The sequence below is a fragment of the Orcinus orca genome, chromosome 8 (assembly GCF_937001465.1).
Source record: "Orcinus orca chromosome 8, mOrcOrc1.1, whole genome shotgun sequence".
Taxonomy (NCBI): Eukaryota; Metazoa; Chordata; class Mammalia; order Artiodactyla; family Delphinidae; genus Orcinus; species Orcinus orca.
Window position 1 is genome coordinate 48,873,372 of NC_064566.1, and position 71,648 is coordinate 48,945,019.

Below are 71,648 nucleotides of genomic sequence, written 5' to 3' on the forward strand. Positions count from 1 at the left end.
GTGATAATGAAATTACAGTGACTCCCATATCAAGGACTTTTTTTTTTCTTATTTGTCTCCTAGAAGTAAAGGCCCAGCAGAGAATTTGTGCTTGGTGATGATTTGCCAGAGTGAATTTTCCAAAGTCTAAAAGGGCAGAACCACACCCAGAAGAGAACTCAGTATTCTAGGTCTGCTGAAACTTTAGAGATTTTTATTAAGTTGAAATAGGCTGTGAACCGATGGAAAGAATATTAAACTAGACATCAGAAGACTTAGATTCTAGTCCTGACCTTGATATTATTTTCTTCCCTGTGTTCTTTTGAAAAACACTTTCTCAAGTCAGAGTATTAGTTTCTGCATTTGAAATATAGGGATAATAATACTTCCTTCATTCCACTACAAGGGGGATAAGATAATAAAATGAGGAAAAGAAATAACAAGGTTCTTGAAATCCAAAATAAGTACATTTCTTTAAGCAGATATAGTTCCTAAAGTTTCATTTCTTCCCCTATTTTTTATAGTTTGTGATGAAATTTAAAGAAAATATCCCCGTGACCATTGGTCAAAGTTTGGGGGACTACTCTTAGACAGAGGAAATCAAGGTGGATATAAGAAGAGGAAAATTGAGAAGTTAAATGGTACACAGTTTGGAAAATGCCCTCTTCCTAAAGTCTAAAACTCTTAGGACTGTATGTAAGACTCTTAGGTTGATTTCTCCCAGAAGCAAATTTTTGAGACAAGACTTAATTACAAGTAGTTTATTCAAGAGGTTTTTCCAGGAAGTATTGTTAAAATAGAGAGAGAGAGAAGTAAGCAAACCAGTAAGGGTGAATGATTGAACGTGTTACCTGTGTGAATAAAAGGGGTGAAACCCAAGGAGTAATTTGGAAACACAGTGTAGAATATGCTGCAGAGGTATCACCACTGTGGAGCAAGGAAGGTGAGATATTTACCCTCCTGTTTGTCATTGGCTGAGAGCTGCTTCCTAGCACTTCATGTCTGCCCCTGTGTGACGGAAAGAAACCCTCCAAGTGGGGACTCATAATTGGGATGCAGGAGGATGCTGTCGGGATAGAAAAGTGAGTGCTGAGGGTTATGGGAGGGGTGCTCGGTGTACACCACACTCTTCACCTGACATCACTCTGATCACAGGTTTACACTAAGTTAACTGCATCCATCACTCATCCTTCACGGTGGTGGCAATTTCAGAAAGAGAAGGAAAGGAAAAAGATTTATAACTAAACGTATAGAGGAACAATCTAGAGGTCCCATTACTCTGACTGGTCCCAAGGTAAAATTAATATTCATAATTTCCCTCTTTTACCACCCATTCTAGATTCCACCCTTTCATGGTCAGACTTCTTACCCAACAGCAAGCAATCCAGACCTTTTCCTTAAGGAAGGTGGCACCTTTATAAGCAATTTATTTGTGTTGGCATCTAATGTTAACAAGTCAGACATTCAGCAGTGGCAGTAACTAGATTTGCCTTGGGGAAAGGGAGTTTATTTCACTGGACTGTTGCTTACCTCCATCTCTCTCACCCTGGTCACTCAGTATAAGGGCCCATCATGCAGGCACTGGGGTGAGGAGGGACTGAAGCTTGTTGGGCACTGGATGTGTCATCCTGTCATCCTGTTTACCTGGTTGTTCAGCGCTTCCTTTAGGATGGAGACTCTCCGGTGAGCATTAATGTGAGACATAGATTTGCACATTTTAGTTACATTCTCATATAGCCATTCACATATCTTCCCCAGACTTTTTTGTTTTCAGTCTTCCAATATTTCTTCTTTCAGGCCTCCTCACTATTCTACAGGACCACCTCTGAATAAAACTGTAGTGAGGCAGCACTATTTGTTTTACTTCTACCTACATATTAAGCCACTCCAACCGTGAATCAGGCCCAGCTTACTTCCTCCTCCATCAGTTAGACATAGGGAAATCCCCATGAGACTGTAGGTACAGCTGAGGAAGAGGCATTGATGCAAAAGAGACAGGTGACAGGAAGTCTAGGCTACATGTTTATGTAACTCACTTGTGCCTGCTAAACTTGTACCAGTATAATTCATAGTACTGTCCGTACTCACCCTTACGACATAAGTAGGCCTGACAATAGCCATTTAAAATAGGCAATTTTAGTCACATAGTCACTTGATGTCCCATGATCAAGTGTTTAATTCCTATTAGGGTCCAGTAACATTCCTATACCTGTCTTTTGAACAGAGAGGACTCTGCTGGAGACAGCATGGCCTTGCTCCAGAATCCTAGGAGTCTGTGCTGCACCTCTCCTATTAGGGCTTTATGGAGACTTCACACATATTTATCTACCACAGATACACAGGCATCATGGTTTTACCAAGTTATATGGCCCAAGTGACATAGATTTTTGCATCACTTGCTGCAAAGCCCTCTCTTGTTCTAGGCCCTCTCAAAACTGACAGCCTGCTACACACCTGTTGAATTATTCCTAAGGGTATATATGCTCTCTCTAAAATCCAAGGAAAACTAAAAGGTGCTGTGCCTCTTTGCTGACAGCAGGAAAGACAAGGTGCAATAACATGCCTTTTGCCTTGGAGAAGGTATGCTGACAGGACACAGAACACTAAACCTATAAGAACTTCACTGATGTGTCAGGCGGCCTAATGTTTGAGGACTTTATCTCCCACTCTGTGATGTGTATATGTCTTAAGAGTGTATTCAGAGTACTTACCACTTCCTGGTTTCCAAAACCTTGGTTAGTTATCTCAATATCCATGTCCAAACATCATGTTCCTTCAGTTCTTAAAAGCCCTTTTGGTGAAAAGCATCTTTCCTTCTGTGACATAGGCATTGCTTCTTTTCTCATGACCTACTGAGTGTTCCATCTAGGTATTAGTCACAAGTAGTCTTACCCCCATGTTGGCTAACTCTGCCTCTTTCCAGAAAATAGAAAGATAGTCTTTTTAAAAATGAGGTAAACAGTACAGATGGGTCACTGAAGCATGTCAGTGAACCTTTTGAAAGCATGTCTTAGAGAGGGCTGGGCTAGATAACCAGAGTCTCTACATTCCCGAGAGTTCTGATGGCTCATGTCTCTAATCTCCCTGGGTTTTCCTTTCTCCTGAGAGCTCCCTTCAGCCTCCTCCATCTTCCTTACCCTCTCATCACATGTTCCCATTCCAGGGGTGAAGCTCAGCAGAGAGTAATTTCTCTGTGACGCAAAGCTTGATGTCCCTGGAGATGGGCTGCATTTCCCTGCAGCAGCATAAAAGGGGAGTGTCTTGGCTGCAGGGTCTTCCTGGGCTTCTATAGGATATGGTACAACAAAACAGCCTGGGGAAGCAGCCAGGGTGAGTAGCCAGGACTGAGACTCAGACCCTTCTCTATGCCCAGAGTCCTGGAGGGCACCTCTTTTACCTCCTCCTCTCCTCCTCCAAAACAAGAGTCAAATAGAAATAAATGACAGAAGGCAGAGGTAGCAGAGAAATATGGACACAGCGGGTATTGAGTATCCTCAATGGTGGTTTCATATTCTGCATAAGGGAGAGATCAAGGAGAATCTCTTGCTGAGGCTTCTGATTAGCTCAGAGAAGGGCTCAGAGTCCCAGACTTTATTTCTAAGAATGACACCTATATTGACGATCTGAATTGGTAATGGTTGAGGATGCAAAATCTTTTCTGGGCTGCCATTCTAGAAAAAGAGAAATGTTCATGCTTGGCAACACACAAGCATAGTCTGCAAATCTCTTTAGTAAAATTTTCATTCATTCATTCATCAAAACAACCAAATTCCCAAGATATACCATATATTGTGCTGAATGGAGCCTTATCAATATAAATCAGAATTACTGTTCTTGGGAGGCTCAAGCTAGCTGAGAGGAGAGAGAAATCAGAAATTACCATGTAAGTGACTGAATGATTGAATGGGGTTTCTAAGAGACATGAATGAACAAACAGCAGGGAAGAAAGAAATGGTTGGACGTGGGGGAGGGTTGTTTAGCAAAAACAAAAGGTTAGGAGCAAGAAAACCTTAGGGGAAGGATATTTAGAGGAGGGAAAAAAAAAAGAATAAAGTAAAGAGGTGGGAAATTTAAAAATAACTCTATTTCAGGACCACTGGATCTTGCAATCATAGAATGCCAGAATTAGAAAGATGGATAATCTAGTCCAGTTCCCTTTTACAGGTGAGGAAATTGAGCACCATAAGGAGAAAGTGACAAATTTTTAGTAAGCCTGGCAACAGGGTGCAATCTGTGACAAACAGATTTGGAAGAACAAGGTATTTTCTGGCAAACAGAACCAAGATTAGATCATTCTACGCTCTCTCCTCACTAGACACTTGACTTCTCTAAGCCTCAGTGTCTTCACTGATATATATGGAGAAAGATCTGTCTCACGATGTTGTTTCAGAGTTGAGGGAATTCATTGTTCATCAAAACTTGACTAATTTCTAATATGTGTCTTATATAACCAGCACAACTCAATGATATAGTGGCATAGCTGGGTCCAGAAATCTCTTCTCTAATTCTCTACATTAAAATAAGTTGAAATGCATCATATCTGTTTCATGCTGTATGATAGTTTTACTCCAGCAATTACAAACCATGGAGAGAAAACCAAGGGTCTCTGCCCTTGCAGTTGCCCCAGAGATGCTAGAGCCTTGAAGGAATATACATCCAAGTGACAGTACAGAGCTCCAGCTGAATGCACTGATGGACTGGCCTAGAGAATGATTAAGAAGTTCAGTGGAGCAGGGATATGCCAATTTCAATGCGGTGCCTTAGGAAAATTGAGCTGATTAAAGCAGTTCAAGAAATCTGCAAGAGGAGGGGAGCGGTGGAGAGAAATGATACCAGCCAAGCAGCCACCCTAAGAAAACCATAAGAGAAATGATGAGATTATGAGCAATTGAATTAGGGGCTGAAAAATGGGAAGGAGAGCACAGATGTAAGGCATATTGGGCAGATAGAATGAGTTGATGAAAAGACATCCATTATCTTTAATTCTAAGCAGATCATCCAATGGTAAGATTGTAAGTACACATAGTGTCTGTGAGAGCCCCCATCACACTTCTCAAAGCAGAGTATGGATAGACCCAAATACCTGAGATTCATTGTTGACCTGTTATGAATTCATTTTTTCAGACATTTAACCAAACACTTCATTGGAAATTTCTTCTATGCCCAGTCATCCATAAATCAAATGTGTTTCTGATTCTATGATGCATTATTGTCTGGAAAGACCTCAACCACACTCTTCTTCAAAATCAACCACTGATCCTAGTATCTGGAGGATAAGGAAACAGAAATTTTCTTTTATTTCCTCTCTTTCATGAGTTTGTAGTTTGATTATTGATTCTGTCATTTATTTATTCAAACAAGCAAATATTTGAGAATCTGCTCTGTGCCAGGCACTGCACTATGCAAGAGCTATGTGTCAGCAAATAAAACCATATGGCTGCTCTATTCATGGCTCATACAGTCTAGCAAGAGAGAACAAAAGATTTCAAGGAAAGAAGCAATCATAAAATTATAAAATGTGTAGAATGGTATAAAGGAAATTAAGAACGTGTGGGGTAAGGATAATGGGCTCTGGGCACCTACTTAGTGAGAGTCATCGCAAATGGTCTCTGGGAAAATGATATTTAAGATCTAAAGACTGAGGAGCCAGCCATGAGAAAAGCAAAGAGAGGGATATTGGATGAACAGGAAAGCCCCAAAGTGAAGAAGTAACTTGGCTTTTTTAATAAACTGAAATAAGGTCAGTGTCGTTAAAGAATACTGAGCAAGCGTTAGTCCGTTACGTGATAAGGGTGGAGAGCTAGGCAGATACAAGATGCTAGGGGTTGGGAGGGATAAACTGGGAGATTGGCACTGACATATACGCACTACTGTATATAAAATAGATAACTAATAAGAACCCTAATAGCACAGGGAACTCTACTCAATACTCTGTAATAGCTTATATGGGAAAAGAATCCAAAAAAAAAAAAAAAAGAGTGGACATATGTATATGTATAACTGATTCACTTTGCTGTACACCTGAAACTAACACAACATTGTAAATCAACTATACTCCAATTAAATTTTTTTTAAAAAAATGATGGGTCAATATCATCATATGTCATCATATCACAAGCATTTTATCAGAGTGCACTGGGGAATGATTGAAGGGTGTTAAGCAAGGGAGTAACATAAACCAGTCTCTTCCCTGAGCCTCAGTTACATCATCCCTAAAGTAGGTATAGTAATCCCTTCGGGGTCTACATCACAGGATAATCGTGAAGATTAAAGGAATAATATACAGTGAAAGATTTAGAGATATACAACATGTTAGACAATAACAACAAAAATCATGTCTGTGGTGCTTTGCATTTAAGACAATTTTTCACATACTTTGTCTCATTTAAAGAAGAAGTCACAGAAAAGAATATTGGATTTGGAATGAGAGAGACTCAGATTGAACATCCAGGACTACAATATATGAGCCGTTCATTCAGAAGTCAGCCACTAGAGTTGAGTCTCAGTTTCCTCATCTGTATAATAGGAGGGGGAAGACGGCCTTGTCCAAAGTCTCTGTTGATTCTGAGATGGAGAAATTCAGTCAAAAATGCTTAAGTGCAAATCAATTTATTATACTCAAAAATGTATCATACAAAAGTCAAGAGCAAGAAAAACATGTGACCTTAGGAAGTGGTTTCAGGAAGTGCAAAGCCATCTCCATGGGGGAAAAAAAGCAGCTTCTCACTCTTTCAGACACTCTTTCTATGGGACTACAGGAACTCTCATCTTTGTCTCTTTCTGCATATCTGATTCAATGATCCTTATCTCTCTCCAAACAGGTATTCTCCTTTTCTCCCTATGCACATGGAAATAACACATCCTCAATCTGGCCAACAAGTAGACAATGACCAGTTTCTCTGAACTCTAATCACTGTTTCCTGCAGAGAAATTTCATTTCGTCAGTCATACCAGAGCTCAATGTTAAGGATGATGAACTTTTGCAGGATAGATAAGATTATGTAATAGTGACATGACTCTTAGGGCCCAGTACTGTGGCTGAGAGGGAACAGCCTTAAAAAGAAATTTATGATTTTTATAATAAAGTGAGAGAATCTAGGTAAATGCATTAGCATAGTATATGAAATATAATATAATAGGGAGTCAGTGAAGATTTAAATTGTTATCATTATTAGGTTTTAAACATATTGGTGAATAGTATAACCAGTTATAGAATTGATTTTTAGAATTGGGACTCAATACTAGATTTTTCTTTCCTATCATCCTGGATTCTCTAAGTGTCTACCCAGATTGAAGAGATCACATCTTTCTGGAGACCTCATCTATCCCACAAGGATGCTCCCTTCCCGGTCCTTTGGCAACATCTCCTTCTTCCAGCCACCTGCTTTCCTGATGATTGGCATTCCAGGGCTGGAGGTTGTTCATGGCTGGATCTCCATCCCCTTCTCCTCCATGTACAGAGCAGCCCAGCCCTCACTGGAAACTGCCTGATCCTCTTGGCTGTGAGGAGGACCCCCAAACTGCACCAGCCCATGTACTACTTCCTGTCCATACTGCTGGTCACCGTTGTGGGCCTCACCCTGTCCACAATGCCCACCACCCTGGCTGTGTTCTCGTTTGACCATTAGCTCATTGGCTTCAATGCCTGCTTGGTCCAAATGTTCTTCCTCCACTCTTTCTCCATGGTGGAGTCCTCAGTGCTCCTGGCCATGTCATTTGACCACTTTGTGGCCATCTCCAACCCCCTGCGCTATGCAGCTGTCCTCACAAACAATGTCATCATCAGGATGGGGCTGGCCATTGTGGCCTGTGCTACCCTGTCTCTCTTCCCAGGACCATTCCTACTTAAATGTCTGAACTTCTGCCCTAATAAGACCCTCTTATCCCATTCATTCTGTTTCCATCCTGATGTGATGAGAAGAGCCTGTGCTGACATTACCATAAATATCCTCTATGGGTTCTATGTGGTACTGTCCCCTGGGGGCATAGATTCCCTTCTCATTGTCCTATCCTACACTCTCATCCTGCCCACGGTCCTGGGGCTGGCCTCTCCCAGGGAGCTCATCGGGCCCTCAACACCTGTGTCTCCCATATCCTGGCTGTCTTTGTCTTCTTTATTCCAGGTATCACCATGTCCATGATCCACCATTTTGGGAGGCACATGCTCCCCATTGTACATGCCTTTGTTGCCTATGTGTATCTGCTGGTGCCCCCTGTGCTCAACCCCATCGTCTACAATGTCAAGTCCAAGCCCATCAGGGAGGCCATGCTCAGGGTCCTGAGGGGGAAATACCAAGGCTGATGTAATTATGAAATATCGCAGGGTCTGGGTATCAAAAAAGACACTTTCTATAGCCTCATAGGAACCTGCTACCCTCAGCAAACACTGAAAATTCCTAGTCTATGCTAATACAGTGGGAAGACCATCAGGCTTCTTCACGATACAAATGGATGTTCACCATTTACTTTGTACTAGAAGCAATGCTGTGGATTAAAGACTGAGAAATATGTTAAATATGGTCATTTCTTTATAGAAACTCACAATCTTGTGCCAGGATAAAGGCATGTAAATACACAATTAGACTGTAGACTTATACATACCATAATAAAGTTCAGTGCAAGAGATTACTAGGGACTGCAAATCCGTTCTTGCCAGAACTGTCCTGGGAAGATCGGACAAACCTCTACAAAGGGGAGAATGTTTTTATTTCATCTTGAAAAAATATATAGGGTTTTTCTAGGCAAATTATGAATTAACAAAGAGGAAAATCTAGGGCAAAAACACATGAAAAAGGCATTTTTAATTTTTTCATGAAGTTTTATTGAATAAGTGAATAAATAAATGTGTTGATCCTGTGATATGGTACCACCCACCTCAGCGCTAACTCTTCTTATAACCCCTCTCGGGAATGTCCTTTTCTCCAAGAGACCCCCTTGCTTGACAGATTCCATAATGAAGTCTGACACTGACAATTGCATCCTCTTCTATAACCCCATTTCAGATCTGCTCCAGATTATCCACACCCTCATTCTTCAACTTTGTTAGAGTTAAAAACCCTACATCCTTGTTGGCTCCCTTAGGAAGGGAAATGGCAAGTTCTGCATCAGCTTCATTCCCTTTGGATCAAATCTAAGATGAAAAGCTGAGTTGCCAGGGGAGCGGACAAGAAGTTTGAAAGTACTTTGTTTAAGAGATGAACAATGAGTATCAACTCTGAAAGCCTAAACCAATGTTATAATATAATCCTTTCCCAAGTTCAGATCTGCCTATGTCAAGAAGGCCAAAAAAAAAAAAAGAAGGCGGCCAGACATAGTGGAAGGCAATGACTCTTCACATGTATGTCTATTGCATCCAAGAGAGTCTTATCTCAATGTAATTAAAGGAGTGATATAAGATACCTTATTATCTTAAATAGATACAACTCAGAGGTCTCACTCAAACCTTTCTGAACTGGAAATGGTCCAGTTCTAAAGGTCTTTCAAGAAGTCTGGGAACATTGAACAGGGAATACTTCTTTTGGCCTGACAAATCATAAACAGCTTCATTTAATAATGTGTTACTAAGAAGAAAAATGGCAAAAATCAAATCAGACAACAGAAATAGAGTGAAACAGAGGCTTTAAAAGTACATAAAATCAATGAGAGACACCAAGTAAAGTAGCTGAATAATATGGTATGTGGAAAAATTAGAGATATTATACTGGAAAAGTAAGATGGGAACAGGTATAAAAGGGGAAAGGAGGCTACTGTCATTCTGAGAAGTGCAAATTTTTATGGGAAGTAATAAAAGATCTCTGATGATTTTTAAGCAGGGAAGTTAATCAGAGTTGTGTTTGGAAAAATTCCTATAAGCTATGTGGGATTTAGGACTGATGCAAAAGATGTTTAAGGCAAGGAGACCAGTGTGGAGGTTTTGACAAGTGTCCAGGCAACAGGGGAGTATCTTGACTAGAGAATAGCTAGTCAGAATTGAGAACACAAGACATGTTTACAAATCATTTCTAGGTAAAACCTAAAAAAATGAATAAGGGACTTGCAGACTGAAATTCCATATTATGCAGACTTCTCTAGGGCCCAACAAAGGTCCAATAGCTGAGATGGTGGGGCCAGAGACGAGAATATCCAAATAAAGGAAATGGGGACGGTAAAATGATGCCCATGTAAAACGTATATGATGAAGGTCTTTAAACATACCCTAACTTCTAGCCAAATCTCCTACAAGAGGCAGCCTTTTCCTCTTATCCTAGTTCTTAACTCCAGGCTCTTCTGGATGACCCAGTAAGTATTTATGAAGTAAATGACCGGATATAGTTTTGTCTCTGTATCTGGCATTTAGTACTTATTGAGAAAGACAAGAAGGTGGTGGTGGTGGTGATGTGGTTGTGGATGTGTGTGTGGATGTGTGTTTGTATTTACATTCACCAAATGGTTAATGCATTTAGGATCAAAACCGTGAAACTTTATCCTGAGCATACAAACTATCATAAACTTGGAATCCTTTTTGAAATCTAAGATAGTGGCAGCATCCCCAGGAAAAGAAAACTGTATGTGTCTGTCTGATTTATCTCTTTATTATCCACCTATCTATGTCTCCAATGGGATTTCAGACAATAAAATACAGATACACACATTCATCATATGTGCATACAGAAGCATGTACACAAACACTTATTAAAAATCTGGAAGAATAAACACCAAAACGCCAACAATAATTTTTTTAAGGTGACAAGTTTATTGGAGTTTTTATTATATTTTTATTTCTTTTATATTTTCAGAGTGTCTAAGATTTTTGTTTACAGTGATCATATACTGGTTTCCTAATATGAAAAAAAATCTGTCTCTTTCTCCCTCTTCTCTCTCTTTCATTCTGTTTCTTTCTTTCAATTTCAATGTCAAGGCACTATCAGGAACTGGGATGACCCTCCAAACAGTTCAAAGTGACCAAAGCCAGCACTGACTCTAGTTTATGTCCCATGTTCTGCTGGCCATCACTCACCTGGGCATAGCAGATTCCATACTGCTCACAATTCTCATCTTCTGGATTCCAGTCCAAGAAATTAGATATGCTCTTTCCATATCCTCTGTACCAAGTAGTCCTGTGCTACTAGCTATAGCTGGAAAAGTCTGGCCGGCCATGTGCCATGCTCTCTACTATACTACCTGCTTCTCACACTTACCTACCTCTCTTTTGGATGGAGATCTCATTCCTCTGCCATTCATTCCTACTGTACTCCTATAGTGCCCACACCCCTCCTTCCCATTCTGCTTCTTCTGGGAGTGCTGTGCTTGGCTTGTAGGGCTCCTGGGTGGGCCTCTGGAACCATACTCATGCTAAGTACAGCTAACAGGGATGCAGTCTTTACTGAGCTCTCCTATGGTCTTGATCTCTGAGCTTTGATGCTGTGGGCATTCCCTGAAGGGTAGCTCAGAGCCCTGGGAATACATGGTGTTCACTTATATACTCTATTTACTTTCTGTGCACCTATGTTTGATTAAGCCTTGCTTCCTGGCTAGCCACCCAGGCCACTGGCCCTACTCAGTCTCACAATACTTCCTGCTCTTGACTCCCTGGTCTATAACCAACCCTGCTCTTTCTGCCATGAGCTTCTAGGTTTTCTCAGCTGCATTTCTCCATGTAGTGTCTCTCCAGATATCCAGTGAATGTCCCTACTGTTAATTATACTATTTCCCAAACTAGCCACTGTTTGGGAATTACCCAAACATACTCCTGTTGCTACTACACAAGTACAATGGCAAATAGGCCAGGAACTATTGAGATTAAAGCCATCAGCAACATTAACAGGAAATTCCTAAATACAATACTGGATGAGTGAGAAAGGAGCTTAAATACCTCCCCTAGAAAATGCAAGACTCTGGAATGTCTAACTCACTATCCCACTAGTCTAACATTCCCTCCTCACAATATGGGATTGGGCATCAAAAGACAATTTTTTTTGAGCCTGCGTGATCTCATTGAACATCAGTTCTCCCACTGGTACAATGGGGGTAACTAATCATATTCCTGCCTAAATCAAAAGGTTGATAAGAAAATTGGAAATGAAGGAAAAATTTTCACAGTCTATGAAAATGCTCAGGATACAGTATATCATCTTTCATTAATGTAGATAAATATAATCTTTTGTGAATTTACTTTCAATCTTTTCTTAAGGATTGCTACTCAGAAGAAGAGAAATTATTTTTTTCTCTGTGGTCATTTTGAAGAGGGAAATCCAGGTATGTCTCCTTTCCTAAGATCCAAAATGGTAGGGCATTCTGAAGAGGAAATCATGGTTTTAAGCCAGATTATCTAATTGTATTATATTCTCGTATTTATTTTATTTTTGCCTTGCCTAAGCCTTTGGTAAATGTCTTTTAGAAATATCACCCTTATCTCAGAATGCTATAAACTATCAGTGCAAGCAACCATATGAATTTTTTGGACTTGAGAATTGGACTGAATGGTTAAGTGGGAAGTAATAATCCTCCAACCACAACTACCTCAAAGAACTAAAGGGTAAAATAATATTTAAAAATAAGGATTGGGAGTATACAGTTCTGCTGCCCCTACTCAGATGGAGATTCTCCAATCAGTTTCATCTTTGAAGGATCAGTTGTGCTTTCATTAAGAATTTTTTTCCTAATACTGTCTTCCAAAATGTTGATATTAAAATCTGAATTGAAGGAGCTCCTGTGAAAAAGAAGTTTGATTCCTGACACCTAGGGATCCGAAGTGTGGGTGGTCACATGCAAAAGACGAAGGATACGTTGCCGGATCTCCTTTGTCTTCACTCCATACACAATAGGGTTGAGCACGGGAGGAACAAGCAGATAGGTGTTGGCCATGATGACAGGCAGGAGGGAGTCATGCCGCTTGTCAAACCGGTGCACCATAGACAACCCAATGAAAGGTACATAGAATATGAAAACAGCACACACATGAGAGACACAAGTACCAAATGCCTTTGCCTGGGCTTCATGTGTCAAGCCCAACACAGTCTTGAGGATAAGCAGATACGACAAGGAGATGAGAAGTGAGTCCAGGCCAATGGCAGAGATGATGACAATGAGGCCATAGATGATATTGACACGGATGTCAGCACAGGCCAGCTTCATGACATCTTGGTGTAGGCAGTAGGAATGGGAAAGGATATTGGAGCGGCAGAAGGGCAGATGTTTGATGAAGAAAGGCAGGGGTGCCATAAGTGCAACACCCCGTACCACAGCAGCCATGCCAATCTTGGTAACACGAGGCAATGTTAGCACAGTGGCATGGCGTAGTGGGTGGCAGATTGCCACATAGCGGTCAAAGGCCATGGCCAGCAGCACCGTGGACTCCATGCCAGATAAGGAGTGGATGGCAAACATCTGTAGCAGACAAGCATCAAACTGTATGGTAGTGGAATTGAACCAGAAGATGGCCATCATTTTGGGCATGGATGAGGTGGAGATGAGGACATCAAGGCCAGAAAGCATGCAAAGAAAGATATACATGGGTTCGTGTAGGCTATGCTCCGTCCACACAATGTAGATGATTGTCAAGTTACCTAGCACAGCGATAAAGTAGAGGGAGCACAATGGGAAGGCCAACCAGAACTGAGCTTCTTCCAATCCTGGCAGGCCTATTAGAATGAAATATGTGGCACTGGATTCGTTGCCACTGGGATCCACCATAGTGAAGACGCTGAGCTGAGACCAATGCCAGGCGGGTAGAGGCTGGAATACAAAGATAAGCCATTGTCAGATCCTCCAGAATTCCACTGCTATTTTTCTTTTCCTCCACCCTGATGTCCTGTTCTCTGACCAGAACTCTAACTTCATTGCCTATCCAAACTCTGATTCTATTCTAAACTCAGCCTAACCATCCTTCATAACTCAAGGCCCAAATGAGCATTCATCCAGTCTTTCTTACTAACCCCACCTCTGAAGTTAATTCTGAAAACAAATGAAATACTAAAGTAAAAATTCTAAGCATTTTAAATCTTTTAGTTCACCAAGGATAGGTTATTGACTAAGTACACATCAGACTTAGATGATAAAAATTCCCATCACTTCTATCTTATCCTACCTTATGCTCCCCTATGCTTAATACCCACTGTAATTCTAATTATATCATTGGACTATCTTTAAGACTAATCCCAGTCCAATGTAGCAATACTCTAGTAACATAGATTAATGCTGAAATCTAACCTTATCACTAATCCTACTGATCTCACCAATTCTAGCCTTAACCCTAACTTTAACAATAACCTAAGACTTAACTTTAGTTGTTATTTAAAACTTAATGTAAAACTTCATACACCTATTTTATTATGATAACCCTTAATTTAATTTAAAAAAAAAGACACTAACTTCATCCTGAACTCTAACTCTACATTTCACTCTTGCCCAAATGTCCACCCAAAGTCTTACACTTGTTCAGACTGCCCAGATTATGTCATAAAAGGAGCAATGACTGCAATGAATGCCAATGGTGTCCCACTCGGATTCCCTTCACCAAGTCAATGCATCTATATCCCATTTGCAGTGGGTGTTGAGTACTAAAGGCTCAGAGTTCTCCCTTTCTAGAGAAAATTTTCCTTGATCAAATGAGAGGCACTTCACCCAGGAAGTTATGTTATCCCCACCAGAGCACATCTAGAAGTCAATGAGTGCCTAACACAAAGATACAAAAGGCCAGCCTTCTTGTCTTCAGGTGGGACCAAAGCTGCGATGTAATGTGTGCTTCAGAGCTTCTTGAGGAACCAAAGCTGAAGCTGGTCTCCAACTGAGACCACAGCCTCACATAATTTTCTTTCCCTGCTCTATCTTATTTCCCTCACTCATCTTCTCATGACAATATACCCTTTAAACAAGAATTTCTACCTCAAGCTCTGTTTCTAGGGGACCCACAAGGCTTGAGAGTGGGACTGACACAGAGGACTAAACCTGAAAGATGATGGCATTAAAAGCACTGGAGGAACAATCAATCCTATACCAGGGTTCCAATATCCTTGAATCTGGCTATTAAAGTGATGGATATAAGTACAGATTGCTGAGGTGGGAAATGTCAGATTTGAGTTTTCTCAGATCATATCTCTCTGTTGAAACAACTACAGAGTTAACTAACATCCTCCCTTTTTTCCTTTCCTCCATTCACAAATATTCACATGCTCCTACTATTTATTAGATTATATAATTGTAGTTACACACACTATATATGTGTATGTATTCTCTCTCTCTCTCTCTCTCTCTCTCTCTCTCTCTCTCTCTATATATATATATATATATATATATATATATATATAGCTGTCCTCTTCCCATTAGGAAAATAGTGGCACTTATCGCTAGGGTATATTTAAGATAATTTTATCTTGGTAAGAAAAAAAGAAGGGTTAGGTTCTTAAGATCTGACCCTTGACAACTGGGGTAGGGGCTTCTGCATGGGCTACCAGACAGCAGCTGAATGCACAGAAGAACTCATGGGCAGCATCAGGAGGGGCTTACACCATTCACTGGGCTCAGGATGTGTTGATGGTCTTTGTTCCACTGTTGAGCTGTCACCCAGAGGTTCCCTCAGACACAAAGGAGAAGACACTGGGAGCATGAGTTTTAGAACAGAGAGTGACAGAGTTTAAACAACTGGAGGGAGAAGATATAAGGAGCCATGCTTAACCAAGAACTTCAGGCTAAGAGGCCAAAGTCTTCCGTGTCACTTAAATCTTCTGTACTGACCTCTCCGTAGCATATGACACTGTGATCAGTTCCTTCCTTCTTAAAATTTCTCCTTGTTCCTTCTGCTTCTCCTCATCTCTCTCTGATTACTAGTTCTTGGTTCTTTCTGGGTCTTCAGCCTCCTCCACTTGACCCTTAAGCGTACTTTTAAATGATAATGCTCTCAGAATTTTATCCTCAGATCTCTTCTCTCTATATACACTCTCCCCGGGCCATCTCATCTCCTTCAGTAAACCCATTATTTACGTATAAACTATTGATTCCCAGATCTACTTGGGAAGGCCTGAATTATCTTTTGTGATCAGATCCATAATTCTAGTCACTAAAAGAGTCCACTGAGTTGTCTCTCAAGCACATCAAACTCTCCATGTCTGAAGATCAAAGTCTTCCAGAGGCAGTATTGTATAGCTTAATGGTAAGAGTATGAGCTCTGAAATCGATCCTGGATTCGAATCCCAGTCAACAACTTTGTTAGCTGTGTGATCTGGGGCAAATCATTTAACCTTTCTAAGCCTCAGTTTCTTTATTGTTAAAATGAGGATAACAGTCACTGCCTAATAGAAGTCAAGGTGAGGGTTAAATGAGATGAGTGTAATGCTTTTAACACAATGCCTGGAACAAAGTAAATATGCAAAAAATTATATCTGTTGTTGTTAACTGTTTTCCTGTAGTGTTTCTTTTTTTCTCTTAAGGTGGCCTAAACAGACACATGAGCTAAATACCCTGATTCTCATGGCCATGACCCTAGTGTTAACTTTGTCATTGGCACAAGCCCAATAATCTTCTACCCACATGAAATCAGGTCACCATTTATTGTTTAAAAAATACCTTTGTAAGCTCCAAATTAATTCTGAAATAAAGACTAAACTACTAAGGTGGGACAAAGCTCTGTCTTTCAGCATTCGGCCCTAGTTTCTCTCTCACCACTCCTCACCATGGTCCCTATGCTCCAGGCACGCTGGAATACATGCCATTTCATAAATGTAACATTGATCCCATGCCTCTGTGTCTACTTGTCTTTTTTACTTCTCTTCCCTTTGTCATGGCCCTCCCAGATCTCCCTCCTTAAGTTCCTACTGGGCAAAATCTTATCTTCCACATCCTGGTTTACTGTCTCTTTCCTATGCATTTTCTTAAGTCTCTTTCCCTTGGGTATGATTAAATGTTTCCTGCTCTGGACTCCCAAAGAAATTTGTTTAGGTCTCTTTTTATGCATTTACCATCCTGAACTGGAATTATTGCTATGTTTATTTCCCACTAAATTATTAATTCCTTAATGTCAGGGACCCTATCATATTGATTAATTAGTGTTTAGTTACTGTTGGTTGAAAATAAACATTATATTATAAAAGGAGTTTTATCAAAAGAAGAATTCCTCAATAAGTGTCTAACAAGGGTAGCACAGCCAAGGGGTAAGAAAGACTGCCATTTGTCTGAACTATAGAGATTTTTGAGAAGAAATGAAGACTGTTCGGAAGGTTAGGGCATGGTGGTCATAAGTTCAGAACAAGAAACTTTAGAGTCAAACAGAAAAGACCTTTCTTACCCAGGGAGCCAGAGGGCATGAGAATGGGCATGTGGAGAACAGGGCAAGTGCAAAGTCTTGGCTCTAAATAAATGCAAAGTGGGCATGCAGCATAGTCTGTGCCCAAGAGAGGGGGTGACCTAGGATCCCTGATTGGAGACATTAGCAAAAAGGCTCTAGTGCTCCAGAGGGTCAGATATTAATACCATCCAGAAATTTTACATGGACAGAGAAGGTAAAGCTGGGCAATTTCCAGGATAAAAATGTGCTGCTTTAGGAAACATACTGCGGAAGAATCATGGGTTGGCACATTCAACCCTATTACCTAGGAGGGTAAAGTGACGTGTTGAGCAGAACCCTGGGACTAGAAATGAGAGTCTCGGGTCTAAGTAAACGCAGAGGACATTAATAACCTCATTGTGTTGCTGCAAAATTAATGAGGTCAGGAATGTCAAAAGATGTCATAAAACAGCATCACAGGGTACAAAGCACTTTTTTTCATATTTCCATAAAAATGGGGAATAAGTCTCTGAAAATGTCTGAAGTTTCCAAAAACTTTTTATCCCCCTTCCATCTGTCACCTTAACTGCCACTTCGCCTCAAGCACACACTTATACACACACACACACTAACTAGCAGCCAGTCTCTCACAATGGCAAAGACTAAGCACTGAGATGAAGATACTGAAACACAAAGTTGAAGCCCTGAGATTCAGCTGGCCTGAAAGGGAGGCACCTCCACAGCACGAAGTGGGCAGTTCTCACTGGAGGTCAAATCAGGATGGACCTCAGAAGGCGGCAGCGGGAGAGAAATGAAGGAATAGAGAGGGGAGCCAACCGGAGGACCCAAGCATCACCCTTCAGACTGTTCAGCCCTGAAGCACCCTAATCTCCCACAGTCCTGCCAGCTGACTACCAGCCTGAGCAGCTTTTAGCAATTAGAACCATAGCACACACCCAGATAACGTTTGGAAGCTCTGAAGGAAACTGGAGCTAAATCACTCTATTTTGAAAACAAAACATAATCAAGGAAAAATAAACAAAGAGAGGGGTCTTTTTCTTTATTAGAAAGCCTGCACTGTCTTAACCCCCAGGGAGTAGCCCTGTGCTTGAGATTTTCTCTGAAAAGTCACACTATTTTAGCAAGTCTCAGGAAGTTTATTGGAGAACTGTGAAGAACATCTTAGACCTTTCTTGAGGACGGGGCTTCAGGAGCCTCCAGTGATACAGAATAGAAATCTACGTCGAGGCCTTCAATCCTCCCCATTCCTTCCCCCAGCCTCTAGGACTCTGTCCCCCAGTGCCCTCACAGCCCCCATACCAGCCCATCCTCACATTCTTTCCCAGAGCTCTCTGAATGCCTTCCATCTCAGACACGTGTGGAAAAGCAGTCAGGGATACAGACCCATAAGAACAATGAGGTCACTGCCAGCATTGATTCTATTGTTTTTAGGATTATAACAGAAATCACTGAATACCTACAGAATGCCAGACACTATATAAATATTATCTAACCCAGGAGCAATTCTGCATAATAGGACTTCTATGTATCATTTCTACATTATAGGTGTAAAAACTGAGTCCCCAAGAAGTTAAATAATATTCCCAGGGTTTAGTAGCTGACCGGTAAAAGAGATATTTGACCTAGACTGTTCAATTCCAACACCTGTATATTTTCCCTTTAACCGGCTTTGTGTTGCAACTTCTGAAAACAAATAAAATCTGCCCAAGAGGCAGGGTAGAAGAAGGGCTTGGTAAGTAGGACACCTGGCCCAGCTAGACTCTTGGAAGGGAAACCAAGAGGGCAGTAAAGAGGACCCTCCTGGACTGGGACTTGGGTGCTCTCCGCTTTTCAGCCTCAACTCCTTGGGCTGTGACTTGGGAAGGGCCCACAGTGGAAAGTAAAAAGGTTTATCCTCTACTGAGTACTTTCTTCTCAAACAATAGAGGCCTCTCATCAACCTGTCAGGCAGGTAACATTAATCCCATTTGACAGATAAGGATGTTAAGGGTTAGTTAGAGCTCTCAGCTTCAAATCCATGTGCTTTCCAATAGGCCAAGCTGCTGCCCTGCCCCTTTCCCAGTTTCCTTTTGAATAAACCAATGGTTTTTAAGGATTATTTCAATGTTAATCTCCAAAGAATGCAAAATTTGGTCCAGAAGGCCTCTCTAAGACTCAGGACACCTGACCAGGTCTCCCCACTTAGGTTCAGTGGCTAAACACACAGAATGTTCCATGCCGAGAGCAGTGGGGTAGGGGCCTCTTGTGCCCCTGCCAGCCTCTATGGGAGCACCTGGAAGAAAATGTCCTTGGAGGGAAGCCCAGGAATACCTGGGAACCTCTGGCTCTTACTCCCAGGCCCAGAGAGGGAAGGCAGACATCAAGGGTGATGCTGTGGCTGGCAAGGATGATCAGAGCTCATCACTCAGTTCATGGAGAGGGAGCCCTTCTCTTAACACTCCATGAGGGTGCTGGCTCCAGAATCATATCCACCCCAAATCATCTGCATCTTCTGTCCCTCATACCTTGCTTGGATTTGATAATGCAGATGAACCCTTATAGGGCCTTGGCCATTCTTTTTAGAATGGCCACGAGGAGATTGGAAAGATGAGAGATTGCAATTTCTGACTCACAAAAAGCAGTGTGAGGTTCCCACTCCCACTCTCCTCACTCAAGTCAGCCTGGCCCTCCAAAATCACCCCCAGGCAAGCTCCAGGGGTCCAGGGCCCTGCTGATCCATTTCCCAGGTAGAACCAGAGCCAATAAGATTCCCACACACCTTCAAAGTTTGACCTAGTTATCAGGGCCCTTCTAGGCTTCTCTGAGTGTTGCCTACATGCGGTGGAAAAGCCTGATCTGGGACTTTGATTGGTACACTGATTTCTTTTTTTTTTCCCAAAATTATTGACTGAATGACTACGCCGGACTCCGTGCTAAGCGCTGGAGATACTGAAATACAGAGTAAACAAGTCATGGTTCAGCCCTCCAGTGGTGGGGAGACATTAAGACAAATATGCAGCTATCATAACATGTTGTGTGTGATAAATGCTAGGACAGGGGTAAGTACAAGAGCCTCGGGAACAAAGCAGACAATAGCTCACCAAGTCATCAGGCTCAGAGGGCTTCCCTGAGGAGGTGACATCTGAGCCAAGACTTGCAGGGCCAGTCACAGTTAAGCTGGCAGGGTTGGGGGCATGGGGACAGCAGCATTCAGTGAGATGACAAAACACATTGAGCGCCTACTGTGTGCCCCAAACTGGAGATAAAACAGTAGATAAAACAGCAAAGATCACTGCTCTCATGGAGCTCAAGCACAAGGAGAGCCATAACAGAAGGTAAAGAAATAAGCAAGAACATTTCAGGTAAAGATAAGTGCACTGAAGATAAGACAGAGTGATGGGTAGAAAAGGACAGAGGCGAGGCACCCTTATGTGAGAAGCAGGTCAGTGAAGGCCTCTCTGAGGCAGTGATATATGAGCTGAGAGCTGGGTCATGAGAAAACACCAGCCATTCTAAGATCTAGGCAAAGAGTGTTTCAGGCAGAGGAGGCAAGAGAAAAAGGTCTTCTGCTTTGGGGGTTCCCAGAAGGAAGAAGGTCAAGGTGGCCCATGTATCAAGAGCACAGGAGAGTTGTAAGAGATGAGGTCAGAGAGGAGGGCAGGGGCCAGATCGTGTAGGGGCTTGCAGGACATGGCAAGGAGCTTTGATTTAATTCTGAGTGACTTGGGGGAATTTAAGCAATAGACCTGACCTAATTTGTTTTCAAAAGTGCATTCTGGCGAACGCAAAGACCCAGAGAGAAAGAGAACACACGCTGTTTGAAAAGCTGCAAGTGGTTCAGTGGGAAGAGGGGGGTGGGAGGTTAAACGAGTGCAAGGCAGGGGCAGTCGCAGTATGGACACAAAATCCACTTTTTAAATGGGCTGAAGACTGAACCCTGATCCTAGACACAGACAGGGTCAGGATCAGAGCCCCGGGAAGATTGCTAAGTCTCCGTCTCAGCCACAGCCTGACTCCTGATGCAAAGTACAACGTGAGCCTGGACCCCATTCAGAGCCCACAACCCAAACAGAGCTATGGTCTGACCCCTGATCACAAAGTGAGGTTTGACCACACTAATGACCTGAGTGGGACTGGCTGTGTTCTCACACTGAACCCCAATCAAACTCTAGCTCAGTCCCAGCCCCATCTGTTCTCTGCCGCCATCACTTTCATTTAGGCCAATTCCCGCCAGGCTCTACATGGGCACCCCAGTAAACCGATCACTAGAAAATTTCTTGAAAACTGCCGAGGAAGCATCCAACACCACCCATGCTTCCCTTCACCACACGAACATAGAAATTGCTAAGTCTGTCTGTCCTTTGAGTCAGGGACCTCCTTTACATCCCCGGTCCTACCCCTGGACTTCTGGTTCTTCCAGGCCTGGTTTCTCATTCACTCAGCAGGGCTAATGAGGGACCCCTAGCTGCAAGAAACCCACACACCCAGACTCACCCCCAGTCTCCTGCATTCACCTCAACTGCGCTGAAGGAACGTGTGCCCTTTTCTCCAGGACTCTTCCAGAAGCAGTCTGGCAGGCTGCACTGAAGAGCTGCCCTCTCTGTCTCCGCCCCCTCCTTTGAGCCTCCCACATCAGGCTTTTTTATTCTGTCATACCTCCTCCCTCCTTTGGCTTCTCCCTGCCAGGGGGCAGGGTGCTGCCAGAGGGTCTATCAGCAGGTACCACTTGTAGCCAACTGTGGGACTGGTGTCCTTCTTGGCTTCTGTGTTCTGGGAAGGTGTGCTTGGAGTACGGGGAAGGAGGGGCAGTGGGTAGAGGGGTCTCTAGAATCCTCCCCAGATGGGCCCTGTGCCAGCTGGGATATTTCTGCCAGTTCCCATGTGAAGTTAGACAGAGTGAATGAGTGAGGAAAAGCTAGAAGAAACTCATGTGTGTGGCCATGGCCTTTGTGAGGAGTTTTCTCCAAGTTTCTTACCAGGCTTATCAAACTCAGCCAGAGGAAAAGCAGGGTGTACTTTCAGGGGAACCCCAAGATTAAGTGCCAACTCATCGCCTTCCTGAAGCTTTCCCTGACCTTCTTTCCATTGGTGGTGCCACTTGGGTCCTTGCTGGGCCTGGATCCCAATGGACCCACCTGCTTTTCCCCAGAGCTCTAGGGCTGCATCTTCTTTGTCCCCCAGGCTCTGGGGACTGTCTCTAGCTAATGCATAACCGGGATCCCTGGGGACCATGCCTCTGCCTTCCACTCCCTGGCCTTGAGTTCCTGAACTTCTTGTTGAGGAAGGAGGACATGGTTTCCTTAACCCTCCCTTACCTCCAACCCCAGCCATATAAGACATCTGTTTTTCTCTTAAGGGCAAAAATAGTGAGAGGACATTTTAGAGAGCTAGAGAACAGTTTGAATGTGAAACGAAATACCTCGCATATTTAAATGTTTTTAAAAAGTCTATTAATAAAGCAAAGTAAATTTTAGTTGGTTTCTCCTTATGTTTTACTCATCAGTTTCACAACTACAAGTTTAAATTCACAACACAGTGCATGCTGATTTAAACTATGTAAAATTAGACAATGTCAAATCAGGTCATTCCGACTCAGACCGCATCAAAACTAGTGATTACCTGATCTCCAAGTACCTGTAAACCTGCAGCCTGACACTCACTGCCATCACCCTGGAGCCATCTCTGCTGCCTCCTTCAACCTCCCATAGACTTAGACGATGTGAAGACTTAAAAAGTGATACCCCAGGGACTTCTACTTCTGGCCAAGACAGAATAACAGGAAGTAACATCTACCTGAAGGAACCTAAAATGGACAATATACATAAAACAATACTTTGCAAGATACTGGATATCAGGCAATGAAGGACAATGAGCCCTGCAGCCTGGGAAACAAATGAGGTGAACCTGGGGTTTCCCCAACTTACTGCTTTGAGAGAGGTTCCCTGCTGCAGGCCAGGGTAGGAGAACCCAGGCAGAATCCAGAGGACACCTTAAGTTAGGGCCGTGGAGCTGAGAGTCCAGGAAGTTCCAGCTAGCTAGAGTTTGAAGACCAGGTATTGGAGGTGAGAGATCTACACAGAGAAAGAACTCCAGAGACATGTAGAGGACCCTCTGCAAGATTCCAGCTGAGTACTGAGCCCACATGCACGTGAACAAGCTACCTAAAGCTGGGACAGAGCCACCTGGAAAGATGAGAGGTAGCACCACCACCCAGTGTTCACACAGGGCCAAGGAGAGTGACTGTTTCCACCAGCCAGACTGGAAAACTTCAAGATTCACAGGGCGTTGAGTAGAGATTACAGAAGGATCCTGCCTCCATAGTGGGGAATAATTAACCAAATATTATCTATAGTATAATGTTGGGTTTAGATCATAATTGATCATTAATGGGTGGGGAAAGTACTTAGTTGACTTTATAAAGTAGCACAGGTCAAACTAAGGACTATAATTTATAGAGACAGGAAAAAGAGATGAGCATGGATGGGGTGGGGAATGGGAGAGCTGGGGAGGGATAAGTCAATTTATTTATCTTAAGTAAACCGGAACTCACTCACCCTCTCCTTCTCTCCAAGGGGTCCCAGCCAAAGAGCCATTGAGCACATTATATGTCAGGCCCCAGAGACAAAGAAAACTAGTGTTGTCCTCAAGGGAGACAGACAACTATGTATATGGATATTTCAGTTCTATGATGGAAGATAAACAGACAGCTATCATAAAACTATTTAAGCTCTATGACAGAGGGATAAACATCCAGTTGGAATGCAAAGCTTTAAGTTTTATGACAGAGGGAAACAGACTCTGCGGGAGCCTAGGGGAAGTCCTTAATTTAGTCTGGCAATTAGCCGACTTTTCCAACAAGCAACAATTACCCCAGTCACCCCCAGTTATCCAAGTAAAGAGATTCTGGAGGAACAGAGATTTCCCAAGATCTCCTGAGAAAGAAGGCCATGAGTTAATCTAAAGCCAGTGATACTGCAACCTGGATAAGGGACTAGCTCCTGGCCTTGACACAACAGGTTGTTATGAAAGGTGAAGTCTGCTGTGCTTTGAAAATTCCCTGTAATGCAATAAACATATCTCATTTTATCAGTTTTATTATTAAAACCATTGCCACCAATGTGTATTGATTACTTTCTATTTTCCATGTGTTTTCACACCTATTATCCTATTTAATCCCCACAACCACCCAACCAGAGCTACATTATATCTCCTTTTTACAGCACTTAGAGTTTCCAAAAATTACTGAGGTGCAGTAGGCTAAGTAACTTACCCAAATATTAAAGCTAGTGATCCTAATGTCTATTGCATCTAATTCCAACCCCACAATGTCTCTTTTCCTAATACAGTTATCTACCATGTCTAAAGGAATTTCTTGGCAAGGTTGTGCTGTCTTTGAATTTCATTTGTAAATTTGAACATCATTTGTAAATCAGACACCAGCACAGGAAAATAAATGTCAACTTGTCTGAAGCTTTGTGAAAACACTTTATTAAGAGACAAAGAGTTGTTTTAATAACAATAAGTCAGGACAGCCACATGTGGCAAAACTGGTGATGCACTGCACAATACGGGAGCACCATTCACGTGGACCATGGTGTGGACAATGTTTCCTAAAGCTGTACAGTGAGACAACCATGAATATGATCATTTCTTGCATATTTACAACACTTTGAAGTCTACAAAGAACATTCATAGGGTTTAAGCTTTGCAACATCACTGCTATTGTAGTTTCTCATTATACGGAAGAGGAAACAAAATCCAGAGAGGTAATGCAGTATGTCACTTTATGATATTTCCAGGACTTTAACCTTATAAGTCGTACTTCAGTGTTCTTCCTTCTGCCTCAAATGAGCGTACATTGTTCTCTACCTATAATTCTTCAATGTGAACGTTTTTGACCTAACAAATTTCAAGAGCTGGAAGTTAAGTGAGTCTACGTGGGGGGGGGGGCGAGACCCCTGGGGGGGTGGTGACAGAGTCTTCACAATGTCTCCTATTACTCTCCTTCACACCCAACCCCCATCCTCGTTCACTGATTCCCCTAAGGGATTAAAAGAAACTCCCTACTATCAAGGACACCTAAACATGTTTAGTAGATTAGCAAGAAAGCCAAGGGAGAGGGGAAGATATGTGATTTGCTACTGAAGGCCAGCAATTTAGGGAGATCAGTGCCTCCAGAAGGGTGGGAGGAAAGAAGGGAAGAAGTCACAGAAGCACCTGAAATCCTTGTGGTCAGGATGAAGAAGGTATGGTCTGCCTATTGAGAAGATAACCACTGTGCTTTTCTATCAGTCCCAGAGACTGAAACATAATCCCAGGCTGAGCCCAAGCCAAGAAACTGGGCCTCTTTGAGTCATGGCTCCCAAATATGGAAATTATTTCAATTTCCTACCTCCATCCTGATATATACACACATTCTTCAATCAGTGCCCAGGAACACAGAAGTTATACCCATCTTGTGTCATATAATCCATACCCAGTGCACAAAGGAAATACTCCCTAAAACACAATAATCACAAACAAATCATACACACACACACCCCCTTGTACACATATCTTTTTTTTCACATATCCTTCAGACATTATATTCCACTGACATATGACTAAAGACATATATATTACACAAATGGATTTCATATCACAAATAAGATGCACAACAGATATACGCCCAAAGGTAAACACCACACATGCCAAAAGGCACAGCATCCCAACACTACACATTCCACACACTCATGCATATTATATATTCCACATTGTTATGAATATGTAACATTGTACATTTACATATTACAGATATGAAGGAAAAAAGAGGCAGCATTCTCATCAGATACACATAAAGATATTGTCCGTCATTCTCACATAGATGCACATCACATACCAACTAACAGAGGCCACATAAACATAATAAACGTACAGAGACATTATTTATGAAGTGTATACACACCAGGACACAACTATCACACAGACCAAAACACAACTGGCACATGTTCTATGTACTGACACGCACACACTAAAAATACATATAGTCACATAAACACACATGCTCACAGTCACAACCAGGATAAACATCACCCTTTAGGAAAAACAGTCTCCAATAGAACCACATAGATGACATTGACATTGGCAGATTCCACATAAATACACTCACATGCATACAGAAAAGTAACATTTCATGTGAGCTGTTTCTTCGTTTGCTACCGTCTCCCTCCCTCCAATTACTATCACCCAAATACCTTCATTAACCCCTAAAAATGGCTGTGTAACCACTTTGGGGTCCAAGAAAGAAGCTTTATAGCTAACACAGATTCACTGACATGGATACATGGAAGCAAAATAATTAAAATCATATATCAAGACTGGAATGAATCCTAAGGTATGTCATTTACAGCCTTCTCATGTCAGTACTGGGTGTATTTTCTAGTTGGGAGAGAGGAATACAGCAAGGCCACCATAGCAGAGAGACTAGGGTGACCATTCACCAGGATAACCTGTCCAAACTGTCGTAAGTCCTTCTGTATTGACACATTCCTGGAGACAGAAATTCAAGGTCTATTTAAGTAACTGGGAGCAGACATCCCAGTGGGTTGGATGTGCCAGTCACCAAGATGTTCAACAGGACCCAAATCCTGCCATCTTTGGTAGAGACTGAGGACACTGAAGAGATTATCCTGCTCACCTGCCGTCCTGTAAGAACGTATGGAGGCCCTGTGAATGAATCTCCTTGGTTTTGGCTCCATAGACTATAGGGTTAACCATGGGTGGTAGTAGTAGATAGATAGATATTAGCCGTAATCACACGGAGAAGGGAAGTGGGGCCATCCAGCCTGTGTACCACCGAGAGCCTGATGAGGGGCACATAGAAGACCAGCACAGCACAGAGATGGGAGATGCAGGTGTTGAAAGACTTGAGTGCTGCCCCCCGAGAGGACAGCTCCAACACTGCCCTCAGAATGAGGATACAGGAGAAGCCTGGGAAGAGAGAGTCAACGTCCATGACCGCGAGGATGATGAAGAGCCTGTACACCACACTGACCGTGGTGTCAGTACAGGATAGCTTCATAATATCTTGGGGCAGACAGAAGAAGTGTGTGACAGTGTATGTTTGACAGTACGACAACTGCTTCAGGATGAAGGGCAGGGGGAAGAAGAATACAAATCCTCTGGTCAGGGCAGCTAGTCAGATCTTGGTGACCGTGGTGACCGTAGGCCCTGGGAGCACAGAAGCATGCCGCAGTGGGTGGCAGATGGTCACAACGTGGTCAAACGCCATGGCCAGCAGGACAGCTGACTCATGGCTGACAGAGCATGGATAAGGAACAGCTGGGCCAGACAGACGTTGAACTCGGCCCGTCAGGAAGAGGCTGGCCATCTTGGGCATAGTAATGGAGGAGAGGACTAGGTCAATGCTAGAAAGCACAGCCAGGAAGAGGTACATGGGCTCATGAAGGCACCTTTCCACACGGATGATGAGGACAATGGCCAGGTTGCCCAGGGTGGCCAACACAGTGGGAAAACCAGCCAAAAGTGGACATTAGGTCCCAGGCCCCAGGCCAGGGATGCCCACCAGCAGGAAGCATGCTGGGTAGACCAGAGTTCCATTTGGTGTGGCCATGGCAGGAATCAAGAATCAATGTTTCTGCATCCCAAGTCCAGGGTCTATGAAACAGAAAAGGAGAAATCACTCAGTCATGGCTCAGAGGAGAGAAAGGACTTATTAGGAAAAGACACTGAAACAGTGAGGGCAGCAAACAAAGACTAAGTACTTCTGGTAATTCTGAACTCCAGCCTCCTTCTGCTCTAATACCTCCTTGGGGGTCCCATTAATCTCAGTGTATGAAGCCCACTCAGAACACATGTGCAACAGCTCTTCATTTCCAGAGCTGATGTTTCTGACCACAGACACTGCTCTTGGCTACTTCCACAACAGAACTGCCAGGCTTGCACAGATCCTTCCAGATCCCAGCTTTTCTAGTGCATGTTAGGGTTAGGGTCTGTCTGAGTTCAGAGTTTGAGGTTCAGTCTGTGGTTGCCTTTAAGACTCACTCTAATCTGATTTTAGGATGGGAAGCAGGGAGTCAGTCTGAGCCTAGATTTCAAGAGATAGGTTTGTGTTTCAGCCTGAGTACCGTTTCTCAAAATTCCTTGATAGAATCATCTGAAGTGGTTATTGAAAACATTATCTCTCCAGGTCCTACTCCAGGCCCAGAGAATAAGGTTTTCCCGGGAAAGGGCCCAGAAATCTGGTTTAAAAAACAACAAATCCTTTCTCTCCAGGTGATTTTCTTTTTTTAATCAGAAAAATTTGGGAAAAGCTTTCTGGTCTTCTGGGAGGTAGGGAGACAGGAGTGAAGAAAGACTGTCCCTTCCAGCCCCCAGCAAAGAACGGAATATAGTCTTTCATTGGGATCTCTCAAGGCCCACATGAGAGTCAGTCCCAGATTGTGCTTGGCTGGGCTGTGACATGGAAACCAGATACAGCTGAGACATGAAAAGAAAATCAGTCTGTGTTGTCACCAGTGCTCTGTGGTATCCACAAGCACATCCTCCTTCCTCCACTACCCTCCCTGGGGAGCACAGAACACCCCAAGGTCAATTTCCTTTCTCTACACAGACCACTCTGTGATCTCCCCTCCCCTCCCCTTTCCTCCCCACCCTGGGCTAAGCCTGGCACACTCACCAACAATGCTTCCGCCCCAGGCAGCTGCCCTTATATAGCTTCCCTGGGGGCCCTAGGGAGCGTGAGGGATGATGAACAGTGCACTACGCCAGGCTCCCTGGGAGCACCGCTCCGCTCAGGTGCTCAAGTAAATCTGAACCCAGACTCCTACCCCGGGGGGCTGCATTCTGTTACTAGTCTAAGGCCACCTTAGGAGACTAGAGGTAAGGGTAATGCAGTGGAGGTGAGGGATAACCTGCACTGGAAGAAAGGAGCTACTGGAATGGAGGCGTGGGCGCACACCTAAAAGCACACAGACGTGAATACGCCTGCTCACTCTCAGAGGCACTATCCTAGGGGATCCAGCCCTGTGCTCAGGCACTGCCTCTCGCTTCTTGATGCTGCCCCCTTATGGTAATGTAGGCAAATTGCAGCCTCGTGGCTACTTGGGCACTGACTGAGGTTGATGAACCAAGGACTTAACTTACCTTGAATGTGAGCTCCTGCCACTGCACTACGGCTGCTCCTTAGCTCACACCCCTCTCCCTAATAAGCCAACTCTTTATCCCTCGGGCTGCTAATAATAGCTCTCCTGCCCCCCGCCCCCAAATGAGACAGTGTAGAATGGTTGTTTAAATGTGGGGCTCTATCAGGAAACAGACTTATGTCCAAATCTGGGCTCAATCACATACCATCCTTAGCCTCAGTTTGATGTGAAAAATAAAATGAGATACTAGCAATTCTCCAGTAAATGACTGTGTTCATTATTATTGCTCAAAACAACTGGAAGAGCCAATGAAATAGAAGGAAATCCAGTTGAGATAGTGCTACAACAGCCAAAGGAAGAAAATACATTGAGGGGGAAGAGTGGACAGCAGTGCAGAAGGCTACTTAGAGATCAAGTAGTATGAGGACTGAAAATAAAAAGCCACTGGTTACCTTGGGAAGAACTGTTGAGGTGCGTTGGTAGGAGTGGAGTCCTGAATGCAGCAGAGTGAGGAGTGAGTGAGTTGGGAAGAAATGGAGAAAGTGGATGTAGACCACTATTTTGAGAAGTTTGTACGTGAAGAGAAGGAGTGAAATGGGCAATACATGAAGAATTGATAGCTCTAAGGAGAGTTTTTAAATTTGTATTTTGGAGCTTAAACACAAGTAAATGTCAACAGGATGGAGTTAGTAGAGAGGCTCCCTGTCCTTTATTTCTCATATTCCTAGTGGAGTTCATCAACGCTGTGACCCAGGTAAACCCTCTGTCCTTCCCCCTCTATATAGTGACCATGAGAAATTGTAATTGCTCCCATAGCATCACCCAAACAGGCAAAACCAATATCCTGAACTCCAGACATGGTAATGTCTATTGGACATCACTCTTTAAGCATTCTTCAGGTACCTCAAACTCAGTGCCTCCAACTAAGTTCATTATCTCTGATCTACAGTCTCTGCCCCCAATCTGTATTTTTTGTTCCCTGTCACAGAAATGACTCTGTTGCCCCAGCCAGGAACCTAGAAGCCTTCATCTCTGCCTTCTCCCTCTCTCTTACCTCTCTCTGATCCCATCCAATCAGTCACCAAGTTCTCTTTAATTTACATCCTGGATATCTCATGAATCAGATTATTTTTCTCCATCCCCTTTGCCTCCTAACCAAGATAATCTCTTGCCTAGACCATCAGAATAACTTGTTCACTGGTCAGCCTCATTGAAGATCTTTCCTACCAATTCACTGTCCACACTGTGGCCAGTGTGATCTTCCAAACACAAATCAGTTCATAGCATTTCCCCATTGACTTTAGAATGAAAAGTTGAAGTTCACACTCCATAACCCAATTCTTAAACCTTCTTGTGCAATCTCAGTGCACATTTCCACCCTATCTTCAACCATTCTACCTCCCTTTTTGCATGCCAAGTAGCAGGCACACTGAAATTATCCCCCTGCTTCAATGTACCATGCTTTCTCTCACCCTTCAGCCTTCGCATATGTTTTTCCCCATGGTAAAAATACTCATCTTACTTCCTGTTTTTCTTAATTCTTAGCTTTCAGATATCTGTTTAAACAACCTTCCTTAGGAAGATCTATTCTGGGTCCTAATCTTGATGTAATCACTTTACTTTTTTTCCCTTTGTTTCACTTAAAGACTTTAACGTTATGAGATTAATTATTCTTCATAGTTCCAAACAGATCATATCCTCCTATTTTTATAGCGGGGGATGGACACTGATGTGTACGTTTAATAGGGGAGGTTTACATAGACTTCTTTCATTCACTCTTAATACAGAAATTATTGGTCCTCTTATTGTTGTTCACTCATAACTCACAATTCAGTTACTTCAATTGAGTCATGTCTAATGGGCCGGTCCCCTTAAATTTTTATTAGTAACATCAAGCACCAAGTTGGCACAATTTTTGAATGAAGATTTTTCATGGGAATTTTTCAAGCATTTTTTCACTTGTTACAGTCACAAGAATAGTATCTTACTGCATAAGGTGAACTTTTAAAATAATAGTATATCCCTATATTTTTGTTTCAATATTTTTCACAAGAAATAAGGAAAAAATCATTCAACATAAACAGAGTGTTAAAAGGTCCAGCCAACAATGGACACTTCTGGCCAGGGATATACTCAAATTCTTGGCATAGGAGATGCTCAGTTATATGAACTTGCTGATAATAATTCCCCAGCTCCATATCATGACCCACCAGCTGTCCCTGAATATGGTCCTACACTGGCATTCTTTCAGTTCCTCAAATGAAAGTTCTCTTTTCTTACACCCACTTCCAAGCACTTGCTTTGTCTGGAATAGTCAACCTCTTTGTTTCCCTCCTCTACATATTAATTATTCTTAGATTCCACTGTAGGTACTGTTTCTACAAGGAAATCTTTCCTGTAAGAAAATGTTCTCTTGTTTCCAAGGGTATCCAAATTCCTTTTGCAGATGAATAATTCCCTTGTTTTTTGCTAGGAAACACTGATGGACATGGCCATACAAAGCCACAGACAGCCTTCATGAAAGAGAATATGGCTTTAGAAATGATTCTTTACATTAATAACTTGTATTAAGGCAAGAAAAAGAAATATATAGCATGAGAGTTAGAAAAAAATTATATTGAGTTGGCCAAAATGTTCGTTTGGGTTTTTCCATAAACTGTTATGGAAAACCCAAATGAACTTTTTGGCCAACCGAATATAATCATTATTTGTGGATTAGTGACTGAATATGTATAAAAATCCGAAAGAATCCATTGATAAATAATTAGAATTAATAAGTACAAAGAGATTGCAAATTACAAAGTCAATATACAAAATTCCACTGTATTTCTTTATAAAACAGACATGGTTTTATTAAAACAGCATTTACAATAGGAGAGAAAAGTCATATATCTAAGAATAAATCCAGTAAAGGATATAGAGAAACTTCTACACGGAAACCAGAAGGAATCCCTAAGAGAAACTGAAGAAGATCTAAATAATGGAAGAATAAACTATGTTCTTTTATTGGAAAACTCAATAATATTAAGAATTTAATTGAAGAATTTAATTATCTCCCCTAATTTTTCTACAGATTCAATGCAATCTCATTAATATCCTAACAGGTCATTTTGTAGAACTTGATAAGTTTAATTAAAAATTTATAGTGAAATGTAAATTGCTGAAAATAACCACAACACTCTTAAAGAATTGGACCAATGTGGGAAGACTTGCTATATCAAATATCAAGACTTATTATAAAGCTATAGTAATTATGAAAGCGTGATATTGGTGTAAGGTAGAAAATTGGGCCAATGAATAGAAATGAAAGTCCATTTGCTTTATTCATTCATCAGTGGACATTTAGATGGTTTTCATTTCTTAGCTATTGTAAATAATGCTGCTATGAATGTGGCGGTGCAGATATCTTTTTGAGATAGTATTTTATTTTCTTCAGATATATACCCAGAAGTGGTACTTCTGGATCATATGGTAATTCTATTTCTTTTTTAATCTTTGAGAAACCTCCATGCTGTTTTCCATCGTGGCTGTACTAATGTACCTTCCCACTAACAGTACACAAGGGTTTCTTTTCTTCACATCCTGTCAACACTGATCTCTTGTCTTTTTGATAATAGCCAACCCAATAGATGTAAGGTATAATCTCATTGCATCTCCTTATGACTAGTGATGTTGAGCACCTTTTCATTACTTGTTGTCCATTTGTATATTTTCTTGGGAAAAAATGTCTTTTAAGTCCTTTGCCCAAGTTCTTTTTAATGGGATTGTTTTTGTTTTTTGCTATTGAGTTGTATGAGTTCCTTATATATTTTGGATATTATTCCTCATCAGATAGATGATTTGCAAATATTTTTTCCTGTTCCATAAGTTGTCTTTTTATTTTACTGATTGTTTCTTTTGTTATTATGCCTGTTCAACTCAAACTCAAGTGATAGCAAGGAATATCTTGATCATCACTCTATCCTCAGTGCTAGGATTGCACCTGATATTTCTATCTATCTATCTTGGGACCATACAAGGCTATGTAGCAAAATGGAAGCCCATTATAAAATAATAAAAAGAGGACTTCCCTGGTGGCGCAGTGGTTTAGAATCCGCCGGCTGATGCAGCGGACACAGGTTTGAGCCCTGGTCTGGGAAGATCCCACATGCTGTGGAGCAACTAAGCCCGTGCGCCACGACTACTGAGCTTGCACTCTAGAGCTCACAAGCCACAACAACTGAGCCTGCGTGACACAACTACTAAAGCCCGTGTGCCTAGATCCTGTGCTCCATAACAAGAGAAGCCACCGCAATGAGAAATGACAAGCCCACGCACCGAAACGAAGAGTAGCCTCACTCACCGCAACTAGAGAAAGCCCGCGCACAGCAACGAAGACCCAACGCAGCCAAAGAAAGAAAGAAAGAAGAAGAAGAAAAGATTCAACATTGCACTCAGGAGGGTTCTGGGAATATGGCAACACATCTTCGATTCTAATTTTGTGTGTCAAAAAATTCAAATAAAATAAAATTCAGTAAGAATCTACAATCCTGTCACACAAAAGAAAGCAAAAGTTGTTTCTAAAATTTGGGATTCCTGTGAGTCTGTACAGAGTAAGGTGGAAGGCAACTAACCTACCTTGAAGGAAAGCTTTGATGAAACCATGCTGAGAGACCCTCACTTCGGAGCCTCCAGTATTTGGCCCCTGTGGAAAGAGCTCTGCCTCATGTCTCCATGGTTCTTACCTTACTTAAGAGTATGGGCCAGCCAGCTGACCTGTGCCGTTCCTTATAACCTTCCTAAGATGACGCCCAATCTAATGTTCACTGAGAAGGAGGCAGAACTCCATGAGAACCTGCATCAGCTAAGAACAGTGACTTATCAAATCATCTCTCATAACCATGAGCAAACAAAGGAAGCAAGTAATGTGGAAAATATCAGAGCTTGAAGAAAGGGAACAAATATGAGAAAACAGATCAAATGCCCAGCAGGAAACAGGGCAGAACTGGAAGAATTTAGAAAAAAAAAATCCATAGCATCAGTGAGAGCTGAGAAAATCCTGTTGTGTTAAAACATGAACAGATTGCTACTGAATAAAAGCAATGTGCAAGAAAATAAGAATTATTTGAAATAATAACAATAAAACAGAGTGTGCAAATTTTATGGGGAAATCTTGGTTGGTTCTTAACCAAGAGTGGGAAGAGATAGGAGTATTTTCTTGAATCCCTTAATCCCTAAGGTGTAAAACACAACAACAATAACAACAACAAAACCAAATCACTGAATAGAAACAGAGTATCCTTTGTCTTTCTGCACAACATTCTAGGAGAATCTCTCAAGTTGGCCATGCACAGTTCTTTGCTTTTTCAGCAAATATACAGACTTGGGCAAGAAAAAGTAAGAGACATGGAGGGGAAAATACAGGCATTCCAGAAGGAAAGGAAGGAGGGGATGGAGCAGATGGAGTAAAATCAACAATCAAGGAAATAACTAGGAGAAAATTTCCAAAAGCCCAAAACCTGTCTTAAGATACAACATGCTCACTCATTCATAAAATAAAAGATGTATACTTAATTTCGGATGAAATTTCTGAATTCCAATAAAAAATAAACTATCCTGTATGCATCTAGACAGATATGCCTACAAAGTAATGCCAAAATATACCAGCTAGCATGTAAGCTCCACAAAAGCATTTTTCTGTTTTGTTCACTGATATATTTCGACCACTTGAAAGAGTGCCTGTTACATAGCAGGTACTCAATAAATATTCATGGATGAATTTGCTGGCATTAAGGAATCAATCTCTACCTGAGGTCATGAAAATATTCTTTTAAGTTACTTTGGGAAGTTTAATTGCTTTGACTTTTACAGTTATAGCTACAATCCATATGTGAGTGATATGAGGTTAGGGTTCGTGTTACATTTTTTTCCATATGGATATTTGGTGTCGCCAGTACCATTTATTAAAAATATCCTTCTTTCCTCATTGCTCTATAGTACTACCTTTGTCATAGAACAACTGGCCATATATGAACGGGTGTGCTTCTGGACTTTTTTTCCTATTCATTGGCCCAGTGGTACCCTGCACCAATATCACACTTTCATAATTACTATGATAACATGGAGAAATTATTTAAGAATTGTCTTAGCAAATAATCTGACTTGTCTTAGTGTGGATGTCCCAGAAACAAACTGGAAACATGGATCTGATTTCAAGTAGCTTATCTGGGAGGTGATCCCAGGATGAAATATTAGGAGTGTTGAGAAGTGAGAAATGGAAGGAAAGGAAGTCAATAAAGTGTGTATTATCAAGCAGGTTATCACCATGGGAAGCTGGGACTCCATTCTCTGCCACTCCTCTCCCTTAGCACAGAGAGAGCTCATCCCACAGTTAGCCACTCAACTTGTTGTCCTGGTCCATCTTAGATTCAGGCAGAGGGTTGGAATCTGTAGTTACAGTCATGGGCTATATCCAAGACAGAGCCTCACCTGGACACAGCTGTCTGCCTCTCACAGCAAACAAAGCACCCTGATGGAGGCCAGGAAGAAGAGCTGCTGTGCTTGTGCACTGCACTGATGTATCTTCAAAAGTGCTCTGTCCAGCTTTCTCCTCGGGAACACAAACCCCCGCCCCCAGGAATACTAAGGTGCCCTTTTCCCAGGGCCCTTGAGAGTCAATCATAGTTATGGACAAATTGCCAAGTTACAAATGAAAAAGATCTCCCCTTTAACTGCTTTAACTTCACAGAAGCTCCAGAGAAGTGCAATCGACCCTTGAACAACACAGGTTTGAATTGTGTGGGTCCACTTATATGCAGATGTTTTTCAATAAATATATCAGAAAATGTTTTGGAGATTTGCAACAATTTGAAAAATCTCACAGATGAGCCATGTAGCCTGGAAATATTGAAAAAGTAAGAAAAAGTTAGGTATGTCATGAATGCATAAATTATATGTAGATACTAGTCTATCCTTACATAGGCATAAGGTGAGTGATATTTAATATAAAATTAATGTGTTAATTTTCTTACTGATTTACAACTTTGCTTTCAAAGAATTACATTATCATACAATATACCTGTCTGTCTCATAAATGGGGAAATTGTATATCAGCCTATCATCACATTTAAGTTGTTTTTTAAAAAATGAAAGTGTTTCCAATACTATGTTATTAATATGACTATAATACTGAATGCCATAAAAATTTTATAATGATTCCTTCATTAGTGTATAGGCTAGGCTACGGTGAAGCAATCATATCAATTATACAGGCTACCACAAAGCAATCATATTGCTGCTTCTTTGTTATCAATGCATGAATTATTATAACTACAAATATTAATTTCTTTTTCACATTATCTTTTCATTTTTTATGTCTAGTGTTAATAATATCTATAACATCTACAGTGTTTTGTATAAGACAATATTGATGTATGTACTGATAGACTGGTGATTCATCTTTTAAACAGAAGATGTAAAGTTATGATGTTGATATAGTACAGTACAGTAAATGCATTTTCTCTTCCTTATAATTTTCTTGCTAATGTTTTTTCTCTAGTTTACTTTATTATAAGCATACAATACAAACAAAATATGTATTAATCGACTGTTTTATGTTATTGGTAAGATTTCAGGCCAACTGTAGGCTACTAGCAGTTAAGGTTTGGGGGAGTCAAAAGTTATATGCATATTTTTGACTGTACAGGTGGCCCCTGCAATATTTAAGGGCTCACTGTACAACTAACTTGATTTTGAGTTCCTTAAACAGTCTGTGGCCTATGGTTGTAATTCCAGCATCCAGCACAAAGTGCAAAAAGTGAATGCTCAATAAATGTTTAAAGTGGCTTGTTCCGATTAATCCATTTACTACTCTGTTAGGCAGCCGTGCCTGCAGATCCAGGTGAGACACAGGGTACAGCTCAGACCTCAGCTACCTCTTTTCTTCTTTTTTTGCTCATGGTCCCATTTGTTTCAGGAATTTTCTGGGCCTCACCCTTCAGAATTTCAACCATGGCCTGAGCCCTGACATTGGCATGAAGAACCAAAGAGTATCAGTCCCAACAAGAAAATCATTTGGAACTGGGCTTCAGTTGGAGGATTTCCTGGTTATTTTCCACACAGGCAGGATGTGCCTTTATTTGCTTATTCAGTAAACACTGAAGTATCAGGAAAAGGACAAGGTGCAGAGACTACAAAGAAAAACCGAAATCACTGCCTTAAGTATGACTTTGCGTGTGCACATGTCTGTGTGTTTAGGCGAGGGACGAACACCGCTCGTTTAAAATTTTTTTCCAATTTGTATAGCAGTTTCAGACGAGGAATGCCACTTCTCCTCCGCCAGTTCCCACCATCTGCTTCTAACTCTGAAGGGGGGGATGTGGCAATAGTGATGAGAGACTGCCTGCTGAAGTACTGAAGGATAAGAGCTTGCCAAGAAAACCCAGGGTTTTTTATGAGAAACCACCATCTGCAGCCTGGAGCCAGGAGAGGTCGCTCATCTTGCAGGAAAGTGCAGAGTCCACTGCATTATCAGTGCCCAGCCCCGCACTAAATTGGGTCTCAGAATCAGACATGGCTGATCTCATAGGCTGCTGAGTTTAACGTGGAAAACTGGCAAAGGAACAGCATTAGGTCTGGGGCTACGACCCGGAAGGAACAAGGTTCGCTCTGAAGAGCCACTAGTCATCCAGAGCGTAAGCGTGAGGCGCAAGGGGTTCTTTGAGCCGAGGGCCAGCTAGGCCTCTGTTACTGCATGGCCCGAGGGGCTTCATCCAAGGGCCTCACCCCTTCGACCCCTCCTCGACTGGCTCCTGGGCCCTCTTACAGTTTAAAGGGCTCTGAGTGGGGGAAGAGGCCAGAAAAACCGAAGAGAAAATACGCCGTCCGGCCAAGTGGTGTGCGGGGCCCTGTCCCCTCCTCCGATTGGCTAGGGTTGTCCTGTTCCCTGTCTGTGATTGGCTGCTCCCACAAAGATGCCGCCGGCGAGCTCATTGGCTCCGGCCTTGTGGGCGGGGCCTCGGAATCCTGCAGGAGAAACCAAGGAGCTGGGTGCTGCTGAGGCCTTGGTCTCCGAGCCGGCGGTAAGTGCCGGGCTGGCTGGGCCAGCCGGTTCGGAAGCTGCGGACACTCGGCCGTGGGAACCAAGCGGGCGTCTCCACGTTTGGTTTCAGCCTCGGGGCGCTACTCCCGGCTGAGAAGGGAGGTGGGTAGACAGTTGTGCCTCTTCAGAGGTCCTGCAGGCCGTCAGCCTCACTCTGCCCCCACCCGCCCGGGACCCTCGGGCCCTGCCCGGCGTCCTGTGGCCGGGAGGTTACCCTCCCCCTCTCTCCTCCCGAACCCCGGAGGTCACCGCCTCCTCACTTCCCACTTTGGCCCCTCCTCTCGAGTCTCTTCCCGGCTTCGCCCCCTCCCCCCCCGCAAATGTCTTTCCTAGAAGGCTTCCCACTGTGCCAAATGCACGGTTGAAGCAATTAAATGTTTAATAATTAAAGTTTTGTCAAAGTAATCTGTGTATCATGAAAACAAAACAATAAGGCAATAGATGCCCGCCCCTAAATCCTTTTTTGCAGAGGCCACTACATTTAACTTGTTCATGTTTAGAGCTTTTCATGACCCTCTACTAAATCTAAATAATGTGCTTCCATCGCATTTCTTGATTATCACCTCACTTCCCTTCTCCACCATCTTCTCAGTTTTTCAGTAGCTATTTTCAATTCTTTGTTAATCTCTGTGGCTTTAAATCATAGATATCAGCCTCTGTTGTGTCAGCCTTAGGTAGTAGTTCTTGGGGCCCCTCCGTGGTGGTAGATGAGGATATTGACATTTCTTCCATATCCAGCCTACTATCAGCTAGACCTTAACATTTACATTTAATACTCGTGTATTCAAAAATATTTGAGCACTGTTTCTGGCCTTAGGGGTATGGTCGTGCGCAAAATAGAGTATGTCAGTATCCTCATGAAACTTCTACTGTGGGAAGTAAGACAATAAACACGTATGTGTCAAATGACATTAAGAGCAGGAATTTGGAGAAGTCATTTCAAGCTGGGAGGACAGCAGGAATCCAAGTGGGTGGAATGAATGGACATGGGGTCTGCGAGAAAATGTGGAAGTTCCTCCTTTTGCTTGACTGGGCTGTTTCAGGGTGAAGAGAGAGTTTCTTGTTGGACTGAGGGCTGGGGAACCAGGATAGGCTCTTCAGTAGGTTAGTGATTTAATAAAACAAGGTTTTAGGATATTGGTCCTACAGTTTGGTAGTGACAGTGGGAGGAGGAAAAGTAAGAGACAGGGAGGCCAGTGAGAAGGCAGGACCTGCTGATGGCCTGTAACAGACAGTTCTGCAAAATCTACTTACTGCCCCACTTCCTTCAGGAAACCTCACAGGACTACCATTAAACCACAGTGATTTCTCTCTCCTCTTGAATTTTTATTATACTTTGCAGCTGGAGAGGTTAAGTACTTTGCCCAAGATAGAATGGCAGAGCCCAGGACCAAGCATCTGTTAAATGAGGGGAGGGTAGAATAATGGTTTCTACTTAGGGTTTTGAAATACATTGAGCCAATCCATGTAAAATGCTCAGAAGAGTGCCTGGCGTATAGTGTACTCAAGGAGCGCTCGCTTTTATTATTAATGTATAATATGCTCTCAACTCCCTAACTTAATTATAAAAACATTTTGGGTTTTAGAACTGTTTTCTGTGTCTAGCTCATTTATTCCTTCAGCAGATGTTTATTCAGCAATAACTGCATGACAGGCACTTTTTAGGTCCTAAGGATACAATGATGACTAAGACCATCAGGGCTTTTCCCTTTATAGACTAACTGGTAACACAGACTTGCATGGTGAACAAATAAACATTGTCAACTGTACCAAGAGCCTGCCATTGGTCATTCAAGTTCTGTGCCCACATATGGCCCTAGCAGAAATCTCAGGTTTCTTGCTGGAGTAGTGGATTCATCAATATGGGTTTAATTATCATCAGATGACCTTTGTTTTTATCTTCCAAGGGCTGTTTGTCCATATCTGCTTCTAATGTATCACTGAGGAGGGTGTCTTGGCATCTTAGCGGTTGTTAGTGCTGGAGAAGGGGGCAGAGGTTTACAGGAGGTGGGGAGAGTTGCTGGTTCCCTTATACCTTACACTTCAGTGTGCAACACAAGAAAACAAATTGAGCATATAGACCATGGGCTTCTGGCATATTACCTTTTCTGCACGTTGACGTACATAAATATACATGGAAACATCCTAGAGAGTGAGGAAGGTGGGTGTTTCTGGCCTTATTTGGAGAGTGAAACCACACGAAGTTCAAGAGAAACAGTGCTGATTTCGAGAGCACAATGGAGGTGGAGTGAGAATGGGCTGGCGAGCGAACCCACAGGAGGGTCAGAGATGACCAGGTGAATGGGAACTGAGAATTCCCAGCATCCCAACATTCAGGCATCCCCAGATGTCCCTTCCGTGGCATGAGAAACGTGACCCAGTGGATTCAGTTGGGAAGGCCAGAGCTTATTAAACAGGGTTCGTAAAGGATCCAAAAGAGGAAGTTATTTTTTTCAGTCACTACTTATCCCTTTTACCTATCCCTCTGCTCTTCTGCTCTTTTATCTCTTATTTGGGTTTCTTTCCTTCTTCTCAGCCTTCAGTGGCTCCGCCTGGTTTTATTCATATTCTGAGGAGGGTGTGACAGGAGCCATGGATCCCGCAGCATTGGTGGAAGCCGTTGTAGAAGAAGTGGCCTGTCCCATCTGCATGACCTTCCTGAAAGAGCCCGTGAGCATCGACTGTGGCCACAGCTTCTGCCACAACTGTCTCTCTGGACTCTGGGAAGTCCCAGGAGAATCCCAGAACTGGGGTTACTCGTGTCCCCTCTGCCGGGCTCCCGTCCAGCCAAGGAACCTGCGGCCTAATTGGCAGCTGGCCAACGTGGTAGAAAAAGTCCGACGGCTAGGGCTGCATCCAGGAATGGGGCTGAAGGGTGACGTGTGCGAGACCCACGAGGAGCAGCTAAAGATGTTCTGCAAAGAGGATGGCCTGATCGTGTGCGAGGCCTGTGGCCGGTCCCCCGAGCACGAGGCCCACAGTGTCGTGCCCATGGAGGATGTCGCCTGGGATTATAAGGTGGGAGATTAAGGCCAGCTCCCCCCAGTCTCTCCCCTGCCCTTCACTTGGCTATCTCTAGATCAAGAACTTGACCAGGGACCCCAGAGACAAAATGAGAGCCGATTCCTTTGGCTTCTCGCATCCCCAGATCCCGGGGACCTGTGAGCCGTACCTCTCCTTATGTTTGTGACCTCCTTTGACTTCCTTCTTTCCCACTTCCACACCTCACCCCAGTCCCAACAGGTTTAATGCCTAACCCAAACTTGCTTTCCTTACTAAGAATTTGAGGGAGACCATTTTGGTCTAGTTGGGGTTCTGGGCGCCTTGGATGAGGTGGTCAAGTCTGTACCTATCAGAACGTGCAAACTCCTCCTAGCAATGCCACAGATAATCATTGAACATCAGGTGAGTCACTTTAAACTCCTCATTTTATAGACAAAACAAAGGCTTAGAAATTTGAGATCATGATCATTGGTTTTAGAGCTAGAAGGGACCGTGGCTGAGTCATTTAGGATTGAGTGAGATTGTCTAATCTAATGTTGTAGGGACCCTTCTGACTTAAGTTAGTTAAAGGAAGATCAAAGGCCTTCTTACTCTTCAGCCACTGTTCTTTCTCTTCTCCTTACCTTCTATTTATTGGGGGCAATAGGGGGAGCCATCTCTGACACCCACTGCTCCTTTTTTATAGCTATCCTATCAACTTCTAACTTCTTATATTTTCCTTAGATGTCCATGCTGACATATCTTTATTGGAATCAGTATCCCAATGATTCTGTGATCCATTGATCCTGTACTGGTCTTAATTCTCTTTCTTGAAGTTGGGATTAGAAGGTAAAATTGTAAGATGAATCCCCTGAATTAGCTGTTTTCCTATGCAAAAAGAATTTCTGAAAAATTAAAAGTATTTATTTATTTTGTTTTGCAAGTATTAGAATAGGGAGGCAGTATACCATAGGCATAAGAGTTAAAGAGCTGGGTTAAATCCCAGCCCAACCATTTACTAGATGAGTGACTTTGCGTAGGTCACTCTCTAAGCCTCAGTTTTGTTGGTACATCTTTCATAAAATGGTCCATATTATTATGAGATTACTTTATGCTTCCCAGTAGTCATCTCTTGCATTAGAGTCTAGGATGGTACTTCTTATCTTTAGGGTGCATATGAACCACACAAGGGTCTTGCTAAAATTCAGGAGGTCTGGGGTGAAGCCCAAGATCCTGCATTGCTAACAAGCTCCCAGGTGATGTTGATGCTGCTGACACACGTGGACCACACTTTGAATGACAAGGTTTAGGAGGCTATAGGATAACAAAGCAGATAAGGATAAAAAGAGGCATGGATAGGAAAAGTCCGAGATAGTTTTCTGGCCAGGTTGGAAATGGACCTTTTCTTCTGCTTTACAGAAACTTAGAGACTGTGGGAGTTGAAATGATTCTCAGATTGAGAGACCTTGGATGTAATCTGGGCAGGAATCTGCTCCCTCTGTGGTGTTCCCTTTTCTCCCAGCATGCATGCTGGCCCACCCCCTGAGGGATGCTTGTTTTCCCATCACCTACCAATGCTAGGAAGCCTGGCTATCCACCCAGGCTGCCCGAGGTGTCCTCATGAGGTTTTTGTCTCTTTCAGTGGAAACTCCATGAGGCTTTGGAACATCTGAGGAAAGAGCAAGAAGAGGCCTGGAAGCTGGAAGTTGGTGAGAGGAAACGAACTGCAAACTGGAAGGCAAGTTGCCCCCTGGGGAAAGGAGTCTGTGTGGTCCCTGTGTTGTCCTGAAGCTGGCCCATGGTACCTTCCTCATCTCTGTGAGGCAGAATGTGGGGTTTGAGGTCAGAGAGCCTGGGGTCCTCATGCCTGCTTTCTCTACTAGGTGTGTGGCCTTCAGCTGGCCTTGGGACCACTTACTTCCAGTTTCTTGAATGTGATGTAGAGATAACTTCTGGGCTCTCCTCATATGTGAGAAAGGAAAAGTACACACCTCACATATGCTTTAGCTCACAGAGGTATGACTTGTATAATGCTTAGTAAAGCATAGTGTCTGTTTCTCTTTCCTCAGCTAAAGCATATTTACTAAAAGTTAAGTTATTAAAATAGTGGAAAATCACTTCAGAAATAGACCCAAGGCCCACAACTATCAAACTATCAGAACTTGTGATCGACGGAAGGTAACACTGAATCAGTCTAAAACAGCATATAGAATTGATACAATACCAGTAAGAAGCAAAATCATCTGACAGTGTAGTTGTTACACTGCCTGGTCATTATTCTGAAAATAGAATATATTATTCTGAAAATGGAAAATAGTCCGGAATATATAGTGCAAAGGTAATATCCTGGGCCCTCCTGGGGTCAACAAGAGTTAGTAATAGGGACTGAGGAGCATGTACTGGAGCTGTGGGAACAGGAAGTTAGGAAAAATCATATCCTTTGTCTGTGCCTCTACAGTGCCTGGCACACAGTTGGTACCAGGACATTCCAGAGTGCGTGTGTGTGTGCACATACCAGCGTCCTCAATCCTGGGTGGCCCTTACACGACCAGTATCCGTGCTGATTTCTGATCTTGGCTTTACAGATACAGGTGGAAACCCGCAAGCAGAGCATCATATGGGAGTTTGAGAAGTACCGGCGATTACTAAAGAAAAAACAGCCACCAGGTCGGCGGCTGGAAGTAGAGGCCGCCGCCGCTCTGGCCAGCCTGGAGCAGGAGGAAGGGGAGACCACGCAGAAACTGGGGGTGAGTCACAACGCACTCATCCAGCAGAGCCGGGTCCTGTGGAGGATGATCGCAGAGCTGGAAGAAAGGTCTCAGAGGCCTGTCCGCTGGATGCTGCAGGTGAGGGGCAGGCTTTCCTGGGAAGTCTGAGCAAGAGCTGAGGGTGGCCTGGGACTGTAGGAGAGGGGGGACCTCGTCTTCAGTGGGACCTGTCAGCACTCAGCCTACCAGATATGGATTCCGTATACCCGCTGCTAATGCCGGCTGTTCCCCTACCCCTGGTTGGGTGGATGACCTCGTGGCCTCCTAGAGGGACATTGTCTAGGCGGCCCTCACATCATACCCGTCCGTCCATCTGGCCAGAGAGTTGAGATGGAGCCCGAAGTTGGCCAGTGAAGCCAGGGCTCAGCCTGCCCTGCCTGCCTCCTGTAGGCTTCTCCCCCGCTCCCTCTACACGCCTTCTCTCCAGCTTTGCTCTCTGCCTTCCCCTTCCCTCGGAGAAACTCCCTCCTACAGCTCTGCGTCTGTCTGGTCCCTCCAAGGAATGGGGCATACTCATGTGCTGCATATCTTTTTCTCCTTCTAGGGTATTCAGGAAGTCTTAAACAGGTATGTTTCCATCTCTGGAGCCCCTCGACAGCCCTGTAAGAGAAAGTGGGTCCTGGCCAGAGCCAGAAGTGGGGAAGGAACGTAGACCAAGTACCTACAGAAAAGTGGGTGCTGGTCCGTAATCTTCTGCCCCTTCCATTGTATTGGCTAAGGAAGCTTTCAGCATCTTTCTTTTTTCTACTTTGTGCTTGGCCAAATTCATTTCAAGCATTACCAATAAGAGTTTCAGGTAGAGCTATAAAATGTATGGTTTCAAGTAGATGGCCCAAGGAGGGGAGAAGACTGCAGCTGTCTCCAGCAGCATCGGTGCTCTGAGTCTGCATATGGGCCCTTCTCCTCTGCAGTACACCTCTTCCTCTCCCAATGTCAGATTCACACCTAACCCTTCCCATGGCCTAGGTATGTGAATATTCTCTCTGTGCCACAAGCCGTTCAGCTCAGTCAAATAATCATCACATCTCTGCTCTGCCTGGTATTGCTGGGGAGGGGCACCTCGCTGACCCCGTCCCTGGCCAAGCCCCCTTCCCTGCACTAAGGGAAGGCCCATGTGGCAGAGCCAGGACTTCTGGCCCCAAGGCCTACCCCTCTCTATCAGGAGCAAGTCTTGGAGCCTGCAGAGACCAGAACCAGTCTCGCTGGAGCTGAAGACGGACTGCCGTGTGCTGGGGCTCAGAGAGATCCTGAAGACGTATGCAGGTAATGAACGCTCGGCGGGATTGTGATGAGCGGGGGGCGGGACCCCTCCCGGAGAAATGAAATGGCTCAGTGCCCTCTGGATGCCCATCGCCCACCCGTCACTGAGGAAATCGCTGGCTGTATCTATCACAGAGACCTCGCCCAGGCCCCCTCGCTCTGTGTCAGGGTACCAACCAGGATCTTTTTCCCTAGCGGATGTGCGGCTGGATCCAGACACTGCTTATTCTCGCCTCATCGTGTCTGAGGACAGAAAATGCGTGCGCTATGGAGACACCAAGCAGAAGCTGCCCGACAATCCTGAGAGATTTTACCGCTACAATATCGTCCTGGGCAGTCAGTGCATCTCCTCGGGTCGGCACTACTGGGAGGTGGAGGTGGGAGACAGGTCTGAATGGGGCCTGGGAGTGTGTAAGGAAAATGTAGACCGGAAGGAGGTGGTCTATTTATCCCCCCACTACGGATTCTGGGTGATCAGGCTGAGGAAGGGCGATGAGTACCGGGCAGGCACCGACGAATACCCACTCCTGTCCTTGCCCGTCCCTCCCCGCCGGGTGGGAGTCTTCCTGGATTACGAGGCCCATGATATCTCCTTCTACAACGTGACTGACAGCGGCTCCCACATTTTCACTTTCCCCCACTATCCCTTCCCTGGGCGCCTCCTGCCCTATTTCAGTCCTTGCTACAGCATCGGAGCCAACAACACCGCTCCCCTGGCCATCTGCTCCCTGGACGGGGACGACTAAGAGAGCCACCATTTTACCCAGAGGCCTTGGAATGTCGCCTGGCCCGCAGGGGTCTTGGAGGACCCTGCCCCTGATGAGTGTCCCCTGGAACTGAGCTGAGCCTGGAACCCAGGGATCCCTCTGCCTGACCCAGTGGTGTGTCGCTACCGGGCCAGTCTCCCACTAAACCACTCATGTTAAGAAGCTGAGGCTCGGCAAAAGGAGCATCGCACCCCCGCGGGAGGTATGACAAGGCTTTTGGTGAGGATCACAGCGGCGCTAAGGACCAGGATAGTGCTTTCTGCAGGTCACGCCCCTCTTCCCCATCCCTGTCAGTGCCATAATTCAGTGAGGGTGATGAATTAGATCCGATCTTCAGGAAACCCATTGGGTCAGGTTTACCGACAAGCCAGAAGAATACTGTCCGTGTCCAGAGCTGGTTGCTGTGCTGATAGCAGCAGGAGGATGCTTCACCTGAGGTGTACTGAGGTGCCTCTGAGCACCCATATTTCACCCCAACTCTCTGACCTCCCAGCTAGAGAAATGCATCACCAATTGCCCAGACCGCCCCAGTGGCCATCTCCTCTCTGAGCACAAGCTGGGCAAGTCACTAATCTCAGACTGTAATGAGACCTGTGTCCTGGTCCTGCCCTTCTCTCTAAATGTCAGAATCGGAAAACCTGTGCGCCTTGTTTCTCTTTTCACTTCATGGATGAAGAGACTGAAATGGCCTTAGTGCAGTCAGTTATTTCTAACAAAGCTGATGGAAAGAAGAGTGTATAGATTATAAAGTATTTCTCACATTCAAATGAAACCAGACTGGCAAACTCACTTCTCAGGTCACATGTCTGCATATCATTCATTACATTCAGGTCTGAAACACCCCAATGTTTGAAAGATTTTAAGTGTCCTCAATGGGAAAATGGGTATAGTAACTGCATACTCTCCTACCTCGCAGGATTGTTGTGAAGATCTCAGTTCCATCCCGTACTTTTGTTCCTTTCTCAGGGACAGGGAAGGCAAGCCATGGATTTTGCCTGTGGTGGCAACCTTCCCATCTCACCTTTTTACAACATCTTTGCAGCACTGCCTTAGCTTCTTAGGGCCTCTCCTGACAGTCCTGTCCTTTTAGACCAAAAGATACCCATGCCCTGGCCAACTCCAGGCCACGGTAATATATTGAGCCTCTATTATATGTGTTTGTCTTTGGGTTAGAACAGGGACTGTGACATTAGGGTAGAGAATGGAAATAATACAAAGACAAATGTAAAACAAATGCACTGAAAGGAAGGCTCACCCACAAGCTCGTTGGGCTAAAGTTTGGATCTTTGTCACCAAGGGAATCTTCATGGTTCTGGTAAATATTCTGCCTTTCTCTTCCCTAAATCTGTGACAGAAGGAATAAAGCAGGAGGGAGGTGTGGGGAGGAAGAATAGGACTAGGCAGAAAAAGCCATATATGATAATGAAAGGGAATTAAGACCGTATATCTGGGCTATTGGCCCTTCAGAGTGATTGTTGTGTGTGACGAAAATAATTCATTACCGGTCTTAAAAGTGTGATGTGGGAATGATTGTGCTGGAAACAAACTGTAAAGCAAGCATATGAGAACTATGGGTTTTGCCTGTTGTGAGGGGCTACAATATATACATTATGTATTGTCACTGTGATGCTGTGTAACACAACCTCTGATGTAGTCTAAGCTTGAAAGTAGTGACTGTTGAGTTAGGATTGGGCAGCAAAGTAGATACTAGGTTAGGTACAGGCAGAAGCAAAATCATTCCTGTAATAAAGAATAGCAAAAATTGTCTTTCTACCTTAATTGTGTTGGTTGTTCACATATGAAGGAGGTGAAACAGGCCAAAGTGGAGAAATAAACTCATTCCTCCCACCATGCTTCCAAGTTGCTCCTTGAGCATTAGCAGTAGAAGGGGAGAACTTGCTATCATCCGCCTGGAGGGAAATGAACTGGTAAGTCACAGACCTGGTATTGGCAAAGGGCTGAACAGACCTACATTAGAGGGACCATATATCTTTGTGTGTGTAGGGGAGCAGGGCAGGGCACGGGGACTCCCTGGGGAAGTGTGTATAGACTTGAGAAATAGATCTTTAGGAAGTGCTTCCAGCTATGTCCATGGAAACTTAACAGAGAGTCTAGGAACTGCATCAGTGTTCTTTTCTGTGGTTTTATTAGGCCAAATCTTGGAAGGTTCCTAAAAAAGAGAATTATTAGGTGATAAATTCATTCAAACCTAGAATGAATTAAGGAGTGGAATGACATTATTTGTAATTTGTTCTTTGGGTTTTTTGTTTTTACATTTATAAGCTGATTTGGGTGCTGTGATTACTTGTTAAAAGAATTACAAGGTTAAATATATTATGTGTTATCATAATGTCTGATTTTTAAGACCAGGCAAAAAGATAAAAGGTCTTAAGTGTATGAAAATCCTTTTCTCTAGGGTAGTTGCTTACACTTCCTTTCTAAGAACAAGAACCTTATTTGTCTGCTTCACCATTGTAGCCCAAGTCTAGCATTGTGTGTGTGTGTGTGTGTGTGTGTGTGTGTGTGTGTGTGTGTGCGCGTGTCTAAATATTTAAGTGAGGGAACTTTCATTCATATACCTAGAATCAAAACGAAAATAAGATCTTCTTGCCTCATAGGGGCTTGAAAGACTGGATGTTATTTAATTACAGTCCTGTTCAGAAACTGATTGGATGGCTAATTACAAAAGTGGTCCTGAAGGGGACAAGGCAGGTAGCCATGTGGAGGGCAGAGTGCCTGCACTGCTCCCTGGAATGCCTAGGGTTGTACCTCCAACTTGGTGTGATAATTCACTACAAGGCAGGGGTGAACTTTGCCCATCCTTGTTTTGCTGGCAAAGAAACCAAGGGGTGCAATGCCTGAGCCTTGAGGGGAAAGGCTATTCAAAGGGTAAAATGCTTGGGTCCTGCGAAAGGTGGATACAGCGGGCAAACCTTGGGGAAGCAACTCCCCACAGGAAATCCAATCTCTCTTTTTTCCAAGCAGGATCGGCTGTAATCTCAAGAATCCTAACACAGAGTCCACTGTTGCTCCCAGGCTCTAGTTAAATGAGCACACGTTGCTTCACGTGCTGGGCAGGGGTCGTATCTGAATATATTGGGAGAAGCGCAGGTTTTTCTGTTTGGGGCAGCCATGGCAGAGAACCAGTCCATTTTGGGAAGTATGAAGTTCAATATTTGAGTACCAACGGTGGGTCTTAGCTAGTTTCAGTGAGTACTGGCGTGAATGAAACACAAAGCTGGCAGGGCAGGCTTCTGATTGAAATGCCAAAAAGAAATTTCTGTTTTGAATGCAGGCTGGACTATCCCTTTGTCACTTTCCATCAGATGCTTTAATGCGTCTAATAACTCGTTGATTAAATGGGCATAGCCAAATCATTGGGTTGCTTGTAGAGAAAGAATAGTGTGACTAAATGGAAATCTTATCAAATACGCTTAACCATCTCACGATCTTGATTTGGTTTTATGTTATGGGGTTGCAAGGGAAGGAGAGTTTCTTTTTTCTACTCTTTGGGAACTCAATGCATTGTTATCTGATTTTGAGAGGTTGATTCCTACTTCTCTGATATTCAGAAATAGAATACATTCTAGGTAGGTAAATATCAATATTAGCAAAGAGTATGGATGCTAAGTTGTTAAGCATGAGATCCCTCTGGAACAGTTACTACATGAATGCTGATCTACGCAGGAATACAGTTTCAATAGTGCCTAGGGCTACCCTTTAAAATTATGGAATTAGAAATTTACTGGGTATATTTTTAAAGTATATACAGTAATTCAGGTATTGTTTTATGTGCTTTCCATTCATTATTTTATCTTCAATATCCTCTATGAATTAGTGTTGTTTCCTCATCAGTAGAAAGGAGATATTAAGACTCAAATACAATAACTTGCTGTCAACACTTACTGGGAAATTATCTTAAGATTTTCAAATATACCAGGGTCAAATATATGTACCTCTTACATATAAAATCTCTTTCTTTTAACATACACTGATTATTCAGTTTAAGACTTTCTGAAAGGGGAAAAATAAAAACAAAAACCAATGAATTATCTGATGACCTGGAAAGAGTGGTGATATTTCAACTTCATTATTATTATTGTTCTCTATTAACTTTTTATCCCAGAGCATACCTCCTTAGAGATGTCCAAAAGAAGAAAGACCTGTGTTATATTTGATCCCTCTATTTTGTATCTTACAGTTTAGTTACACAGGCAGGACTAAGAAGCAAAGAGATAGATGTCAAAACCAAACTCACGTTGCTTTAGCTTCTGCTGCTTAGAAACAAAAAGCTGGTGATTAGTATACTGATTACAACTAGCTTAACAATAGTGGGGATATTAAAAGGCTATAGAGGTATATCTTACAGAACTTAATAACAGGGGCGTACCTAGGTGTTCAAAATGAATTGGAACCAGAGACTCAGTTTCTTCATCCCATTTTGCTAATCTGTTTCTCTTGCTGTGGAACAGATTTCTCTTTCCAAGTTCGTGTGTTGGAAAATGGCCACCATCAGTGACCCCAAGTTTGTATCTCCTCAGATAAACTGGGATCCATTTTGACTGGAGACAGACTCTGGTCCAGGTGTGAGCACATGACCCAAGTTGAGTGGATTCATCAATGGGCCAGAGGTCAGGGTCACATATATTAAAAGTTGCTTCCGTATAATAACATAAGGAGATGAACAGTTGTGAGAAAATCAGTCAGGTATAAGGGTACCTAACAGTTGGTTTCTTCTGCAGAGGGACTGGTAGGATACTAAGTTGGAAGTGTAGGTCAGGAAGGGAAAATCCCAAATCTATATTCTCTTCCCAAACTTACCTCTGATTCAGATACTAGTTAATTGAAACCATAAAACCATTGTCAGAAAATTATTTCTTTTATATCCTTGCTAAAAATTGAAAAGTTAGGCAAAGTTACCCTTTACAGCTTCATCTTAGAACTTCTGTGGTACCAGGTGAACCAAAGCAGCTCCACAGACCTCTCAGGCATCTTTGAACTTGGCTGGAATGCTCAAGGTCTGAACAGACTTTGTGTTCATGAACCCAGGTTGGAGTGGTTAAAGAGGCAGTGCGTCAGCAAGCTCCATGTTCGCTCCCTTATTTGTTTGGTTCTCAGGGCATAGATGATGGGGTTTGAGGTTGGTGGGATGATCAGGTACAAGTCAGCTACCAGCACCTGGATGTGCAAAGGCACTGTGTCCTTCCCTAGCCAGGCCACATAGATGGATGCCATCCCAGGTAGGTAGTACAGAGCCATAACCCCGACATGGGAGCCGCATGTGCTTAATGCTTTCAACTGAGCATTCTTTGCGGAGAGACCAAATACTGCCTGAAGAATCAAGTTATAGGAGGCAGCGATAAAGGCCACATCAGAACCCACAGTAATGGAGGTTCTGTGGGTTTTCACAGTAATGGAACCAATCAAGCTGTAGAGACTACTGGGCATGGGGTGGGCATATGCCAACTTGGCCACAGCTATGTGCTCACAGTAGGAATGGAGAACCACATTGGAGCCACAGAAAGGCAGATGACTCACCATCCAACTCAATGGAGTCATGAATATGATAGCTCCGATGGTGATGATCACACTCATTCCCAGTATCACTTGAGGTGTGAGAATTCTCTTGTAGTGTAGGCGCTTACAGATGGCCACACAGCAAAAAGCCGTGGCCAGTAGCAGCCCTGTCTCCACAGCTGTGGCTGCATGGACAAAATACATCTGAGTGAAACAAGCATTAAAGCTGATGAAGCTGTCTCCTAAGGAGAAAATGCTCACCATCTTGGGCGCTACCAAGGAAGCCATGACAATGTCCACAGCAGCCAGAATATCCAGGGAGCAGCACATGGGCTCTTGTAGGGTGGAATCCATCCACATTACAGTCACTATGAGGGTGTTTTCTAACAGGGCTTTGGTATACATGATGTTCAGTGAGGTAACCAGCCAAAGATGTGAAGATTGCAAACCTGGAATACCCACCAGGACAAGGTGGCAGGGGGTTCCATTGTATGGTTGTAGGGTGGCCCCAGCATCACAGATGAGACTGCTTTCCTGTTAATATATAAAATGATGTAAAAGGATGCAATCCTGTAAGACTTGTTCCCAGCTATGGTGTTAGGAGAGCCTGATGGTATTCTTAACTCAGTGGACCACAGGATTAAGGAAGTGACATCTGACAAAGTTTTCTGCTCCACCTTCCACCCTCCTCAGTACTGTGCCTTACTAACTTCTGTTCATCGTTCAAATATCATGAGTTACGTCCTTCAGGAAGCCTTCTCTGCCTCCTGCCCCATCCCATGCGGAAACTAAATTAGGTACCTTCAGAGCTTTTATGGACTCTCATCCATGCTGACCTCTGAGGGACCTAAATTGACAATTCCAATACTCTACCTGTGACTTTATTGTATTCAATCATATGTGTCTTGTTCATGGCCTTATACCAACTGTGTGCACCCATAGCTGTGGTGCACAAGTCCATTAAAAGAAGATATGTGTACTCATTATAGCAAACAGTTGAATGAATGAATGAGAAAACGAAAGAGTTTTTCTTTTATTTTTGTATGTTCAGTTCCTAATATTTAATAATTGTTGAATGAAACTTCGTGAGATTGAACATGTCACATTGTGCATCTTCTCCTTCTTCAATCTCTCACTTCCCTAATATTGCATCTCTCAAGGCCTCCGGCTAGTGGGTCACCACACCAATTGTGTGACTATGTTGACTTTATGATAGTCCTATATAGCCCAAGAACTGTTTCCCAGGTGTCCAGGCAATCTTAAATGAAGAGTGCTTATTTGCCAAGCCTGGAGACTAGCATGCTATTAATTATCACCCCGTCCCTCCCCTCAGTCAGGAGTTTTTTAAGGCTAAGAACTTTCCATATCCTTGGACACTGCCTTCACTTTACCCTTCTTGGATTTCTCATCAGGCCTGGCTCCTCCCTAAAAAATTGAGTAGATCAGATTGATGGAGTACTGGCCACAGAATCCCATCAGCTACAGTAGCATTTTCTCTTTTAACCAAGGATGAGAGAAAAATTTACCTGGTTCTCAATGCTAATCAAGTGACATACATTTGCCCCTTCCATTTACCCCCTGGAGAGCCTACCACTAATTGACGCCACACCCAGGTACCAAAGCAGCCTTGATGAGAGTCCTCAAAAGTTTTCTAAAAAGCCAAATTTCTGGGATATGATTACAATCTGTGGTCTTTATTGAAACAAACAAAAAAAACCCTAAACATAAGAAATGCATTATAACGGAACAGACTGAATAAACTAACGAGCTCTGTTTGATGGTCAGAGGACCTTGCTGTGACGAGTGAAACATCTTCAGTGATAGATCATGAGAAGATGCGGAAAAACTTTTTAAAGTAGAATGATAGTGCAGAGTGAAAACATATATATTCTTAAGACAGCTGTGTGTTTCCTGAATGCCACAAACTCAAGGTTAAGCATCATTCCTTAAAAAGTCGAAGAAGAGTCTAAGGAACCAGAATGCCTCCTCCCCCCACTCACCTCTTATCCAAGATCTTCCTCTCTGCATCTCTGCCCTGTATAAAATCACCTTTCTTCTGAGGGCAGTCTCAGCCGGTGCCTGCCCATCCCTCCTCTCTCTAGCCCTCGCAAGTTGTAACTAGTCATACCTTTCATTCTCTTGAGAGATTTTTTTCCCCCTCATTTTTTCCCCCTCATTCCTTTTTCTTCTCGATTAGCACTGCTAAAGGTTTACATATCTTATTAGTGCTTTCAAATGACTGGACAGTTTGGTTGGTCTTTTTTTTTTTCTTTTTCACTCTTCAGTCTATTGCTACTAAAAATTTTCTTGCTAAGACCAACGATGATCTCCATCAATAACATGCTGCCAATCCAGCGTTTTCTTTTCATTCTTTATTTTACTTGACCTATCCCAAACATTTAACATTACTACTTGGTCTCTCATTTTTTTCGGTTAAATTTTTTTTAACATCTTTATTGGAGTATAATTGCTTTACAATGGTGTATTAGTTTCTGCCGTATCACAAAGTGAAGCAGCTATACGTATACATATAACCCCATATCCCCTTCTTCTTGTGTCTCCCTCCCACCCTCCCTATCCCACCCATCTATGTGGTCACGAAGCACAGAGCTGATCTCCCTGTACTATACGGCTGCTTCCCACTAGCTATGCATTTTATATATGGTAGTGTATATACGTCCATGCCACTCTCTCACTTCCTTGCAGCTTACCCTTCCCCCTTCCCGTGTCCTCAAGTCAACTCTCTACGTCTGCGTCTTATTTCCTGTCCTGCCCTTAGGTTCTTCAGAACCTTTTTCTTTTTTCATATATTCCATATATATGTGTTAGCATACAGTATTTGTTTTTCTCTGTCTCACTTCACTCTGTATGACAGACTCTAGGTCCATCCATCTCACTACAAATAACTTAATTTCGTTTCTTTTTATGGCTCAGTAATATTCCATTGTATATATGTGCCACATCTTTTTTTTCTTTTAACAACTTTATTGGTGTATAATTGCTTTACAATGGTGTGTTACTTTCTGTTTTATAATAAAGTGAATCAGTTATACATATACATCTGTTCCCATATCTCTTCCCTCTTGCGTCTCCCTCCCTCAAACCCTCCCTATCCCACCCCTCTAGGTGGTCACAAACCACCGAGCTGATCTCCCTGTGCTATGCGGCTGCTTCCCACTAGCTATCTATTTTACGTTTGGTAATGTATATATGTCCATGCCACTCTCTCACTTTGTCCCAGCTTACCCTTCCCCCTCCCCATATCCTCAAGTCCATTCTCTAGTAGGTCTGTGTCTTTATTCCCATCTTGCCCCTAGATTCTCCATGACCATTTTTTTTCTTAGATTCCATATATATGTGTTAGCATACAGTATTTGTTTTTCTCTCTCTGACTTACTTCACTCTGTATGACAGACTCTAGGTCCATCCATCTCACTACAAATAACTCAATTTCCTTTCTTTTTATGGCTGAGTAATATTCCATTGTATATATGTGCCACATCTCCTTTATCCATTCATCCGATGATGGACACTTAAGTTGCTTCCATCTCCTGGCTATTGTAAATAGAGCTGCAATGAACATTGTGATACATTACTCTTTTTTAATTATGATTTTCTCCATGTATATGCCCAGTAGTGGGATTGCTGGGTCGTATGGTAGGTCTAGTTTTAGTTTTTTAAGGAACCTCCATACTGTTCTCCATAGTGGCTGTATCAATTTACATTCCCACCAACAGTGCAAGAGGGTTCCCTTTTCTCCACACCCTCTCCAGCATTTATTGTTTCTAGATTTTTTGATGATGGCCATTGTGACCGGTGTGTGGTGATACCTCATTGTGGTTTTGATTTGCATTTCTCTAATGATTAGTGATGTTGAGCATCCTTTCATGTGTTTGTTGGCAGTCTGTATATCTTCTTTGGAGAAATGCCTATTTAGGTCTTCTGCCCATTTTTGGATTGGGTTGTTCGTTATTTTAATACTGAGCTGCATGAGCTGTTTATATATTTTGGAGCTTAATCCTTTGTCCATTGATTCATTTGCAAATATTTTCTCCCATTCTGAGGGTTGTCTTTTGGTCTTGTTTATGGTTTCCTTTGCTGTGAAAAAGCTTTTAAGTGTCATTAGGTCCCACTTGTTTATTTTTGTTTTTATTTCCATTACTCTAGGAGGTGGGTCAGAAAGGATCTTGCTGTGATTTATGTCAAAGAGTGTTCTTTCTATGTTTTCCTCTAAGAGTTTGATAGTGTCTGGCCTTACATTTAGGTCTCTAATCCATTTTGAGTTTATTTTTGTGTATGGTGTTAGGGAGTGTTCTAATTTCATTCTTTTACATGTACCTGTCCAGTTTTCCCAGCACCACTTATTGAAGAGACTGTCCTTTCTCCATTGTATATCCTTGCATCCTTTGTCATAGATTAATTGACCATAGGTACGTGGGTTTATCTCTTGGCTTTCTATCCTGTTCCATTGATCTATATTTCTGTTTTTGTGCCAGTACCATACTGTCTTGACTACTGTAGCTTTGTAGCATAGTCTGAGGTCCAGGCAGCCTGATTCCACCAGCTCTGTTTTTCTTTCTCAAGATTGCTTTGGTTATTCAGGGTCTTTTGTGTTTCCATACAAATTGTGAAATTTCTTGTTCTAGTTCTGTGAAAAATGCCCTTCATTTGTAGTTTGATAGGGATTGCACTGAAACTGTAGATTGCTTTGTGTAGTATAGTCATTTTCACAATATTGATTCTTCCAATCCAAGAACATGGTATATCTCTCCATCTTTTGGTATCATCTTTAATTTCTTTCATCACTGTCTTATAGTTTTCTGCATACAGGTCTTTTGTCTCCTTAGGTAGGTTTATTTCTAGATATTTTATTCTTTTTGTTGCAGTGGTAAATGGGAGTGTTTCCTTAATTTCTCTTTCAGATTTTTTATCATTAGTGTATAGGAATGCCAGAGATTTCTGTGCATTAATTTTGTATCCTGCTACTTTACCAAATTCATTGATTAGCTCTACTAGTTTTCTGGTAGCATCTTTAAGATTCTCTATGAATAGTATCATGTCATCTGCAAACAGTGACAGTTTACTTCTTCCTTTCCAAGTTGGATTCCTTTTGTTTCTTTTTCTTCTCTGATTGCTGTGGCTAAAACTTCCAAAACTATGTTGGATAATAGTGGTGAGAGTGGGCAGCCTTGTCTTTTTCCTGATCTCAGTGGAAATGGTTTCAGTTTTTCACCATTGAGGATGATGTTGGCTGTGGGTTTGTCATACATGGCCTTTATTATGTTGAGGTAAGCTCCCTCTATGCCTACTTTCTGGAGGGTTTTTATCATAAATCAGTGACGAATTTTGTCGAAAGCTTTTTCTGCATCTATTGAGATGATCATATACTTTTTCTCCTTCGATTTGTTAATATGGTTTATCACATTGATTGATTTGCGTATATTGAAGAATCCTTGCATTCATGGGAAAAACCCCACTTGATCATGGTGTATGATCCTTTTAATGTGCTGTTGGATTCTGTTTGCTAGTATTTTGATGAAGATTTGTTTTTGTAAATTTTATTTATTTATTTATTTACTTATGGCTGCATTGGGTCTTCGTTGCTGCACATGGGCTTTCTCTTGTTGCGGGGAGCATGGGCTACTCTTCGTTGCGGTGTTGGGCTTCTGATTGCAGTCGCTTCTCATTGTGGAGCATGGGCTCTAGGTGCACGGGCTTCAGTAGCTGTGGCACGTGAGCTCAGTAGTTGTGACTTGCGGGCTCTAGAGCACAGGCTCAGCAGTTGTGGCACATGGGCTTAGTTGCTCCACAGCATGTGGGATCTTCCCGGACAAGGGCTTGAACCCATGTTGCCTGCCTTGGCAGGTGGATTCTCAACCACTGTGCCATCAGGGAAGTCCCTTTGTTGAGGATTTTTGCATCTATGTTCAACAGTGATATTGGCCTGCAGTTTTCTTCCTTTGTGACATCTTTGTGTGGTTTTGGTGTCAGGCTGACGGTGGCCTTGTAGAATGAGTTTGGGTGTGTTCCTCCCTCTACTATATTTTGGAAGAGTTTGAGAAGGATAGGTGCTAGATCTTCTCTAAATGTTTGATAGAATTTGCCTGTGAATCCATCTGATCATGGGCTTTTGTCTGTTGGAAGATTTTTAATCACAGTTTCAACTTCAGTGCTTGTGATTGGTCTGGTTATATTTTCTATTTCTTCCTGGTTCAGTCTCTGTAGGTTGTGCTTTTCTAAGAAAATGTCCATTTCTTCCAGGTTGTCCATTTTATTGGCATATAGTTGCTTGTAGTAATCTCTCATGATCCTTTGTATTTCTTTAGTGTCAGTTGTTACTTCTCCTTTTTCTTTCTAATTCAACTGATTTGAGTCTTCTCCCCTTTTTTCTTGATAAGTCTGCCTAATGGCTTATCCATTTTGTTTATGACTTATCTGTTTTGTTTATCTTCTCAAAGAACCAGCTTTTAGTTTTATTGATCTTTGTTATCATTTCCTTCAATTCTTTTTCATTTATTTCTGATCTGATCTTTATGATTTCTTTCCTTCTGCTAACTTTGGGGTTTTTTTGTTCTTTTTTCTCTAATTGTTTTAGGTGTAAGGTTAGTTTGTTTATTTGAGTTGTTTCTTGAGGTAGGATTGTATTGCTATGAACTTTCCTCTTAGAACTGCTTTTGCTGCATCCCATAGGTTTTGGGTCATCATGTTTTCATTGTCATTTGTTTCTAGGTATATTTTGATTTCCTCTTTGATATCTTCAGTGATCTCTTAGTTATTTAGTAGTGTATTGTTTAGCCTCCATGTGTTTGTATTTTTTACAGTTTATTTTCCTGTAGTTGATATCTAGTCTCATAGTGTTGTGGCTGGAAAAGATACTTGATACGATTTCAATTTTCTTACATTTACAAAAGCTTTATTTGTGGCCCAAGATATGATCTATCCTGGAGAATGGTCCATGAGCACTTGAGAAGAAAGTGTATTCTGTTGTTTTTGGATGGAATGTCCTATAAATATTAACTAAGTCCATCTTGTTTAATGTGTTATTTAAAGCTTGTGTTTCCTTATTTATTTTCATTTTGGATGATCTGTCATTGGTGAAAGTGGGGTGTTAAAGTTCCCTACTATTATTGTGTTACTGTCAATTTCCCCTTTTACAGCTGTTAGAATTTCCCTTATGTAGTGAGGTGCTCCTATGTTGGGTGCATAAATATTTACAATTGTTATATCTTCTTAGATTGATACCTTGATCATTATGTAGTGTCCTTCTTTGTCTCTTGTAATGGTGTTTATTTTAAAGTATTTTGTCTGACATGAGAATTGCTACTCCAGTTTTCTTTTGATTTCCTTTTGCATGGAATATCTTTTTCCATCCCCTCACTTTCAGTCTGTATGTGTCCCTAGGTCTGAAGTGGGTCTCTTGTGGACAGCATATATACAGGTCTTGTTTTTGTATCCGTTCAGCCAGTCTGTGTCTTTTGGTTGGAGCATTTAATCCATTTACATTTAAGGTAATTATCAATATGTATGTTCCTATTACCATTTTCTTAATTGTTTTGGGTTTGTTATTGTAGGTCTTGTCCTTCGCCTGTGTTTCCTGCCTAGAGAAGTTCATTTAACATTTGTTGTAAAGCTGGTTTTGTGGTGCTGAATTCTTTTAGCTTTTGCTTGTCTGTAAAGGTTTTAATTTCTGAATGAGATCCTTGCTAGGTAGAGTAACATTCATTGTAAGTTTTTCCCTTTCATCACTTTAAATATGTCCTGCCACACCCTTCTGGCTTGCAGTTTCTGCTGAAAGATCAGCTGTTCACCTTATGGGAATTCCCTTGTTCGTTATTTGTTGCATTTTCCCTTGCTGCTTTTAATAATTGTTCTTTGTATTTAATTTTTGATAGTTTGATTAATATGTGTCTTGGCATGTTTCTTCTTGGATTTATCCTGTATGGGACTCTCTGCACTTCCTGGATTTGATTATTTCCTTTCCCATATTAGGGAAGTTTTTAACTATAATCTCTTCAAATATTTTCTCAGTCCCTTTCCCTTTCTCTTCTTCTTCTCTGACCTCTATAATTTGAATGTTGGTGAGTTTAATATTGTCCCAGAGGTCTCTGAGACTGTCCTCAGTTGTTTTCATTCCTTTTTTCTTTATTCTGCTCTGCAGTAGTTATTTCCACTATTTTATCTTCCAGGTCACTTATCCGTTCTTCTGCCTCTGTTATTCTGCTATTGACTCCTTCTAGAGATTTTTAAATTTCATTTATTGTATTGTTCATCATTGTTTGTTTGCTCCTTAGTTCTTCTAGATCCTTGTTACATGTTCCTTGTATTTTCTCCATTCTATTTCCAAGATTTTGGATCATCTTAGTATCATTACTCTGAATTCTTTTTCAGGTAGACTGCCTATTTCCTGTTCATTTGTTTGGTCTCTTGGGCTTTTACCTTGCTCCTTCATCTGCTGCATATTTCTCTGTCTTCTCATTTTGCTTAACTTACTCTGTTTGGGGTCTCATTTTTGCAGGCTGCAAGTTCTTAGTTCCCGTTGTTTTTGGTGTCTGCCCCAATTGGGTTATGTTGGATCCATGGGTTGTGTAGGCTTCCTGGTGGAGGGGACTGGTGCATGTGTTCTGATGGATGCGGCTGGATCTTGTCTTTCTGGTGGGCAGGACTGCGTCCAGTGGTGTGTTTGGGAGTGTCTGTGAACTTATTATGATTTTAGGCAGCCTCTCTGCTAATGGGTGGGGTTGTGCTCCTGTCTTGCTAGTTGTTTGGCATGGGGTGTCCAGCACTCTAGCTTGCTGGTCGTTGAGTGGAGCTGGGTCTTTGTGTTGAGATTGAGATCTCTGGGAGAGCTCTCACCGATTGATATTATGAGGGGCTGCAAGGTCTCTGGTAGACCAATGTCCTGAACTTGGCTCTCCCACTTCAGAGGCTCAGATCTGACACCCAACCAGATCACCAAGACCCTGTCAGCCACACGGCCAGGTATGTGGGGAGTTTCTTGCCTTTTGGGAAGTCTGAGGTCTTCTCCCAGTGTTCAGTAGGTGTTCTGTAGTTGTTCCACATGTAGATGTATTTTTTAATGTATTTGTGGGGAGGAAGGTGATCCCCATATCTTACTCATTCAGCATCTTGAAGCTTATTTTTTGGTTAACTTTTTGATTGAAGTATAACATATCAATATATACTGTGTAAAATGCACAGAAGGTGTATAGTTGATAAAGTTTTATAAAGTGAGCACATGAACACACCCTCATGGCCACTACCCATATCAAGATACAAGCACAATTGCTCCCTGGTTGTTAAGGTGTACTGTTCTTCAGAAAGCTCTGTCCAAACTCTCCTAAGACATTTCCAGCCTAGAACCTGCCTCTGCCTTCAACCCTGCAGAGACATTCACATGAAGACCTGGAGAGCCAATCACTAAACAAAAGCTTAGACAAGTCACTTAACTAAATCATAGGATATGTGAGGGATTTTTTATTCCTATTTAAAGGGTGGGAAATACACAATTCAAATTAAGATTGTCTTAAAGGTAAAAGCAGTAATGCATAATTCATTCAAATGAAGGCTTTGTGTTTATGATAACCCTATGCCTCCACTCTACAACCAAAAGCACATACCCCCAATCAGCCCTACTGCCCAGTTTCTAGTCTCATAACTCTCCCTGGTCCCTGAAAACTGTCTCTCCATTATCCCAAGGTGAGACATACCCCTTCCTCTCACAGCTTTGAACCAAAGTATCATGTGTTCCCTGTTCCTTTCCTTTCCCCAACTGTCCCATCACATCCAGAATGTGATCTTAATATCAGCAGTACTCACAAGACCTGACAAGCCCTTTGTAGTGCGGTTAAGGAATTATATCCTCCTTTCTAGGGTGACCCTGCCTTTGAGACTTCATCACGCCCAACACCCAGTCCCCAACTCAGTTACCCACCACTCTGGAGTTTTCTGTATTTGACTTCCTCTGGTAGTCCACATTTCTTTCACTCAAAAGAAGGGGGATTTATACAGGAACCTTCAGGAGGAGCAGGAAGAGTGACACAAGATCAAATATGAACAACGTAGAGTCATGGTGAGGAGTATTGTCATTTTCAAAGACTTCCCATGGGGAGCCATCTTCCCCTATAGGTTCTCTATCACCCTGCTTTTTCCCTGGACCCTCCAGCTTCCCTTGGCCTCTGCCCAGCAACCAAACACTGTAACTCCTCCAGAGACTGATTTTTTGTTTGTACTCTACCCCCTGGAGTGTTCCAAATGGCAGGAACAGGAAGGTGCTTAGTGGATGAAAAGTCTTTGTTTCTTCAAGTCCTCAGGGGATACCTAAGAGTTAGAAGAATATAGCATGCATTCTGAAAAGAAAACAAAATGCCCAAGATTAGTTAGATTTGTGAAACCCTGTTATATGCCAAGCACGCTGCTAAACACTTTTCAAAGATGATCTCATTCAATTTTCACAATCCTTTGAGGTAAGCTACCATTATCACATCTACATTTTACAGATGAAATTGAGGTGCATAGAAGGTCACAAAGATAGTAAACCAGTCATGATTCAGATTCTAGCACTCAGATTTCATTTCACTTTGTTGTCACACTGATAGCATACTTAATCTCCAAAGTCTGCTTCTCTGTTCATTTCCTCCATTCCACCTGGAAATTCATGTAGGGCTTCTCCTAGCAGTGTGTTATAAAGTCTTATTTGAACAGAGAATGGAAATAGAGTGTAAGGGAGGCCAAGGAAGATAAGCTTTTCAAACAGGGGGTAGAGCATGGACCTCAGCACAAAGATATGAAAAGGCAAAATATTCTCCAAACAGAAGATAAACCAGAGAAGGTAGAATGCAGGGTACTTGAAAGAGAATGCAAATAAATGAGGCTAGAGAGGTGCATGGGCCATATTTTAGAGGTCCTGACTTCTGCCTGGGTATCACCATGGGGCAGGAAAAAAGCTGAGAGAAAGAAGCCAACATGTGCAAGATATAAAGGATTTTTAGTGGCAAAAGATATAGAGAGGGCTTCCGTGGTGGCGCAGTGGTTGAGAGTCCGCCTGCTGATGCAGGGGACACGGGTTCGTGCCCCGGTGTGGGAAGATCCCACATGCCACGGAGTGGCTGGGCCCGTGAGCCATGGCCACTGAGCCTGTGCGTCCGGAGCCTGTGCTCCACAACGGGAGAGGCCACAACAGTGAGGGGCCCATGTACCGCAAAAAAAAAAGATATAGAGATATATGGAAATATGAAAAATCAGGAGACAATGCTGCATGCTCCCAGTTCCCCGATTTCTCAGCAGAGACATAGTTATTAGTGATGTGGATGGTGAGAGGCATTCTGCTGCCTTTTGAAGGGGCGTGGAGCTGCTTCATGCCTTCCTCAGCCAATACATTTCTAATGACCGGGAGGTAGTCTAGGTTCAATTTTCTATGCTTAGCCTCCATTAGAAGGTCCATTCTTCAAGCCTGAAAGAGAACTAGTCCCCAAAACTGCTGTACTGTGCTCTGCCTCAAGGTAGATAAGGAGACATTCAGAAATAAACCAAAGATCTATCCTTAGGAGCATGCCATCCAAGTTTATTAACTTGTTATTTACATTAGTTGATACAGAACCTCAGTTCCCAAGACCCCTGCCCAAAATATTACTGAGATTTCTCAGGAGTTACCTGTAGTAGGTATCTGATATTCATATCCATTTGTAATTCCCTCCTCCCCTTGAGCGTGGACTCAACTTAGTGACTTGCTTCTAATGAGTAGAAAGCTGCAAAAGTGACGGGATTTCACTTTGGAGAGTAAGTTACCAACAGACTGTGACTTCCAACTTGCTCACTCTGTTTTGCTGTGTTTCTCACTCTTTCTGAGGTTCTGAGGTAAGCCAGCTGCCATGTTATGAGCTGCCCTGTGGAGAGATCCAAATGGCAAGGAAATTATATCTCTGAGTGAGCCTGGAAGTGCATCTTCTGAGGCTTGCCACCAGCCATGTGAATGAGCTGGGAAGCAAATCCTCCTCCAAGTGAATCTTCAGATGACTAAGTTCTGGTCAACACCTTCATTGCAACCTGTAAGGCAGTCTGAGCCAGAGGCACCTAATTAAGCCACATCCATATTTCTGACCACCCCTCCCCCATCAGAAACTGTGAGATAATAAATGTTGTTGTCTAAGCTGCTGAATTCGGGCTAATTTGTTACACAGGAAATATAACTAATACAGTAGATAACCACATATCTATAGTTTCACATTTACTACAAGAGGAAAGTTAATGCCACCACCACTGGCCATTTTTGCTCTTGAGGGCAGTTAATTGATCATGACCATCCTGGACCTCTGGGTCCCAAAATTGCATGATAATGTGTGGGGAAGATGACTTTTCCTGCTGTTAATGATCTGATAGTTCTGTTCCACTAAAAACTGAGAGGCAGATCTCAAGGCAGTTTGCTTGTGACATGGTATGTCTGAGTTTATTTGCAAACCTCTGTGCCTGGGACCCTGGAGGAACAGACAGGGGCCAGATGCAATTAACCTCCTTCAGGCTCTCTACCTAAATTACCTCTCACATTCAACATACCTGGCTTCTATTCCTCTTAGGAGATATTATCTGTCTAGATGATCTTCAGTGCCACTCTGCAGGCAACAACCAGACTACTTTTGGAATATTTGACCATTTAAATCTTCGACTCAGGATATGCTTCTGAGAAAGCACAGTCTAAGGAAGTGGATGCTCTTGCCTTATTCCTGATCTTCATGGTAATGGTTTACTCTTTCTCCCTTAAGTAAGATGCATTTAGGAATGAAGTACACATATCAATTACAATCAGTTCTTATTCGAGTGCTTTATGAACAGTAAGTGGCAAGAGTCTTTTTACCGTCGCTGGAAAGAAGCCTGTTGTGCTGTGTTTTCCTTTTATCGATTAATGTGGTGATTTAAATTAAAGGATTTCCCATAATTGAACCACACTTTCATTGAATAATCCCACTTGGTCATGGTGGGTTACTTTCATAATGTGGTTGGATCTGTTTGCTGATATTTTAATTAGTATTTTTGTATCAATACTTTTGAGGAAGTTCATCCCTAGTTTTCCTTTTCTGCACAGTCTGTCTCAGGTTCAGCCATCGATGTAACTCTTCCTATGTAGAGGAAAAATGGATGTCTTTCTTCTTTTCTTGCAAATCTCTCTTTTGTTTTCTGACTCTCCTGTGAAATCATCTGAACCTATTGTTTTTTCAGAGTAGTTCTTACGTTTATTTCTTCAGTGCAAATTTGTACTTTCTACCTCTACTGAGGTCAATTTTGACCAAAGGTATTACATTCTATTTTACTGTACTGTACTGTATTCTACTGTACCAATTTCACACAGGTTTTCCAACTTATTTGCATAGAATTGTGTAATCTCTAATCATTTTTTATTTTATCAGTTTCAGTGATTACTTCTTCTTGTTCTTTTTATTTTCTCATACTTTAATGAAGTATAGTTGATTTACAGTGTTGTGTTAGTTTCAGGTGTGCAGCAAAGCAGTTCAGTTATATACATATTTACATTCTTTTTCAGATTCTTTTTCCTTATAGGTTTTTACAAGATATTGAATATACTTCCTTATATTATACAGTAGGTCCTTGTTATTTATCTATTTTATATATAGTAGTGTGTATCTGTTAACCCCAAACTCCTAATTTATCCCTCCGCACCCCTGTCCCCTTTGGTAACTGTAAGTTTGTATGTCTTTGTAAATTAGTTCATTTGTATCATATTTTATATTCCATATATAAGTGATACCATATGGTATTTGTTTTTATCTTTCTGACTTACTTGATTTACTGTGATAATCTCTATGTCCACCCATGTTGCTACAATGGCAATATTTCATTATTTTTATGGCTGAGGAATATTCCATTGTATATATATATATCACATCTTCTTTATCCATTCATCTGTCAATGACACTTAGGTTGCTTCTATGTCTTAGCTATTGTAAATAGTGCTGATATGAACATTGGGGTACTTGTATCTTTTCAAAACAGACTTTTCTCTGGATATATGACCAGGAGTGGGATTGCTGGATCATATGGCAACTCTATTTTTGGTTTTTGAAGGAACCTCTATGCTATTTTCCATAGTGGCTATATCAATTTACATTCCCACCAACAGTGCAGGAGGGTTCCTTTTTCTCCAACCCTCTCCAGCATTTATTATTTGTAGACTTTTTGATAATGGCAGTTCTGACCAGTGTGAGGTGATACCTCATTGTAGTTTTGATTTGCATTTCTCTAATAATTAGCAGTGTTGAAAATCTTTTCATGTGCCTGTTGGCCATCTGTATATCTTCTTTGCAAAAATGTCTATTTAGGTCTTCTTCCCATTTTTGATTGGGTTGTTGTTGTTTTTTTGATATTGAGCTGTAAGAGCTGTTTGTATATTTTGCAAATTAACCCCTTGTCAGTCTCATTGTTTGCAAATATTTTCTGCCAGTCTGTAGGTTTTCTTTTCATTTTGTTTGTGGTTTCCTTTGCTATGCAAATCCTTTAAGTTTAATTAGGTTCCATTTTTTATTTTTGCTTTTATATCCATTACTCTAGGAAATGGATCCATAAAAAGTGTGGCTGTGATTTTATGTCAAAGACTGTTCTGCCTATGTTTTCCTCTAGGAGTTTTATAGTATCCAGGCTTACATTTAGGTCTTTAATCCACTTTGAGTTTATTTTTGTTTATGCTGTTAGAGAATGTTCTAATTTCATTCTTTTATATGTAGCTGTCCAGTTTTTCCATCACCACTTATTGAAGAGACTGTCTTTTCTCCATTGTATATTCTTGTCTCCTTTGTTGTAGATTAATTGCCCATTTAAGTATGGGTTTATTCTTGGGCTCTCAATTTTGTTCTATGATCTATGTTTTTGTGCCAGTACCATAATCTTTTGATTACTGTAGCTTTGTAGTATAGTCTGAAGTCATGGAGCCTGATTCCTCCAGCTTAGTTTTTCTTTCTCAAGATTGTTTTGGCTATCTGGGATCTTTTGTTTCCCTACAAAGTTAAATTATTTTGTTCTAGTTATGTGAAAAATACCATTGGTAATTTGATAGGGATTGCATTGGATCTGTAATTGCCTTGGGTAGTATGGTCATTTTAATAATATTGTTTCTTCCAATCCAAGAACATGATATATCTTTCCATCTGTTTATGTCATCTTCAGTTTCTTTCAGCAGCATTTTATGGTTTTTGGAGTACAGGTCTTTTGCCTTCTCTGATAGGTTTATTCCTAGATATTTTATTCTTTTTGATGTGATGGTAAATGGGATTGTTTTCTTAATTTCTCTTTCTGATATTTGGATGTTAGTGTATAGAAGTGCAACTGATTTCTGTATATTGATTTTGTATCCTGTAACATTACCAAATTCATTGATGAGCTCTAATAGTTTTCTGGTGGTGTCTTTATGATTTTCTATGTATAGCATCATGTCATCTGCAAACAGTGACACTTTTACTTCTTTCCAATTTGGACTCCCTTTATTTGCTTTTCTTCTCTGATTGCTGTGGCTAGGACTTCCAAAACTATGTTGAATAAAAGTGGTGAGAGTGAACACTCTTGTCTTGTTCCAGTTTTTAGAAGGAATGCTTTCAGGTTTTCACCACTGTGTATGGTGTTACCTGTGGGTGTCATATATGGCCTTTATTATGTTGAGGTACATTGCCTCTATGCCCACTTTCTGGAGAGTTTTTATCATAAATGGATGTTGAATTTTATCAAAAGCTTTTTCTGTATCTATTGAGATGATCATTGGTTTTTATCTTTCAATTTGTTAATGTGGTGTATCACATTGATTGATTTGTGGATACTGAAAAACCCCTTCATCCCTGGGATAAATCCCACTTGATCATAGTGTATAATCCTTTTAAAGTATTGTTGGACTCAGTTTGCTAGTATTTTGTTGAGGATTTTTTCTTCTGTGTTCATCACTGGTATTGGTCTGTAATTTTCTTTTTTTGTGTGTGTGATATCTTTTTTTTTTTTTGTGGTACGCAGGCCTCTCACTGTTGTGGCCTCTCCCATTGTAGAGCACAGGCTCCAGATGTGCAGGCTCAGTGGCCATGGCTCATGGGCCCAGCTGCTCCACAGCATGTGGGATCTTCCCGGACTGGGGCACGAACCTGTGTCCCCTGCATCAGCAGGCAGACTCTCAACCACTGTGCCACCAGGGAAGCCCAGTGTGTGTGATATCTTTGTCTCGTTTTGGTGTCAGGGTGATGCTGGCCACATAGAATGAGTTTCAAAGTGTTCCTTCTTCTGCAATTTTTGGGAATAGTGTGAGAAGGATAGGTGTTAACTCTTCTTTGAATGTTTGGTATAATTCACCTGTGAAGCTATCTGTTCCTGGACTTGGGTTTGTTGGAAGGTTTTAAATTCCTGATTCAATTTCAGTACTGGTAATTTATCTGTTCATGCTTTCTATTTCTTCCTGAGTCAGTCTTGGGAGATTGTACCATTCTAAGAATTTGTCCATTTCTTCTAGGTTGTCATTTTACTGGCATATAGTTGCTTGTAGTAGTTTCTTATGATCCTTTGTATTTCTGTAGTGTTGGCTTAACTTCTTTTTCATTTCTGATTTTATTGGTTTGGGACCTCTCCCTTTTTTCCTTGGTGCATCTAGCTAAAGGGCTATCAATTTTGTTTATCTTTTCAAAGAACCAACTTTTAGTTTTGTCGATCTTTTTTTTTTTTTTTTTGTCTTCATTTCATTTATTTCTGCTCTGGTTGTTATGATTTCTTTCCTTCTACTAACATTGGGTTTTGTTTGTTCTTTTTCTAGTTGCTTTAGGTGTAAGGTTAGGTTGTTTATTTGAGATTTTTCTTGTTTCTAGATGTAAGTTTGTTATCACCATAAACTTCCCTTTTAGAACTGCTTTTGCTGCATCCCATAGGTTTTGGATGGTTGTGTGTTCATCTTCATTTGTCTCTAGGTATTTTTAAATTTCCTCTTTGATTTCTTCAGTGATCCATTGGTTGTTTTGTACCATATTGTTTAGCCTCCATGTGTTTGTGTTTTTTGTAATTTTTTTCTTTTCTTTTTTTTTTTTTTTTATTAAAACATACTCTGGTAAATATTATATATTCAATATGAAACAGGAGGAAAGGGGGCAGGGCACAACCTTTAAAAGAATTACATAGCCCGAGGACACAACATAAACTGATTAGAACGAAATAGGTCCAAGATGGCGGACGAGTCTACTTCCACTAGACCTTGAGCCTCAGTATACACTCATTGTAACACATCAGCAAGCTAAGCGACACACCCACAGGTGCCATGACAGTTCCAAGGATGACCATAAAGGTCAAAAAGTGGGTGGTGGCTCAATTCCTAGAAATCCCCACCCCTTCCCCAAAATAGCTGGAATACTCCTCCCACTCATCAGCGTATGAAATTACTCACCCCTATAAAACTAACAACCCCATACCCTGGTGCTGCCCTCGCCTTCTTTTTTTTTTTTTTTTTTATAGGTATACCTGGATTTAATTCTCACTTCTACCGCTTGGTAGCTGGATAGCCTTAGGCAAGTTTCATACCTCCCTGAAATTCACTTAATTCAGTCTGTAAAATGGCATAATAACTTATTATAGCATCCTTTTAGGAATTTTAAATCAGTTCTTGAAATAAAAGTACACAATATATAGACAAGTATGGATTCCTCAATAGATGTTTGACCTTTCATTTCTCCAGTATCCCACCCGCATCAAATAAAGAAAAATACTTTTTAAAATTTACGAATATTTCATTGTTGTAAAGTTAAAGCCATAAAAATAATCAAATGGCCTACTATCATACCGTTAGAAGAAAAAAAAAAAAAAAAAAAAAAAGGTGTTCATGAGAGTTCCATATTAGAATACAAGTTTTCCTTAGGCACCTGTTTATGTATGCTATTCTGCTCTTTACAATAAATAATTAAATTTAAAAGACTTAATTCCTCACTTTTAAGACCTTATTAGTTTACAAATTACATATTGACCTATGCTAAATTTTATACCGACCCATGCTAATGAATTCAGTACAGAAAACAAAAAACACTGCACTCAAGCAAACTACATATATATATATATATATATATATATATATATATATATATATATATATAACTTATATGAGAATTGCTACTCCAGCTTTCTTTTGGTTTCCATTTACATGAAATACCTTTTTCCATCCCCTTACTTTCAGTCTGTATGTGTCTCTAGGTCTGAAGTGGGTCTCTTGTAGACAGCAAATATATGGGTCTTGTTTTTGTATCCATTCAGCCAATCTGTGTCTTTTGGTGGGAGCATTTAGTCCATTTACATTTAAGGTAATTATCGATATGTGTGTTCCCATTCCCATTTTCTTAATTGTTTGGGGTTTGTTATTGTAGGTCTTTTCCTTCTTTTGTGTTTCTTGCCTAGAGAAGTTCCTTTAGCAGTTGTTGTAGAGCTGGTTTGGTGGTGCTGAACTCTCTCAGCTTTTGCTTGTCTGTAAAGGTTTTAATTTCTCCATCAAATCTGAATGAGATCCTTGCTGGGTAGAGTAATCTTGGTTGCAGGTTTTTCTCCTTCAACACTTTCAATATGTCCTGCCACTCCCTTCTGGCTTGCAGAGTTTCTGCTGAAAGATCAGCTGTTAACCTTATGGGGATTCCCTTGTGTGTTATTTGTTGTTTTTCCCTTGCTGCTTTTAATATGTTTTCTTTGTATTTAATTTTTGACAGTTTGATTAATATGTGTCTTGGCGTATTTCTCCTTGGATTTATCCTGTATGGGACTCTCTGTGCTTCCTGGACTTGATTAACTATTTCCTTTCCCATATTAGGGAAGTTTTCAACTATAATCTCTTCAAATATTTTCTCAGTCCCTTTCTTTTTCTCTTCTTCTTCTGGAACCCCTATAATTCGAATGTTGGTGCGTTTAATGTTGTCCCAGAGGTCTCTGAGACTGTCCTCAGTTCTTTTCATTCTTTTTTCTTTATTCTGCTCTGCAGTAGTTATTTCCACTATTTTATCTTCCAGGTCACTTATCCGTTCTTCTGCCTCAGTTATTCTGCTATTGATCCCATCTAGAGTACTTTTAATTTCATTTATTGTGTTGTTCATCGTTGCCTGTTTCATCTTTAGTTCTTCTAGGTCCTTGTTAACTGATTCTTGCATTTTGTCCATTCTATTGTCCATTCTATCTCCAAGATTTCGGATCAACCTTACTATCATTATTCTGAATTCTTTTTCAGGTAGACTGCCTATTTCCTCTTCATTTGTTAGGTCTGGTGGGTTTTTATCTTTCTCCTTCATCTGCTGTGTGTTTTTCTGTCTTTTCATTTTGCTTATCTTACTGTGTTTGGGGTCTCCTTTTTTGCAGGCTGAAGGTTCATAGTTCCTGTTGTTTTTTGTGTCTGTCCCCAGTGGCTAAGGTTGGTTCAGTGGGTTGTGTCGGCTTCCTGGTGGAGGGTACTAGTGCCTGTGTTCTGGTGGATGAGGCTGGATCTTGTCTTTCTGGTGGGCAGGTCCACGTCTGGTGGTGTGTTTTGGGGTGTCTGTAGACTTATTATGATTTTGGGCAGCCTCTCTGCTAATGGGTGGGGTTGTGTTTGTGTCTTGCTAGTTGTTTGGCATAGGATGTCCAGCACTGTAGCTTGCTGGTCGTTGAGTGAAGCTGGGTGCTGGCGTTGAGATGGAGATCTCTCGGAGATTTTTGCTGTTTGATATTATGTGCAGCTGGGAGGCCTCTTGTGGACCAGTGTCCTGAAGTTGGCTCTCCCACCTCAGAGGCACAGCACTGACTCCTGGCTGCAGCACCAAGAGCCTTTCATCCACAGGGCTCCTTAATTTGGGATGATTCGTTGACTATTCAGGTATTCCACAGATGCCTGTAATTTTTTTCTTGTAGTTGATTTCTAGTCTCATAGTGTTGTGGTCAAAAAGGTGCTTGAAA

The 71,648-nt window shown here is 42.0% G+C and overlaps 5 protein-coding genes across 8 annotated transcripts; 2 read left to right on the plus strand and 3 right to left on the minus strand.

Annotated features, from left to right (window-relative positions):
• The first annotated feature begins 7,314 nt into the window (after positions 1 to 7,314).
• On the plus strand, positions 7,315 to 8,281 carry LOC101275033 (olfactory receptor 51I2-like). Its single transcript, XM_012536520.2, is given in 3 exon segments — positions 7,315 to 7,443; positions 7,446 to 8,040; positions 8,043 to 8,281. Coding segments are annotated over 3 exon segments (963 nt in total).
• Positions 8,282 to 10,724: 2,443 nt separating this feature from the next.
• LOC101275291 (olfactory receptor 51E1) lies at positions 10,725 to 13,821 on the minus strand. Its single transcript, XM_049712847.1, has one exon. The coding sequence runs from the start codon at positions 13,648 to 13,650 to the stop codon at positions 12,697 to 12,699; it is 954 nt and encodes a 317-aa protein (XP_049568804.1). The 5' UTR covers positions 13,651 to 13,821; the 3' UTR covers positions 10,725 to 12,696.
• Positions 13,822 to 26,887: 13,066 nt separating this feature from the next.
• On the minus strand, positions 26,888 to 27,857 carry LOC101275547 (olfactory receptor 51D1). Its single transcript, XM_012536519.1, is given in 6 exon segments — positions 26,888 to 26,992; positions 26,994 to 27,508; positions 27,511 to 27,560; positions 27,562 to 27,715; positions 27,718 to 27,760; positions 27,762 to 27,857. Coding segments are annotated over 6 exon segments (963 nt in total).
• A 10,191-nt stretch (positions 27,858 to 38,048) lies between these two features.
• TRIM68 (tripartite motif containing 68) lies at positions 38,049 to 48,748 on the plus strand. 4 transcript variants are annotated; one of them, XM_033404652.2, is made up of 8 exons: positions 38,049 to 38,417; positions 40,974 to 41,455; positions 43,062 to 43,157; positions 44,005 to 44,265; positions 44,732 to 44,754; positions 45,350 to 45,450; positions 45,643 to 45,783; positions 46,124 to 48,748. In XM_033404652.2, exons 2-8 carry the CDS (start codon positions 41,030 to 41,032, stop codon positions 46,285 to 46,287), a joined length of 1,212 nt encoding a protein of 403 aa, XP_033260543.1. In that variant the 5' UTR covers positions 38,049 to 38,417; positions 40,974 to 41,029; the 3' UTR covers positions 46,288 to 48,748. The 4 variants fall into 4 exon arrangements, with proteins under 4 accessions (XP_033260543.1, XP_033260542.1, XP_004279316.1 ...); XM_033404651.2 differs by having other exon boundaries at positions 38,051 to 38,417; positions 44,005 to 44,166; positions 45,643 to 48,748; XM_004279268.3 differs by having other exon boundaries at positions 38,053 to 38,417; positions 45,643 to 48,748.
• A 2,503-nt stretch (positions 48,749 to 51,251) lies between these two features.
• On the minus strand, positions 51,252 to 52,310 carry LOC101276038 (olfactory receptor 52I1-like). The gene is given in 2 exon segments (XM_033404653.2): positions 51,252 to 52,201; positions 52,204 to 52,310. Coding segments are annotated over 2 exon segments (993 nt in total). The 5' UTR covers positions 52,247 to 52,310.
• Positions 52,311 to 71,648: the final 19,338 nt, after the last annotated feature.

Bases quoted from the DNA above. Each gene is read 5' to 3' on its own strand.
- TRIM68 (XM_004279268.3), top strand. From the start codon at position 41,030: ATGGATCCCGCAGCATTGGTGGAAGCCGTTGTAGAAGAAGTGGCCTGT. The intron at 41,456-43,061 runs GTGGGAGATTAA...TGTCTCTTTCAG, and splicing joins ATGTCGCCTGGGATTATAAG to TGGAAACTCCATGAGGCTTT. The intron at 43,158-44,004 runs GCAAGTTGCCCC...TTGGCTTTACAG, and splicing joins AACGAACTGCAAACTGGAAG to ATACAGGTGGAAACCCGCAA.
- LOC101275291 (XM_049712847.1), bottom strand. From the start codon at position 13,650: ATGGTGGATCCCAGTGGCAACGAATCCAGTGCCACATATTTCATTCTA.